Below are 71,178 nucleotides of genomic sequence, written 5' to 3' on the forward strand. Positions count from 1 at the left end.
AAATAATCTTCCAGGGTAGTTGTGAAGTAAAGTTATGCCACAAACAGTGTGCCTAATTTGGGCACTTTTATGACAACGAGTGCTTGTATTGGAACTGGTCCTGATTGGTTCTGGTTGGTCCATTTACCCAGGAATGGTGTCTTATTTGTGGGTAGATGTATAATTCACAATATTGTGTAAAATTAGTCTTCCAGGGAGGTTCTGGGGGGATGTTAGGCAAGAAATAGTGCCCAAATTGGGGTAAATTGCGTTAAAAATAGTGGTTGTCTTGGAACTGGTCTTGGGTGGTTCTGGTTGGTCCATTTAACCTGAATTTTTGTCTCATATGAGGGTAGATGTATATTGACAATTCTGTATAAAATAATCTTCCAGGGTAGTTGTGAAGTAAAGTTATGCCACAAACAGTGTGCCTAATTTGGGCACTTTTATGACAACGAGTGCTTGTGTTGGAACTGGTCCTGAGCGGTTCTGGTTGGTCCATTTACCCTGAATTTTTGTCTCATATGAGGGGAGATGTATATTGACCATTTTCTATAAAATAATCTTCCAGGGAGTTTCTGGGTGGATGTTAGGCAAGAATAAGTGTCCAAATTGGGGTAATTTTCGTTAAAAATAGTGGTTGCATTGGAACTGGTCTTGGGTGGTTCTGTTTGGTCCATTTAACCTGAATTTTTGTCTCATATGAGGGTAGATGTATATTGACCATTCTGTATAAAATAATCTTCCAGGGTAGTTGTGAAGTAAAGTTATGCCACAAACAGTGTGCCTAATTTGGGCACTTTTATGACAACGAGTGCTTGTATTGGAACTGGTCCTGATTGGTTCTGGTTGGTCCATTTACCCAGGAATGGTGTCTTATTTGTGGGTAGATGTATAATTCACAATATTGTGTAAAATTAGTCTTCCAGGGAGGTTCTGGGGGGATGTTAGGCAAGAAATAGTGCCCAAATTGGGGTAAATTGCGTTAAAAATAGTGGTTGTCTTGGAACTGGTCTTGGGTGGTTCTGGTTGGTCCATTTAACCTGAATTTTTGTCTCATATGAGGGTAGATGTATATTGACAATTCTGTATAAAATAATCTTCCAGGGTAGTTGTGAAGTAAAGTTATGCCACAAACAGTGTGCCTAATTTGGGCACTTTTATGACAACGAGTGCTTGTGTTGGAACTGGTCCTGAGTGGTTCTGGTTGGTCCATTTACCCAGGAATGGTGTCTTATTTGTGGGTAGATGTATACTTCACAATTTTGTGTAAAATTAGTCTTCCAGGGAGGTTCTGGGGGGATGTTAGGCAAGAATAAGTGCCCAAATTGGGGTAAATTGCGTCAAAAATTGTGGTTGTCTTGGAACTGGTCTTGGGTGGTTTTGGTTGGTCCATTTACCCTGAATTTTTGTCTCCTATGAGGGTAGATGTATATTGACCATTCTGTATAAAATAATCTTCCAGGGTAGTTGTGAAGTAAAGTTATGCCACAATCAATGTACCTAATATGGGCACTTTTATGACAACGAGTGCTTGCATTGGAACTGGTCTTGGGTGGTTCTGGTTGGTCCATTTACCCTGAATTTTTGTCTCATATGAGGGGAGATGTATATTGACCATTTTCTATAAAATAATCTTCCAGGGAGTTTCTGGGTGGATGTTAGGCAAGAATAAGTGTCCAAATTGGGGTAATTTTCGTTAAAAATAGTGGTTGCATTGGAACTGGTCTTGGGTGGTTCTGTTTGGTCCATTTAACCTGAATTTTTGTCTCATATGAGGGTAGATGTATATTGACCATTATGTATAAAATAATCTTCCAGGGTAGTTGTGAAGTAAAGTTATGCCACAAACAGTGTGCCTAATTTGGGCACTTTTATGACAACGAGTGCTTGTATTGGAACTGGTCCTGATTGGTTCTGGTTGGTCCATTTACCCAGGAATGGTGTCTTATTTGTGGGTAGATGTATAATTCACAATATTGTGTAAAATTAGTCTTCCAGGGAGGTTCTGGGGGGATGTTAGGCAAGAAATAGTGCCCAAATTGGGGTAAATTGCGTTAAAAATAGTGGTTGTCTTGGAACTGGTCTTGGGTGGTTCTGGTTGGTCCATTTAACCTGAATTTTTGTCTCATATGAGGGTAGATGTATATTGACAATTCTGTATAAAATAATCTTCCAGGGTAGTTGTGAAGTAAAGTTATGCCACAAACAGCGTGCCTAATTTGGGCACTTTTATGACAACGAGTGCTTGTGTTGGAACTGGTCCTGAGCGGTTCTGGTTGGTCCATTTACCCTGAATTTTTGTCTCATATGAGGGGAGATGTATATTGACCATTTTCTATAAAATAATCTTCCAGGGAGTTTCTGGGTGGATGTTAGGCAAGAATAAGTGTCCAAATTGGGGTAATTTTCGTTAAAAATAGTGGTTGCATTGGAACTGGTCTTGGGTGGTTCTGTTTGGTCCATTTAACCTGAATTTTTGTCTCATATGAGGGTAGATGTATATTGACCATTCTGTATAAAATAATCTTCCAGGGTAGTTGTGAAGTAAAGTTATGCCACAAACAGTGTGCCTAATTTGGGCACTTTTATGACAACGAGTGCTTGTATTGGAACTGGTCCTGATTGGTTCTGGTTGGTCCATTTACCCAGGAATGGTGTCTTATTTGTGGGTAGATGTATAATTCACAATATTGTGTAAAATTAGTCTTCCAGGGAGGTTCTGGGGGGATGTTAGGCAAGAAATAGTGCCCAAATTGGGGTAAATTGCGTTAAAAATAGTGGTTGTCTTGGAACTGGTCTTGGGTGGTTCTGGTTGGTCCATTTAACCTGAATTTTTGTCTCATATGAGGGTAGATGTATATTGACAATTCTGTATAAAATAATCTTCCAGGGTAGTTGTGAAGTAAAGTTATGCCACAAACAGTGTGCCTAATTTGGGCACTTTTATGACAACGAGTGCTTGTGTTGGAACTGGTCCTGAGTGGTTCTGGTTGGTCCATTTACCCAGGAATGGTGTCTTATTTGTGGGTAGATGTATACTTCACAATTTTGTGTAAAATTAGTCTTCCAGGGAGGTTCTGGGGGGATGTTAGGCAAGAATAAGTGCCCAAATTGGGGTAAATTGCGTCAAAAATAGTGGTTGTCTTGGAACTGGTCTTGGGTGGTTTTGGTTGGTCCATTTACCCTGAATTTTTGTCTCCTATGAGGGTAGATGTATATTGACCATTCTGTATAAAATAATCTTCCAGGGTAGTTGTGAAGTAAAGTTATGCCACAATCAATGTACCTAATATGGGCACTTTTATGACAACGAGTGCTTGCATTGGAACTGGTCTTGGGTGGTTCTGGTTGGTCCATTTACCCTGAATTTTTGTCTCCTATGAGGGTAGATGTATATTGAACATTCTGTATAAAATAATCTTCCAGGGTAGTTGTGAAGTAAAGTTATGCCACAATCAATGTACCTAATATGGGCACTTTTATGACAACGAGTGCTTGTCTTGGAACTGGTCCTGAGCGGTTCTGGTTGGTCCATTTACCCTGAATTTTTGTCTCATATGAGGGGAGATGTATATTGACCATTTTCTATAAAATAATCTTCCAGGGAGTTTCTGGGTGGATGTTAGGCAAGAATAAGTGTCCAAATTGGGGTAATTTTCGTTAAAAATAGTGGTTGCATTGGAACTGATCTTGGGTGGTTCTGTTTGGTCCATTTAACCTGAATTTTTGTCTCATATGAGGGTAGATGTATATTGACCATTCTGTATAAAATAATCTTCCAGGGTAGTTGTGAAGTAAAGTTATGCCACAAACAGTGTGCCTAATTTGGGCACTTTTATGACAACGAGTGCTTGTATTGGAACTGGTCCTGATTGGTTCTGGTTGGTCCATTTACCCAGGAATGGTGTCTTATTTGTGGGTAGATATATAATTCACAATATTGTGTAAAATTAGTCTTCCAGGGAGGTTCTGGGGGGATGTTAGGCAAGAAATAGTGCCCAAATTGGGGTAAATTGCGTTAAAAATAGTGGTTGTCTTGGAACTGGTCTTGGGTGGTTCTGGTTGGTCCATTTAACCTGAATTTTTGTCTCATATGAGGGTAGATGTATATTGACAATTCTGTATAAAATAATCTTCCAGGGTAGTTGTGAAGTAAAGTTATGCCACAAACAGTGTGCCTAATTTGGGCACTTTTATGACAACGAGTGCTTGTGTTGGAACTGGTCCTGAGTGGTTCTGGTTGGTCCATTTACCCAGGAATGGTGTCTTATTTGTGGGCAGATGTATACTTCACAATTTTGTGTAAAATTAGTCTTCCAGGGAGGTTCTGGGGGGATGTTAGGCAAGAATAAGTGCCCAAATTGGGGTAAATTGCGTCAAAAATAGTGGTTGTCTTGGAACTGGTCTTGGGTGGTTCTGGTTGGTCCATTTACCCTGAATTTTTGTCTCCTATGAGGGTAGATGTATATTGACCATTCTGTATAAAATAATCTTCCAGGGTAGTTGTGAAGTAAAGTTATGCCACAATCAATGTACCTAATATGGGCACTTTTATGACAACGAGTGCTTGTCTTGGAACTGGTCCTGAGCGGTTCTGGTTGGTCCATTTACCCTGAATTTTTGTCTCATATGAGGGGAGATGTATATTGACCATTTTCTATAAAATAATCTTCCAGGGAGTTTCTGGGTGGATGTTAGGCAAGAATAAGTGTCCAAATTGGGGTAATTTTCGTTAAAAATAGTGGTTGCATTGGAACTGGTCTTGGGTGGTTCTGTTTGGTCCATTTAACCTGAATTTTTGTCTCATATGAGGGTAGATGTATATTGACCATTCTGTATAAAATAATCTTCCAGGGTAGTTGTGAAGTAAAGTTATGCCACAAACAGTGTGCCTAATTTGGGCACTTTTATGACAACGAGTGCTTGTATTGGAACTGGTCCTGATTGGTTCTGGTTGGTCCATTTACCCAGGAATGGTGTCTTATTTGTGGGTAGATGTATAATTCACAATATTGTGTAAAATTAGTCTTCCAGGGAGGTTCTGGGGGGATGTTAGGCAAGAAATAGTGCCCAAATTGGGGTAAATTGCGTTAAAAATAGTGGTTGTCTTGGAACTGGTCTTGGGTGGTTCTGGTTGGTCCATTTAACCTGAATTTTTGTCTCATATGAGGGTAGATGTATATTGACCATTCTGTATAAAATAATCTTCCAGGGTAGTTGTGAAGTAAAGTTATGCCACAAACAGTGTGCCTAATTTGGGCACTTTTATGACAACGAGTGCTTGTATTGGAACTGGTCCTGATTGGTTCTGGTTGGTCCATTTACCCAGGAATGGTGTCTTATTTGTGGGTAGATGTATAATTCACAATATTGTGTAAAATTAGTCTTCCAGGGAGGTTCTGGGGGGATGTTAGGCAAGAAATAGTGCCCAAATTGGGGTAAATTGCGTTAAAAATAGTGGTTGTCTTGGAACTGGTCTTGGGTGGTTCTGGTTGGTCCATTTAACCTGAATTTTTGTCTCATATGAGGGTAGATGTATATTGACAATTCTGTATAAAATAATCTTCCAGGGTAGTTGTGAAGTAAAGTTATGCCACAAACAGTGTGCCTAATTTGGGCACTTTTATGACAACGAGTGCTTGTGTTGGAACTGGTCCTGAGTGGTTCTGGTTGGTCCATTTACCCAGGAATGGTGTCTTATTTGTGGGTAGATGTATACTTCACAATTTTGTGTAAAATTAGTCTTCCAGGGAGGTTCTGGGGGGATGTTAGGCAAGAATAAGTGCCCAAATTGGGGTAAATTGCGTCAAAAATAGTGGTTGTCTTGGAACTGGTCTTGGGTGGTTCTGGTTGGTCCATTTACTCTGAATTTTTGTCTCCTATGAGGGTAGATGTATATTGACCATTCTGTATAAAATAATCTTCCAGGGTAGTTGTGAAGTAAAGTTATGCCACAATCAATGTACCTAATATGGGCACTTTTATGACAACGAGTGCTTGTGTTGGAACTGGTCCTGAGCGGTTCTGGTTGGTCCATTTACCCTGAATTTTTGTCTCATATGAGGGGAGATGTATATTGACCATTTTCTATAAAATAATCTTCCAGGGAGTTTCTGGGTGGATGTTAGGCAAGAATAAGTGTCCAAATTGGGGTAATTTTCGTTAAAAATAGTGGTTGCATTGGAACTGGTCTTGGGTGGTTCTGTTTGGTCCTTTTAACCTGAATTTTTGTCTCATATGAGGGTAGATGTATATTGACCATTCTGTATAAAATAATCTTCCAGGGTAGTTGTGAAGTAAAGTTATGCCACAAACAGTGTGCCTAATTTGGGCACTTTTATGACAACGAGTGCTTGTATTGGAACTGGTCCTGATTGGTTCTGGTTGGTCCATTTACCCAGGAATGGTGTCTTATTTGTGGGTAGATGTATAATTCACAATATTGTGTAAAATTAGTCTTCCAGGGAGGTTCTGGGGGGATGTTAGGCAAGAAATAGTGCCCAAATTGGGGTAAATTGCGTTAAAAATAGTGGTTGTCTTGGAACTGGTCTTGGGTGGTTCTGGTTGGTCCATTTAACCTGAATTTTTGTCTCATATGAGGGTAGATGTATATTGACAATTCTGTATAAAATAATCTTCCAGGGTAGTTGTGAAGTAAAGTTATGCCACAAACAGTGTGCCTAATTTGGGCACTTTTATGACAACGAGTGCTTGTGTTGGAACTGGTCCTGAGTGGTTCTGGTTGGTCCATTTACCCAGGAATGGTGTCTTATTTGTGGGTAGATGTATACTTCACAATTTTGTGTAAAATTAGTCTTCCAGGGAGGTTCTGGGGGGATGTTAGGCAAGAATAAGTGCCCAAATTGGGGTAAATTGTGTCAAAAATAGTGGTTGTCTTGGAACTGGTCTTGGGTGGTTCTGGTTGGTCCATTTACCCTGAATTTTTGTCTCCTATGAGGGTAGATGTATATTGACCATTCTGTATAAAATAATCTTCCAGGGTAGTTGTGAAGTAAAGTTATGCCACAATCAATGTACCTAATATGGGCACTTTTATGACAACGAGTGCTTGTCTTGGAACTGGTCCTGAGCGGTTCTGGTTGGTCCATTTACCCTGAATTTTTGTCTCATATGAGGGGAGATGTATATTGACCATTTTCTATAAAATAATCTTCCAGGGAGTTTCTGGGTGGATGTTAGGCAAGAATAAGTGTCCAAATTGGGGTAATTTTCGTTAAAAATAGTGGTTGCATTGGAACTGGTCTTGGGTGGTTCTGTTTGGTCCATTTAACCTGAATTTTTGTCTCATATGAGGGTAGATGTATATTGACCATTCTGTATAAAATAATCTTCCAGGGTAGTTGTGAAGTAAAGTTATGCCACAAACAGTGTGCCTAATTTGGGCACTTTTATGACAACGAGTGCTTGTATTGGAACTGGTCCTGATTGGTTCTGGTTGGTCCATTTACCCAGGAATGGTGTCTTATTTGTGGGTAGATGTATAATTCACAATATTGTGTAAAATTAGTCTTCCAGGGAGGTTCTGGGGGGATGTTAGGCAAGAAATAGTGCCCAAATTGGGGTAAATTGCGTTAAAAATAGTGGTTGTCTTGGAACTGGTCTTGGGTGGTTCTGGTTGGTCCATTTAACCTGAATTTTTGTCTCATATGAGGGTAGATGTATATTGACAATTCTGTATAAAATAATCTTCCAGGGTAGTTGTGAAGTAAAGTTATGCCACAAACAGTGTGCCTAATTTGGGCACTTTTATGACAACGAGTGCTTGTATTGGAACTGGTCCTGATTGGTTCTGGTTGGTCCATTTACCCAGGAATGGTGTCTTATTTGTGGGTAGATGTATAATTCACAATATTGTGTAAAATTAGTCTTCCAGGGAGGTTCTGGGGGGATGTTAGGCAAGAAATAGTGCCCAAATTGGGGTAAATTGCGTTAAAAATAGTGGTTGTCTTGGAACTGGTCTTGGGTGGTTCTGGTTGGTCCATTTAACCTGAATTTTTGTCTCATATGAGGGTAGATGTATATTGACAATTCTGTATAAAATAATCTTCCAGGGTAGTTGTGAAGTAAAGTTATGCCACAAACAGTGTGCCTAATTTGGGCACTTTTATGACAACGAGTGCTTGTGTTGGAACTGGTCCTGAGTGGTTCTGGTTGGTCCATTTACCCAGGAATGGTGTCTTATTTGTGGGTAGATGTATACTTCACAATTTTGAGTAAAATTAGTCTTCCAGGGAGGTTCTGGGGGGATGTTAGGCAAGAATAAGTGCCCAAATTGGGGTAAATTGCGTCAAAAATAGTGGTTGTCTTGGAACTGGTCTTGGGTGGTTCTGGTTGGTCCATTTACCCTGAATTTTTGTCTCCTATGAGGGTAGATGTATATTGACCATTCTGTATAAAATAATCTTCCAGGGTAGTTGTGAAGTAAAGTTATGCCACAATCAATGTACCTAATATGGGCACTTTTATGACAACGAGTGCTTGTGTTGGAACTGGTCCTGAGCGGTTCTGGTTGGTCCATTTACCCTGAATTTTTGTCTCATATGAGGGGAGATGTATATTGACCATTTTCTATAAAATAATCTTCCAGGGAGTTTCTGGGTGGATGTTAGGCAAGAATAAGTGTCCAAATTGGGGTAATTTTCGTTAAAAATAGTGGTTGCATTGGAACTGGTCTTGGGTGGTTCTGTTTGGTCCTTTTAACCTGAATTTTTGTCTCATATGAGGGTAGATGTATATTGACCATTCTGTATAAAATAATCTTCCAGGGTAGTTGTGAAGTAAAGTTATGCCACAAACAGTGTGCCTAATTTGGGCACTTTTATGACAACGAGTGCTTGTATTGGAACTGGTCCTGATTGGTTCTGGTTGGTCCATTTACCCAGGAATGGTGTCTTATTTGTGGGTAGATGTATAATTCACAATATTGTGTAAAATTAGTCTTCCAGGGAGGTTCTGGGGGGATGTTAGGCAAGAAATAGTGCCCAAATTGGGGTAAATTGCGTTAAAAATAGTGGTTGTCTTGGAACTGGTCTTGGGTGGTTCTGGTTGGTCCATTTAACCTGAATTTTTGTCTCATATGAGGGTAGATGTATATTGACAATTCTGTATAAAATAATCTTCCAGGGTAGTTGTGAAGTAAAGTTATGCCACAAACAGTGTGCCTAATTTGGGCACTTTTATGACAACGAGTGCTTGTGTTGGAACTGGTCCTGAGTGGTTCTGGTTGGTCCATTTACCCAGGAATGGTGTCTTATTTGTGGGTAGATGTATACTTCACAATTTTGTGTAAAATTAGTCTTCCAGGGAGGTTCTGGGGGGATGTTAGGCAAGAATAAGTGCCCAAATTGGGGTAAATTGTGTCAAAAATAGTGGTTGTCTTGGAACTGGTCTTGGGTGGTTCTGGTTGGTCCATTTACCCTGAATTTTTGTCTCATATGAGGGTAGATGTATATTGACCATTCTGTATAAAATAATCTTCCAGGGTAGTTGTGAAGTAAAGTTATGCCACAAACAGTGTGCCTAATTTGGGCACTTTTATGACAACGAGTGCTTGTATTGGAACTGGTCCTGATTGGTTCTGGTTGGTCCATTTACCCAGGAATGGTGTCTTATTTGTGGGTAGATGTATAATTCACAATATTGTGTAAAATTAGTCTTCCAGGGAGGTTCTGGGGGGATGTTAGGCAAGAAATAGTTCCCAAATTGGGGTAAATTGCGTTAAAAATAGTGGTTGTCTTGGAACTGGTCTTGGGTGGTTCTGGTTGGTCCATTTAACCTGAATTTTTGTCTCATATGAGGGTAGATGTATATTGACAATTCTGTATAAAATAATCTTCCAGGGTAGTTGTGAAGTAAAGTTATGCCACAAACAGTGTGCCTAATTTGGGCACTTTTATGACAACGAGTGCTTGTGTTGGAACTGGTCCTGAGCGGTTCTGGTTGGTCCATTTACCCTGAATTTTTGTCTCATATGAGGGGAGATGTATATTGACCATTTTCTATAAAATAATCTTCCAGGGAGTTACTGGGTGGATGTTAGGCAAGAATAAGTGTCCAAATTGGGGTAATTTTCGTTAAAAATAGTGGTTGCATTGGAACTGGTCTTGGGTGGTTCTGTTTGGTCCATTTAACCTGAATTTTTGTCTCATATGAGGGTAGATGTATATTGACCATTCTGTATAAAATAATCTTCCAGGGTAGTTGTGAAGTAAAGTTATGCCACAAACAGTGTGCCTAATTTGGGCACTTTTATGACAACGAGTGCTTGTATTGGAACTGGTCCTGATTGGTTCTGGTTGGTCCATTTACCCAGGAATGGTGTCTTATTTGTGGGTAGATGTATAATTCACAATATTGTGTAAAATTAGTCTTCCAGGGAGGTTCTGGGGGGATGTTAGGCAAGAAATAGTGCCCAAATTGGGGTAAATTGCGTTAAAAATAGTGGTTGTCTTGGAACTGGTCTTGGGTGGTTCTGGTTGGTCCATTTAACCTGAATTTTTGTCTCATATGAGGGTAGATGTATATTGACAATTCTGTATAAAATAATCTTCCAGGGTAGTTGTGAAGTAAAGTTATGCCACAAACAGTGTGCCTAATTTGGGCACTTTTATGACAACGAGTGCTTGTGTTGGAACTGGTCCTGAGTGGTTCTGGTTGGTCCATTTACCCAGGAATGGTGTCTTATTTGTGGGCAGATGTATACTTCACAATTTTGTGTAAAATTAGTCTTCCAGGGAGGTTCTGGGGGGATGTTAGGCAAGAATAAGTGCCCAAATTGGGGTAAATTGCGTCAAAAATAGTGGTTGTCTTGGAACTGGTCTTGGGTGGTTCTGGTTGGTCCATTTACCCTGAATTTTTGTCTACTATGAGGGTAGATGTATATTGACCATTCTGTATAAAATAATCTTCCAGGGTAGTTGTGAAGTAAAGTTATGCCACAATCAATGTACCTAATATGGGCACTTTTATGACAACGAGTGCTTGTCTTGGAACTGGTCCTGAGCGGTTCTGGTTGGTCCATTTACCCTGAATTTTTGTCTCATATGAGGGGAGATGTATATTGACCATTTTCTATAAAATAATCTTCCAGGGAGTTTCTGGGTGGATGTTAGGCAAGAATAAGTGTCCAAATTGGGGTAATTTTCGTTAAAAATAGTGGTTGCATTGGAACTGGTCTTGGGTGGTTCTGTTTGGTCCATTTAACCTGAATTTTTGTCTCATATGAGGGTAGATGTATATTGACCATTCTGTATAAAATAATCTTCCAGGGTAGTTGTGAAGTAAAGTTATGCCACAAACAGTGTGCCTAATTTGGGCACTTTTATGACAACGAGTGCTTGTATTGGAACTGGTCCTGATTGGTTCTGGTTGGTCCATTTACCCAGGAATGGTGTCTTATTTGTGGGTAGATGTATAATTCACAATATTGTGTAAAATTAGTCTTCCAGGGAGGTTCTGGGGGGATGTTAGGCAAGAAATAGTGCCCAAATTGGGGTAAATTGCGTTAAAAATAGTGGTTGTCTTGGAACTGGTCTTGGGTGGTTCTGGTTGGTCCATTTAACCTGAATTTTTGTCTCATATGAGGGTAGATGTATATTGACAATTCTGTATAAAATAATCTTCCAGGGTAGTTGTGAAGTAAAGTTATGCCACAAACAGTGTGCCTAATTTGGGCACTTTTATGACAACGAGTGCTTGTGTTGGAACTGGTCCTGAGCGGTTCTGGTTGGTCCATTTACCCTGAATTTTTGTCTCATATGAGGGGAGATGTATATTGACCATTTTCTATAAAATAATCTTCCAGGGAGTTTCTGGGTGGATGTTAGGCAAGAATAAGTGTCCAAATTGGGGTAATTTTCGTTAAAAATAGTGGTTGCATTGGAACTGGTCTTGGGTGGTTCTGTTTGGTCCATTTAACCTGAATTTTTGTCTCATATGAGGGTAGATGTATATTGACCATTCTGTATAAAATAATCTTCCAGGGTAGTTGTGAAGTAAAGTTATGCCACAAACAGTGTGCCTAATTTGGGCACTTTTATGACAACGAGTGCTTGTATTGGAACTGGTCCTGATTGGTTCTGGTTGGTCCATTTACCCAGGAATGGTGTCTTATTTGTGGGTAGATGTATAATTCACAATATTGTGTAAAATTAGTCTTCCAGGGAGGTTCTGGGGGGATGTTAGGCAAGAAATAGTGCCCAAATTGGGGTAAATTGCGTTAAAAATAGTGGTTGTCTTGGAACTGGTCTTGGGTGGTTCTGGTTGGTCCATTTAACCTGAATTTTTGTCTCATATGAGGGTAGATGTATATTGACAATTCTGTATAAAATAATCTTCCAGGGTAGTTGTGAAGTAAAGTTATGCCACAAACAGTGTGCCTAATTTGGGCACTTTTATGACAACGAGTGCTTGTGTTGGAACTGGTCCTGAGTGGTTCTGGTTGGTCCATTTACCCAGGAATGGTGTCTTATTTGTGGGTAGATGTATACTTCACAATTTTGTGTAAAATTAGTCTTCCAGGGAGGTTCTGGGGGGATGTTAGGCAAGAATAAGTGCCCAAATTGGGGTAAATTGCGTCAAAAATTGTGGTTGTCTTGGAACTGGTCTTGGGTGGTTTTGGTTGGTCCATTTACCCTGAATTTTTGTCTCCTATGAGGGTAGATGTATATTGACCATTCTGTATAAAATAATCTTCCAGGGTAGTTGTGAAGTAAAGTTATGCCACAATCAATGTACCTAATATGGGCACTTTTATGACAACGAGTGCTTGCATTGGAACTGGTCTTGGGTGGTTCTGGTTGGTCCATTTACCCTGAATTTTTGTCTCATATGAGGGGAGATGTATATTGACCATTTTCTATAAAATAATCTTCCAGGGAGTTTCTGGGTGGATGTTAGGCAAGAATAAGTGTCCAAATTGGGGTAATTTTCGTTAAAAATAGTGGTTGCATTGGAACTGGTCTTGGGTGGTTCTGTTTGGTCCATTTAACCTGAATTTTTGTCTCATATGAGGGTAGATGTATATTGACCATTATGTATAAAATAATCTTCCAGGGTAGTTGTGAAGTAAAGTTATGCCACAAACAGTGTGCCTAATTTGGGCACTTTTATGACAACGAGTGCTTGTATTGGAACTGGTCCTGATTGGTTCTGGTTGGTCCATTTACCCAGGAATGGTGTCTTATTTGTGGGTAGATGTATAATTCACAATATTGTGTAAAATTAGTCTTCCAGGGAGGTTCTGGGGGGATGTTAGGCAAGAAATAGTGCCCAAATTGGGGTAAATTGCGTTAAAAATAGTGGTTGTCTTGGAACTGGTCTTGGGTGGTTCTGGTTGGTCCATTTAACCTGAATTTTTGTCTCATATGAGGGTAGATGTATATTGACAATTCTGTATAAAATAATCTTCCAGGGTAGTTGTGAAGTAAAGTTATGCCACAAACAGCGTGCCTAATTTGGGCACTTTTATGACAACGAGTGCTTGTGTTGGAACTGGTCCTGAGCGGTTCTGGTTGGTCCATTTACCCTGAATTTTTGTCTCATATGAGGGGAGATGTATATTGACCATTTTCTATAAAATAATCTTCCAGGGAGTTTCTGGGTGGATGTTAGGCAAGAATAAGTGTCCAAATTGGGGTAATTTTCGTTAAAAATAGTGGTTGCATTGGAACTGGTCTTGGGTGGTTCTGTTTGGTCCATTTAACCTGAATTTTTGTCTCATATGAGGGTAGATGTATATTGACCATTCTGTATAAAATAATCTTCCAGGGTAGTTGTGAAGTAAAGTTATGCCACAAACAGTGTGCCTAATTTGGGCACTTTTATGACAACGAGTGCTTGTATTGGAACTGGTCCTGATTGGTTCTGGTTGGTCCATTTACCCAGGAATGGTGTCTTATTTGTGGGTAGATGTATAATTCACAATATTGTGTAAAATTAGTCTTCCAGGGAGGTTCTGGGGGGATGTTAGGCAAGAAATAGTGCCCAAATTGGGGTAAATTGCGTTAAAAATAGTGGTTGTCTTGGAACTGGTCTTGGGTGGTTCTGGTTGGTCCATTTAACCTGAATTTTTGTCTCATATGAGGGTAGATGTATATTGACAATTCTGTATAAAATAATCTTCCAGGGTAGTTGTGAAGTAAAGTTATGCCACAAACAGTGTGCCTAATTTGGGCACTTTTATGACAACGAGTGCTTGTGTTGGAACTGGTCCTGAGTGGTTCTGGTTGGTCCATTTACCCAGGAATGGTGTCTTATTTGTGGGTAGATGTATACTTCACAATTTTGTGTAAAATTAGTCTTCCAGGGAGGTTCTGGGGGGATGTTAGGCAAGAATAAGTGCCCAAATTGGGGTAAATTGCGTCAAAAATAGTGGTTGTCTTGGAACTGGTCTTGGGTGGTTTTGGTTGGTCCATTTACCCTGAATTTTTGTCTCCTATGAGGGTAGATGTATATTGACCATTCTGTATAAAATAATCTTCCAGGGTAGTTGTGAAGTAAAGTTATGCCACAATCAATGTACCTAATATGGGCACTTTTATGACAACGAGTGCTTGCATTGGAACTGGTCTTGGGTGGTTCTGGTTGGTCCATTTACCCTGAATTTTTGTCTCCTATGAGGGTAGATGTATATTGAACATTCTGTATAAAATAATCTTCCAGGGTAGTTGTGAAGTAAAGTTATGCCACAATCAATGTACCTAATATGGGCACTTTTATGACAACGAGTGCTTGTCTTGGAACTGGTCCTGAGCGGTTCTGGTTGGTCCATTTACCCTGAATTTTTGTCTCATATGAGGGGAGATGTATATTGACCATTTTCTATAAAATAATCTTCCAGGGAGTTTCTGGGTGGATGTTAGGCAAGAATAAGTGTCCAAATTGGGGTAATTTTCGTTAAAAATAGTGGTTGCATTGGAACTGATCTTGGGTGGTTCTGTTTGGTCCATTTAACCTGAATTTTTGTCTCATATGAGGGTAGATGTATATTGACCATTCTGTATAAAATAATCTTCCAGGGTAGTTGTGAAGTAAAGTTATGCCACAAACAGTGTGCCTAATTTGGGCACTTTTATGACAACGAGTGCTTGTATTGGAACTGGTCCTGATTGGTTCTGGTTGGTCCATTTACCCAGGAATGGTGTCTTATTTGTGGGTAGATATATAATTCACAATATTGTGTAAAATTAGTCTTCCAGGGAGGTTCTGGGGGGATGTTAGGCAAGAAATAGTGCCCAAATTGGGGTAAATTGCGTTAAAAATAGTGGTTGTCTTGGAACTGGTCTTGGGTGGTTCTGGTTGGTCCATTTAACCTGAATTTTTGTCTCATATGAGGGTAGATGTATATTGACAATTCTGTATAAAATAATCTTCCAGGGTAGTTGTGAAGTAAAGTTATGCCACAAACAGTGTGCCTAATTTGGGCACTTTTATGACAACGAGTGCTTGTGTTGGAACTGGTCCTGAGTGGTTCTGGTTGGTCCATTTACCCAGGAATGGTGTCTTATTTGTGGGCAGATGTATACTTCACAATTTTGTGTAAAATTAGTCTTCCAGGGAGGTTCTGGGGGGATGTTAGGCAAGAATAAGTGCCCAAATTGGGGTAAATTGCGTCAAAAATAGTGGTTGTCTTGGAACTGGTCTTGGGTGGTTCTGGTTGGTCCATTTACCCTGAATTTTTGTCTCCTATGAGGGTAGATGTATATTGACCATTCTGTATAAAATAATCTTCCAGGGTAGTTGTGAAGTAAAGTTATGCCACAATCAATGTACCTAATATGGGCACTTTTATGACAACGAGTGCTTGTCTTGGAACTGGTCCTGAGCGGTTCTGGTTGGTCCATTTACCCTGAATTTTTGTCTCATATGAGGGGAGATGTATATTGACCATTTTCTATAAAATAATCTTCCAGGGAGTTTCTGGGTGGATGTTAGGCAAGAATAAGTGTCCAAATTGGGGTAATTTTCGTTAAAAATAGTGGTTGCATTGGAACTGGTCTTGGGTGGTTCTGTTTGGTCCATTTAACCTGAATTTTTGTCTCATATGAGGGTAGATGTATATTGACCATTCTGTATAAAATAATCTTCCAGGGTAGTTGTGAAGTAAAGTTATGCCACAAACAGTGTGCCTAATTTGGGCACTTTTATGACAACGAGTGCTTGTATTGGAACTGGTCCTGATTGGTTCTGGTTGGTCCATTTACCCAGGAATGGTGTCTTATTTGTGGGTAGATGTATAATTCACAATATTGTGTAAAATTAGTCTTCCAGGGAGGTTCTGGGGGGATGTTAGGCAAGAAATAGTGCCCAAATTGGGGTAAATTGCGTTAAAAATAGTGGTTGTCTTGGAACTGGTCTTGGGTGGTTCTGGTTGGTCCATTTAACCTGAATTTTTGTCTCATATGAGGGTAGATGTATATTGACAATTCTGTATAAAATAATCTTCCAGGGTAGTTGTGAAGTAAAGTTATGCCACAAACAGTGTGCCTAATTTGGGCACTTTTATGACAACGAGTGCTTGTGTTGGAACTGGTCCTGAGTGGTTCTGGTTGGTCCATTTACCCAGGAATGGTGTCTAATTTGTGGGTAGATGTATAATTCACAATTTTGTGTAAAATTAGTCTTCCAGGGAGGTTCTGGGGGGATGTTAGGCAAGAATAAGTGCCCAAATTGGGGTAAATTGCGTCAAAAATAGTGGTTGTCTTGGAACTGGTCTTGGGTGGTTTTGGTTGGTCCATTTACCCTGAATTTTTGTCTCCTATGAGGGTAGATGTATATTGACCATTCTGTATAAAATAATCTTCCAGGGTAGTTGTGAAGTAAAGTTATGCCACAATCAATGTACCTAATATGGGCACTTTTATGACAACGAGTGCTTGCATTGGAACTGGTCTTGGGTGGTTGTGGTTGGTCCATTTACCCTGAATTTTTGTCTCCTATGAGGGTAGATGTATATTGAACATTCTGTATAAAATAATCTTCCAGGGTAGTTGTGAAGTAAAGTTATGCCACAATCAATGTACCTAATATGGGCACTTTTATGACAACGAGTGCTTGTCTTGGAACTGGTCCTGAGCGGTTCTGGTTGGTCCATTTACCCTGAATTTTTGTCTCATATGAGGGGAGATGTATATTGACCATTTTCTATAAAATAATCTTCCAGGGAGTTTCTGGGTGGATGTTAGGCAAGAATAAGTGTCCAAATTGGGGTAATTTTCGTTAAAAATAGTGGTTGCATTGGAACTGATCTTGGGTGGTTCTGTTTGGTCCATTTAACCTGAATTTTTGTCTCATATGAGGGTAGATGTATATTGACCATTCTGTATAAAATAATCTTCCAGGGTAGTTGTGAAGTAAAGTTATGCCACAAACAGTGTGCCTAATTTGGGCACTTTTATGACAACGAGTGCTTGTATTGGAACTGGTCCTGATTGGTTCTGGTTGGTCCATTTACCCAGGAATGGTGTCTTATTTGTGGGTAGATATATAATTCACAATATTGTGTAAAATTAGTCTTCCAGGGAGGTTCTGGGGGGATGTTAGGCAAGAAAGAGTGCCCAAATTGGGGTAAATTGCGTTAAAAATAGTGGTTGTCTTGGAACTGGTCTTGGGTGGTTCTGGTTGGTCCATTTAACCTGAATTTTTGTCTCATATGAGGGTAGATGTATATTGACAATTCTGTATAAAATAATCTTCCAGGGTAGTTGTGAAGTAAAGTTATGCCACAAACAGTGTGCCTAATTTGGGCACTTTTATGACAACGAGTGCTTGTGTTGGAACTGGTCCTGAGTGGTTCTGGTTGGTCCATTTACCCAGGAATGGTGTCTTATTTGTGGGCAGATGTATACTTCACAATTTTGTGTAAAATTAGTCTTCCAGGGAGGTTCTGGGGGGATGTTAGGCAAGAATAAGTGCCCAAATTGGGGTAAATTGCGTCAAAAATAGTGGTTGTCTTGGAACTGGTCTTGGGTGGTTCTGGTTGGTCCATTTACCCTGAATTTTTGTCTCCTATGAGGGTAGATGTATATTGACCATTCTGTATAAAATAATCTTCCAGGGTAGTTGTGAAGTAAAGTTATGCCACAATCAATGTACCTAATATGGGCACTTTTATGACAACGAGTGCTTGTCTTGGAACTGGTCCTGAGCGGTTCTGGTTGGTCCATTTACCCTGAATTTTTGTCTCATATGAGGGGAGATGTATATTGACCATTTTCTATAAAATAATCTTCCAGGGAGTTTCTGGGTGGATGTTAGGCAAGAATAAGTGTCCAAATTGGGGTAATTTTCGTTAAAAATAGTGGTTGCATTGGAACTGGTCTTGGGTGGTTCTGTTTGGTCCATTTAACCTGAATTTTTGTCTCATATGAGGGTAGATGTATATTGACCATTCTGTATAAAATAATCTTCCAGGGTAGTTGTGAAGTAAAGTTATGCCACAAACAGTGTGCCTAATTTGGGCACTTTTATGACAACGAGTGCTTGTATTGGAACTGGTCCTGATTGGTTCTGGTTGGTCCATTTACCCAGGAATGGTGTCTTATTTGTGGGTAGATGTATAATTCACAATATTGCGTAAAATTAGTCTTCCAGGGAGGTTCTGGGGGGATGTTAGGCAAGAAATAGTGCCCAAATTGGGGTAAATTGCGTTAAAAATAGTGGTTGTCTTGGAACTGGTCTTGGGTGGTTCTGGTTGGTCCATTTAACCTGAATTTTTGTCTCATATGAGGGTAGATGTATATTGACAATTCTGTATAAAATAATCTTCCAGGGTAGTTGTGAAGTAAAGTTATGCCACAAACAGTGTGCCTAATTTGGGCACTTTTATGACAACGAGTGCTTGTGTTGGAACTGGTCCTGAGTGGTTCTGGTTGGTCCATTTACCCAGGAATGGTGTCTAATTTGTGGGTAGATGTATAATTCACAATTTTGTGTAAAATTAGTCTTCCAGGGAGGTTCTGGGGGGATGTTAGGCAAGAATAAGTGCCCAAATTGGGGTAAATTGCGTCAAAAATAGTGGTTGTCTTGGAACTGGTCTTGGGTGGTTTTGGTTGGTCCATTTACCCTGAATTTTTGTCTCCTATGAGGGTAGATGTATATTGACCATTCTGTATAAAATAATCTTCCAGGGTAGTTGTGAAGTAAAGTTATGCCACAATCAATGTACCTAATATGGGCACTTTTATGACAACGAGTGCTTGTCTTGGAACTGGTCCTGAGCGGTTCTGGTTGGTCCATTTACCCTGAATTTTTGTCTCATATGAGGGGAGATGTATATTGACCATTTTCTATAAAATAATCTTCCAGGGAGTTTCTGGGTGGATGTTAGGCAAGAATAAGTGTCCAAATTGGGGTAATTTTCGTTAAAAATAGTGGTTGCATTGGAACTGGTCTTGGGTGGTTCTGTTTGCTCCATTTAACCTGAATTTTTGTCTCATATGAGGGTAGATGTATATTGACCATTCTGTATAAAATAATCTTCCAGGGTAGTTGTGAAGTAAAGTTATGCCACAAACAGTGTGCCTAATTTGGGCACTTTTATGACAACGAGTGCTTGTATTGGAACTGGTCCTGATTGGTTCTGGTTGGTCCATTTACCCAGGAATGGTGTCTTATTTGTGGGTAGATGTATAATTCACAATATTGTGTAAAATTAGTCTTCCAGGGAGGTTCTGGGGGGATGTTAGGCAAGAAATAGTGCCCAAATTGGGGTAAATTGCGTTAAAAATAGTGGTTGTCTTGGAACTGGTCTTGGGTGGTTCTGGTTGGTCCATTTAACCTGAATTTTTGTCTCATATGAGGGTAGATGTATATTGACAATTCTGTATAAAATAATCTTCCAGGGTAGTTGTGAAGTAAAGTTATGCCACAAACAGTGTGCCTAATTTGGGCACTTTTATGACAACGAGTGCTTGTGTTGGAACTGGTCCTGAGCGGTTCTGGTTGGTCCATTTACCCTGAATTTTTGTCTCATATGAGGGGAGATGTATATTGACCATTTTCTATAAAATAATCTTCCAGGGAGTTTCTGGGTGGATGTTAGGCAAGAATAAGTGTCCAAATTGGGGTAATTTTCGTTAAAAATAGTGGTTGCATTGGAACTGGTCTTGGGTGGTTCTGTTTGGTCCATTTAACCTGAATTTTTGTCTCATATGAGGGTAGATGTATATTGACCATTCTGTATAAAATAATCTTCCAGGGTAGTTGTGAAGTAAAGTTATGCCACAAACAGTGTGCCTAATTTGGGCACTTTTATGACAACGAGTGCTTGTATTGGAACTGGTCCTGATTGGTTCTGGTTGGTCCATTTACCCAGGAATGGTGTCTTATTTGTGGGTAGATGTATAATTCACAATATTGTGTAAAATTAGTCTTCCAGGGAGGTTCTGGGGGGATGTTAGGCAAGAAATAGTGCCCAAATTGGGGTAAATTGCGTTAAAAATAGTGGTTGTCTTGGAACTGGTCTTGGGTGGTTCTGGTTGGTCCATTTAACCTGAATTTTTGTCTCATATGAGGGTAGATGTATATTGACAATTCTGTATAAAATAATCTTCCAGGGTAGTTGTGAAGTAAAGTTATGCCACAAACAGTGTGCCTAATTTGGGCACTTTTATGACAACGAGTGCTTGTGTTGGAACTGGTCCTGAGTGGTTCTGGTTGGTCCATTTACCCAGGAATGGTGTCTTATTTGTGGGCAGATGTATACTTCACAATTTTGTGTAAAATTAGTCTTCCAGGGAGGTTCTGGGGGGATGTTAGGCAAGAATAAGTGCCCAAATTGGGGTAAATTGCGTCAAAAATAGTGGTTGTCTTGGAACTGGTCTTGGGTGGTTCTGGTTGGTCCATTTACCCTGAATTTTTGTCTCCTATGAGGGTAGATGTATATTGACCATTCTGTATAAAATAATCTTCCAGGGTAGTTGTGAAGTAAAGTTATGCCACAATCAATGTACCTAATATGGGCACTTTTATGACAACGAGTGCTTGTCTTGGAACTGGTCCTGAGCGGTTCTGGTTGGTCCATTTACCCTGAATTTTTGTCTCATATGAGGGGAGATGTATATTGACCATTTTCTATAAAATAATCTTCCAGGGAGTTTCTGGGTGGATGTTAGGCAAGAATAAGTGTCCAAATTGGGGTAATTTTCGTTAAAAATAGTGGTTGCATTGGAACTGGTCTTGGGTGGTTCTGTTTGGTCCATTTAACCTGAATTTTTGTCTCATATGAGGGTAGATGTATATTGACCATTCTGTATAAAATAATCTTCCAGGGTAGTTGTGAAGTAAAGTTATGCCACAAACAGTGTGCCTAATTTGGGCACTTTTATGACAACGAGTGCTTGTATTGGAACTGGTCCTGATTGGTTCTGGTTGGTCCATTTACCCAGGAATGGTGTCTTATTTGTGGGTAGATGTATAATTCACAATATTGTGTAAAATTAGTCTTCCAGGGAGGTTCTGGGGGGATGTTAGGCAAGAAATAGTGCCCAAATTGGGGTAAATTGCGTTAAAAATAGTGGTTGTCTTGGAACTGGTCTTGGGTGGTTCTGGTTGGTCCATTTAACCTGAATTTTTGTCTCATATGAGGGTAGATGTATATTGACAATTCAGTATAAAATAATCTTCCAGGGTAGTTGTGAAGTAAAGTTATGCCACAAACAGTGTGCCTAATTTGGGCACTTTTATGACAACGAGTGCTTGTGTTGGAACTGGTCCTGAGTTGTTCTGGTTGGTCCATTTACCCAGGAATGGTGTCTTATTTGTGGGTAGATGTATACTTCACAATTTTGTGTAAAATTAGTCTTCCAGGGAGGTTCTGGGGGGATGTTAGGCAAGAATAAGTGCCCAAATTGGGGTAAATTGCGTCAAAAATAGTGGTTGTCTTGGAACTGGTCTTGGGTGGTTTTGGTTGGTCCATTTACCCTGAATTTTTGTCTCCTATGAGGGTAGATGTATATTGACCATTCTGTATAAAATAATCTTCCAGGGTAGTTGTGAAGTAAAGTTATGCCACAATCAATGTACCTAATATGGGCACTTTTATGACAACGAGTGCTTGCATTGGAACTGGTCTTGGGTGGTTCTGGTTGGTCCATTTACCCTGAATTTTTGTCTCCTATGAGGGTAGATGTATATTGACCATTCTGTATAAAATAATCTTCCAGGGTAGTTGTGAAGTAAAGTTATGCCACAATCAATGTACCTAATATGGGCACTTTTATGACAACGAGTGCTTGTCTTGGAACTGGTCCTGAGCGGTTCTGGTTGGTCCATTTACCCTGAATTTTTGTCTCATATGAGGGGAGATGTATATTGACCATTTTCTATAAAATAATCTTCCAGGGAGTTTCTGGGTGGATGTTAGGCAAGAATAAGTGTCCAAATTGGGGTAATTTTCGTTAAAAATAGTGGTTGCATTGGAACTGGTCTTGGGTGGTTCTGTTTGGTCCATTTAACCTGAATTTTTGTCTCATATGAGGGTAGATGTATATTGACCATTCTGTATAAAATAATCTTCCAGGGTAGTTGTGAAGTAAAGTTATGCCACAAACAGTGTGCCTAATTTGGGCACTTTTATGACAACGAGTGCTTGTATTGGAACTGGTCCTGATTGGTTCTGGTTGATCCATTTACCCAGGAATGGTGTCTTATTTGTGGGTAGATGTATAATTCACAATATTGTGTAAAATTAGTCTTCCAGGGAGGTTCTGGGGGGATGTTAGGCAAGAAATAGTGCCCAAATTGGGGTAAATTGCGTTAAAAATAGTGGTTGTCTTGGAACTGGTCTTGGGTGGTTCTGGTTGGTCCATTTAACCTGAATTTTTGTCTCATATGAGGGTAGATGTATATTGACAATTCTGTATAAAATAATCTTCCAGGGTAGTTGTGAAGTAAAGTTATGCCACAAACAGTGTGCCTAATTTGGGCACTTTTATGACAACGAGTGCTTGTGTTGGAACTGGTCCTGAGCGGTTCTGGTTGGTCCATTTACCCTGAATTTTTGTCTCATATGAGGGGAGATGTATATTGACCATTTTCTATAAAATAATCTTCCAGGGAGTTTCTGGGTGGATGTTAGGCAAGAATAAGTGTCCAAATTGGGGTAATTTTCGTTAAAAATAGTGGTTGCATTGGAACTGGTCTTGGGTGGTTCTGTTTGGTCCATTTAACCTGAATTTTTGTCTCATATGAGGGTAGATGTATATTGACCATTCTGTATAAAATAATCTTCCAGGGTAGTTGTGAAGTAAAGTTATGCCACAAACAGTGTGCCTAATTTGGGCACTTTTATGACAACGAGTGCTTGTGTTGGAACTGGTCCTGAGTGGTTCTGGTTGGTCCATTTACCCAGGAATGGTGTCTTATTTGTGGGTAGATGTATACTTCACAATTTTGTGTAAAATTAGTCTTCCAGGGAGGTTCTGGGGGGATGTTAGGCAAGAATAAGTGCCCAAATTGGGGTAAATTGCGTCAAAAATTGTGGTTGTCTTGGAACTGGTCTTGGGTGGTTTTGGTTGGTCCATTTACCCTGAATTTTTGTCTCCTATGAGGGTAGATGTATATTGACCATTCTGTATAAAATAATCTTCCAGGGTAGTTGTGAAGTAAAGTTATGCCACAATCAATGTACCTAATATGGGCACTTTTATGACAACGAGTGCTTGCATTGGAACTGGTCTTGGGTGGTTCTGGTTGGTCCATTTACCCTGAATTTTTGTCTCCTATGAGGGTAGATGTATATTGAACATTCTGTATAAAATAATCTTCCAGGGTAGTTGTGAAGTAAAGTTATGCCACAATCAATGTACCTAATATGGGCACTTTTATGACAACGAGTGCTTGTCTTGGAACTGGTCCTGAGCGGTTCTGGTTGGTCCATTTACCCTGAATTTTTGTCTCATATGAGGGGAGATGTATATTGACCATTTTCTATAAAATAATCTTCCAGGGAGTTTCTGGGTGGATGTTAGGCAAGAATAAGTGTCCAAATTGGGGTAATTTTCGTTAAAAATAGTGGTTGCATTGGAACTGATCTTGGGTGGTTCTGTTTGGTCCATGTAACCTGAATTTTTGTCTCATATGAGGGTAGATGTATATTGACCATTCTGTATAAAATAATCTTCCAGGGTAGTTGTGAAGTAAAGTTATGCCACAAACAGTGTGCCTAATTTGGGCACTTTTATGACAACGAGTGCTTGTATTGGAACTGGTCCTGATTGGTTCTGGTTGGTCCATTTACCCAGGAATGGTGTCTTATTTGTGGGTAGATATATAATTCACAATATTGTGTAAAATTAGTCTTCCAGGGAGGTTCTGGGGGGATGTTAGGCAAGAAATAGTGCCCAAATTGGGGTAAATTGCGTTAAAAATAGTGGTTGTCTTGGAACTGGTCTTGGGTGGTTCTGGTTGGTCCATTTAACCTGAATTTTTGTCTCATATGAGGGTAGATGTATATTGACAATTCTGTATAAAATAATCTTCCAGGGTAGTTGTGAAGTAAAGTTATGCCACAAACAGTGTGCCTAATTTGGGCACTTTTATGACAACGAGTGCTTGTGTTGGAACTGGTCCTGAGTGGTTCTGGTTGGTCCATTTACCCAGGAATGGTGTCTTATTTGTGGGCAGATGTATACTTCACAATTTTGTGTAAAATTAGTCTTCCAGGGAGGTTCTGGGGGGATGTTAGGCAAGAATAAGTGCCCAAATTGGGGTAAATTGCGTCAAAAATAGTGGTTGTCTTGGAACTGGTCTTGGGTGGTTCTGGTTGGTCCATTTACCCTGAATTTTTGTCTCCTATGAGGGTAGATGTATATTGACCATTCTGTATAAAATAATCTTCCAGGGTAGTTGTGAAGTAAAGTTATGCCACAATCAATGTACCTAATATGGGCACTTTTATGACAACGAGTGCTTGTCTTGGAACTGGTCCTGAGCGGTTCTGGTTGGTCCATTTACCCTGAATTTTTGTCTCATATGAGGGGAGATGTATATTGACCATTTTCTATAAAATAATCTTCCAGGGAGTTTCTGGGTGGATGTTAGGCAAGAATAAGTGTCCAAATTGGGGTAATTTTCGTTAAAAATAGTGGTTGCATTGGAACTGGTCTTGGGTGGTTCTGTTTGGTCCATTTAACCTGAATTTTTGTCTCATATGAGGGTAGATGTATATTGACCATTCTGTATAAAATAATCTTCCAGGGTAGTTGTGAAGTAAAGTTATGCCACAAACAGTGTGCCTAATTTGGGCACTTTTATGACAACGAGTGCTTGTATTGGAACTGGTCCTGATTGGTTCTGGTTGGTCCATTTACCCAGGAATGGTGTCTTATTTGTGGGTAGATGTATAATTCACAATATTGTGTAAAATTAGTCTTCCAGGGAGGTTCTGGGGGGATGTTAGGCAAGAAATAGTGCCCAAATTGGGGTAAATTGCGTTAAAAATAGTGGTTGTCTTGGAACTGGTCTTGGGTGGTTCTGGTTGGTCCATTTAACCTGAATTTTTGTCTTCTGTAAAGTTAGACGCATTTCAAAGGGGGAAGGGATAGAGAGACGGACAGAGAGGGGTGGGGGCGTTAATTCCTTCCAACCCTCTGAAAAACACAAAAAAAGGATATTGGATTGGAAAAAATGTTTTATTTCTTCTATTTCGCCATCTATTAACAAAGTAACATAACTAGTGTTTTAATAGTAATAATGTGTTTAATAGAAGTAAAGTTAGACGCATTTCGAAGGGGGAAGGGATAGAGAGACGGACAGAGAGGGGTGGGGGCCTTAATTCTTTCCAACCCTCTGAAAAACACAAAAAATAGGATATTGGATTGGAAAAAATGTTTTATTTCTTCTATTTCGCCATCTATTAACAAAGTAACATAACTAGTGTTTTAATAGTAATAATGTGTTTAATAGAAGTAAAGTTAGACGCATTTCGAAGGGGGAAGGGATAGAGAGACGGACAGAGAGGGGTGGGGGCCTTAATTCTTTCCAACCCTCTGAAAAACACAAAAAATAGGATATTGGATTGGAAAAAATGTTTTATTTCTTCTATTTCGCCATCTATTAACAAAGTAACATAACTAGTGTTTTAATAGTAATAAAATGTGTTTAATAGAAGTAAAATTAGACGCATTTCGAAGGGGGAAGGGATAGAGAGACGGACAGAGAGGGGTGGGGGCGTTAATTCCTTCCAACCCTCTGAAAAACACAAAAAATAGGATATTGGATTGGAAAAAATGTTTTATTTCTTCTATTTCGCCATCTATTAACAAAGTAACATAACTAGTGTTTTAATAGTAATAAAATGCGTTTAATAGAAGTAAAATTAGACGCATTTCGAAGGGGGAAGGGATAGAGAGACGGACAGAGAGGGGTGGGGGCGTTAATTCCTTCCAACCCTCTGAAAAACACAAAAAATAGGATATTGGATTGGAAAAAAATGTTTTATTTCTTCTATTTCGCCATCTATTAACAAAGTAACATAACTAGTGTTTTAATAGTAATAAAATGTGTTTAATAGAAGTAAAGTTAGACGCATTTCAAAGGGGGAAGGGATAGAGAGACGGACAGAGAGGGGTGGGGGCGTTAATTCCTTCCAACCCTCTGAAAAACACAAAAAATAGGATATTGGATTGGAAAAAAATGTTTTATTTCTTCTATTTCGCCATCTATTAACAAAGTAACATAACTAGTGTTTAATAGTAATAAAATGTGTTTAATAGAAGTAAAGTTAGACACATTTCGAAGGGGGAAGGGCTAGAGAGACGGACAGAGAGGGGTGGGGGCCTTAATTCTTTCCAACCCTCTGAAAAACACAAAAAATAGGATATTGGATTGGAAAAAATGTTTTATTTCTTCTATTTCGCCATATATTAACAAAGTAACATAACTAGTGTTTTAATAGTAATAATGTGTTTAATAGAAGTAAAGTTAGACGCATTTCGAAGGGGGAAGGGATAGAGAGACGGACAGAGAGGGGTGGGGGCCTTAATTCTTTCCAACCCTCTGAAAAACACAAAAAATAGGATATTGGATTGGAAAAAAAATGTTTTATTTCATCTATTTCGCCATCTATTAACAAAGTAACATAACTAGTGTTTTAATATTAATAAAATGCGTTTAATAGAAGTAAAATTAGACGCATTTCGACGGGGGAAGGGATAGAGAGACGGACAGAGAGGGGTGGGGGCCTTAATTCTTTCCAACCCTCTGAAAAACACAAAAAATAGGATATTGGATTGGAAAAAAAATGTTTTATTTCATCTATTTCGCCATCTATTAACAAAGTAACATAACTAGTGTTTTAATAGTAATAAAATGCGTTTAATAGAAGTAAAATTAGACGCATTTCGAAGGGGGAAGGGATAGAGAGACGGACAGAGAGGGGTGGGGGCGTTAATTCCTTCCAACCCTCTGAAAAACACAAAAAATAGGATATTGGATTGGAAAAAAATGTTTTATTTCTTCTATTTCGCCATCTATTAACAAAGTAACATAACTAGTGTTTTAATAGTAATAATGTGTTTAATAGAAGTAAAGTTAGACGCATTTCGAAGGGGGAAGGGATAGAGAGACGGACAGAGAGGGGTGGGGGCCTTAATTCTTTCCAACCCTCTCAAAAACACAAAAAATAGGATAATGGATTGGAAAAAAATGTTTTATTTCTTCTATTTCGCCATCTATTAACAAAGTAACATGACTAGTGTTTTAATAGTAATAAAATGTGTTTAATAGAAGTAAAGTTAGACGCATTTCAAAGGGGGAAGGGATAGAGAGACGGACAGAGAGGGGTGGGGGCGTTAATTCCTTCCAACCCTCTGAAAAACACAAAAAAAGGATATTGGATTGGAAAAAATGTTTTATTTCTTCTATTTCGCCATCTATTAACAAAGTAACATAACTAGTGTTTTAATAGTAATAATGTGTTTAATAGAAGTAAAGTTAGACGCATTTCGAAGGGGGAAGGGATAGAGAGACGGACAGAGAGGGGTGGGGGCCTTAATTCTTTCCAACCCTCTGAAAAACACAAAAAATAGGATATTGGATTGGAAAAAAATGCTTTATTTCTTCTATTTCGCCATCTATTAACAAAGTAACATAACTAGTGTTTTAATATTAATAAAATGCGTTTAATAGAAGTAAAATTAGACGCATTTCGAAGGGGGAAGGGATAGAGAGACGGACAGAGAGGGGTGGGGGCGTTAATTCCTTCCAACCCTCTGAAAAACACAAAAAATAGGATATTGGATTGGAAAAAAATGTTTTATTTCTTCTATTTCGCCATCTATTAACAAAGTAACATAACTAGTGTTTTAATAGTAATAATGTGTTTAATAGAAGTAAAGTTAGACGCATTTCGAAGGGGGAAGGGATAGAGAGACGGACAGAGAGGGGTGGGGGCCTTAATTCTTTCCAACCCTCTGAAAAACACAAAAGAATAGGATATTGGATTGGAAAAAAAGTTTTATTTCTTCTATTTTGCCATCTATTAACAAAGTAACATGACTAGTGTTTTAATAGTAATAAAATGTGTTTAATAGAAGTAAAATTGGGCGGTGTTGTGTGCACGAGTATACTTCATTGCCCAGAAAGCCCTATTTTTGCCCGCGCATACGCGTCGTGCGTTTCCTGGTCGAAACTTGTCTGAATAAATCGTTCAGTGCTCGTAGATGTGTGTTATACACGAAAGAGATGCGGCCAAAAAACAGTGCGCTACAATGATAAACAGCCTCTCATGTCATGGCCACCTGGCTTGGTCGCATCTCGAAATTTAGATGGTATCGCGGGCCAATTATTCGATCGAAATTTTCGTCGTACCACGAGCTGATCGTAGGTCGAGGTACCACTGTATGAGTGATTTCGCTGGCTTTGACGGTGATGGCAGCTAATGAGTTAATACTTAAAAACAGAAATAAATATATTTGTAAACACCACAAGTGAGTGTATATTGATGTATTGTATTTTCAGGGGCTGCACGGAATGCCCGGTCCAAAGGTAAGTATGCAAGTTTTGTATGCAGGGCTGGTCTTGGCCATGGGCAATGCGGGGGACCGCCTAGGACGCAATCTAATTGGGAGCGCATGAGAGCCCTTCACCATTTTTTTTAAAAATGACAAGTTGCCTAGGCGATTATCCCTCATTTCTCAGCCAGGCTGTTCGTATGTAATTGACGTTTTTTTACGCGTTTGGGGCTTAAATTCCTCTGCTACAATGCAGGGTGAGCCAGGAGTTGGATTAAAGGGGGAAAGGGGGGACGATGGCATTCCAGGACCCAAGGTGAGCAAAATCGACCCTGATCATACCCCTCTTTTTCAAAACTCAAGTTTGAAAAAAAGGCTTTTTGAGCACCAAATTGATTTTTTATACCGAAAATAATGACAGTACATCTGAAACAAATGATTATAACAATATTTTGGAGAGAAAAAACATGTTACTTTGCCTCATTCAAATCATGCAAAAAGTTTCTATCACCTCTTAATATGTGAACAATTAAATATGTAAACTAAAGTGCAATCACATTTGTAAAAAATGGCTTCTGGTTTTTGGAAATGTAAATGAACTCATCTACTGTGATGAGAGAACAAAATTGCAATAACTGCATTAACCATCAAAGTGTGAAGCATTCGCTTTAAAGATATCTGGCACCATTTAGCGTTGTGAATGGTTATAATGTCTAGACCCCGAATGTAAACCGACCCCCACTTTTACCACTCTTATTTCAATGCAACAAAAAACACTGTCTTATATTCAGCCCAATACTATTGAATCGTTGTGTGGAGGAAACAAATGGTGGAGCTGTGGTCATGCGTGTTTGCGCTCTAACTGCAGGGATCGGAGGGTCTTCAGGGTATACCGGGCTCTCCAGGGCTCGTGGGTCTTCCGGGAGCCAAAGGAGAAAAAGTAGGTGGCTCATCGCCATTGAATTTATTTTGAAATGACTTCCTACTGAGACACCAATCTGTTTACAGGGCAAGCCAGGCGAACCTGGACTTGACGTGAGTGTCTACAGAAAAATCGGAAGCGGCTCGTTCTGAATATCATCCATAAACGAAGCCCTCTGACTTTTTTCCAGGGCTTCCCGGGCCTGATGGGGGAGAAAGGCGACCGGGGGGAACGAGGCGATAAGGTTGGTACGCAAACACCAACGTTAAAGGTGTAAAAGTGGGTTTTATGTTTGGTTTGACTGTTTTACGTCAAAATAATGACTAGATTCTGAAATTTGTGCTTTATTGTCTTTGGGCTCTAATTACTGGAGAGTCTGTGGGTTTGGTTTAGTGGAATTTAGTTCAAAATTCCCATGAAATCGCATACAATTAAGAGCTATGACATGAAATTCAAAAGTCTTTCAAATATTTCTAAAATATGTTTTTAGGATGAATTATTTTCTTAAGCACTGTGCAAGTGAACATTGTGAAATTAATACATAATTGCGCATTTCCAGTTTGACCAGGTTTAGAATTTTATCGTAACTGAAGTTAGCAGTGGCGTGAGATGTTCTTTATTTGTTATTTCTTGCCTAACGAGCTGAGCATATGTCATGAAATACAAAACAGAAAATCACCTTTCAAGACTATCGCTTTTTTTTCTGGCTACTCTCATACGTATTATTATGAATGAGTGTAATTACTGTAAATATTGGATGTATTTTTATTGTCTCAATGTGTCCAGGGTGACAGAGGAAGTGTTGGAAAGAGAGGACTAAAGGGTCAGAAGGGTGAACAGGGTCCTCCGGGTCTCGATCAACCCTGTCCTGTGGTAGGTCGCTTTTATACCATATTACTTGACCGCCACTTGATGTATTAGCCACATTTTACTGTTTCCTGCAAAGCCTCAGACATGACATAAATGACAAAAATTGAGCCAGTGCGCATGCTCAAATACACTCGAACAAACTCGTAAAACAAAGTATAAAGTATTTCTGTAAAATAGTCATGTCTGGGGCTCTGTGTTTTCCTGCTTCTCCACTCAACATACCATTTTTGTTGTTGTTGTTGTTGCGATTTTCCTCTTCCAAAACGGGAAGCTATAACTGGCTCTTGCTAACAGGTTTGTGATGACAAAAAAGATGTGTCTGTGAAAGGAGTGCTTTCTTCTCCTTCAACACCTCTTCTTCCTCCTCTTGCTCCCTGTCCTGTGGTACAGTATTGTTTCTACTTCCTTCTCTCTACTTTGGCTCTTCATGTTGAGCTCATTTTTTTGCCTCTTTGTTTGTTCAATGCTGCTCTTTTCTTTTAATGATAACATTATTAAATTGGGACATTCCGGTTAATCTTAGTTACTGTATACCATTCCATCCTATTCTCTTTCTTTTTCTTACTATTATTTATTTTTTTCAAACACTTCAAGCACAGGTATCAAAGTGTGCAGCCTGGGAGCCAAATCTGGCCCGCCAGTTCATTTTGTGCGGCCCGAGAAAGTAAATCATGAGTGCCGACGTTCTGTTTGATGATCAAATTAAAATGAAGATTATCGATGTATATAGGGAATAATTCCTGTTTTCCCCCTTTTCAAATGAATAATTGCATTTTTTAAATCCCAAATTGTATTCTTTTCTTTTTGTGTTGTTTTAAGTTGTAAAAGCACTTTAAAAAAATCAGTTTTAGATCTATAACAAACTGAATATTTAGGGTTTTCGATCCAGTTCTTTTAATCCATTGAAAAAAAACAATCTAAATGTTATTTCTGAAATGTTTCCTTTTTGGCCTGGTTCTACCTAAGAGTGCAAAGATTGGAAAACTTCCTGACTTCTCGGTCTCTTTTTAGGACACCAGAAAATCCTTTTTTTTTTCTTCATGGTTTGATAGATTTTTTTTTTTTTTTAAATGCGCTGTATAAGAGGCACAAAAATAGTAATTCCATGTAAATATTGTCACTGCACAGGGACATGATGGGCTCCCCATACCAGGCTGCTGGCACAAGGTGAGAAATAACAGCTTACTATAGAAATATTACATTACTAACTGAGACAATCACTCAAAAGACTGATTTTGCTGAAATGCATATCTTTATGCGAGCGGGTACTTTTATCATTTGATTGTAATGCAAGCAGCAGATGAAAATGCTACTCACCAGATGATAATAACTAACCTCGTCTCTCTTCTTTTGCAGTGATGACTGACTAATCAGCCGCATGGGACTTGTACATATGGTTTTAGTATATATTGGAACTGACGACCAACAACTTTTCACTTGTACTTTTTCGAATAAGCATTCAATTGTAATATATTGAAACATGGACAACGCCACAGAATTGTGAGAAGCCCTGAGAACATAGTTGCCGAGTGCGTGGAATACGTAGCAAAGTGCAAGTGGGACGCTTTGTTTTGAAGGGCCAATCCAAGCCTAACTTCATTACTAACAAAGTCTGACTTAACGGCCCCGACGGATAGACGCTCGAACGCCGCCAAAGGAATCTGCATCACTATTGTCTCTGTTTTCCGGAAGGAGGAGATGGCCAAGCAGAAGCTTAAACGCAAGCGTCTTATTCAGCCGTGAAGGCAGGCCGAAAGGCCCGGCAGGGAAAGCCGCATTTGGAGGTGCAGGTGAAGAAGGCACCCACACGGAGTTTGACCTCTACGGAGAACAACGAGCCTTACCGAACACTCGAATGGTCCAAGATGGAACGCTCTCGTTAGTGCTGAATTAATCCACTCGGCTGATCATTTTGGCTCATTGCGTGCTGTGACGTCACTGGCACATAAGGAGGGATTTGCGGCATGTTATGGTTTGAGCCATCCCTTCTTAGGCTTTACTATATGGAAAAAGTTTCCTTAGCACACTGTGGTGGGTCAATTTAATGGGGGAGAATGATGGTTTTAAAGCACAGTTTCATAGGCTTTAGGCCGTTTATTTACGATCGCGGCTGTGGAAATGGATGTCCGGTCACGTTTTCCATTCCTAGTCATTTGACGCTTATGGAATGATTTGGATGAGCCGTTGTTACAATATTCAAAATAAAGCGAGCAAGCCGATGGTGAGCGGTATTTGATAGGTTTGCTTTGAAATATCTTATCATTTGCCATTTCCAGACAGAATCCTGATCTCTTCATCTTCGATGAAGCCATTTTTGTTCACTCTTGCTGCTGACTTTTGTTTCATTGCTTCAGTGTTTGTTTTGTTTTGTCCACTTCACACTGTTTTCTATCTTACTTTTTCCATCGCTGCTTTCTCAGCAAGTCTGGAGTGTTGCCTGAAACTCTTTGGTGTCCAGCAATAGTTGCTTACTACCCTTACTGAAAATGCATTTTCGTGGTCAAATAAGCGGACGTTCAAAAGATTCTGCCCGCTTAGTTCGAGCGTTACAGTAATTGCATTCAAAACAGAAGAGTGGCGAAGCAGTGGAGACTTCCATGTGTTTGTAGAGCTTTTAAACCCTCAAAAATACTCACAACAGTCATAAAAGCACCGTACAGCTCATAATTTCAAAATGAAAAAAGTAGCTCCATTAAAAAACACACTTCACTCCACAAGTACAATATTATGTGAATCCCCCTGAATGTTTTTTTAATGTGATACTGTAACTGTAAATCAAGTTTTTTTTCATAATTTCAAGACAAGGTGTGTCAATCCTAGCAGCACACGTATTCAAAATTATGCAATTTAACTGATGAAATGTGGATACATTTGAAATTAAAGTTGCTACATGGGTACTTTGTAATGGTTGCACTTCCCATATTTGTGGTACTGTAAATAAAGACATTTTCATAGTTCCCAGGCAAGGGGGGGTCAGGTTTAGGGTTTGAGTCAGTGTTTTGCCTTGAGTGATGGTCCGGTGTGCCGCGGGAGATGACACTTTCTTAGCCTACATAATCCCTAATTGAAGTACGGCAATGTTGACGTTGAGCTGGTGCTGTGTCAACCAGGGTATGGACGGACACAAAGGAGAAAAAGGCGACTGCCGACTGGATGACAACTTGGTCAGTGGAGCGCACTTGGAGTCCACATCATGACATCTTGATATTGGGCGTCTTTGTTTTCTTTCCCATCAGGTTCAAATGATTTCCCAGCCAGGGACCCCTGGCCCGCCTGGCCCACCAGGAGCTCCAGGGTTAGCTGGAGCCACTGTGAGTGACCCTCGCAATTCCGATGAAGTGGGGATTTGCGTCAAACCTAAATAAAAGCGGAAAGAAAGACGTTCATTTGCAAATCACGTGAACTCTCCAACCTTCATTGGCAATAATAGGCCCCAAATCCATTTCAATTACAGTGGTACCTCGACATACGATCTTAATCCGTTCCGGGACTGAGATCGTACGTCGAGCTTTTCGTAACTCGAGCGGACGTTTCCCATTGAAATGAACTAAAAACAAATTAATTTGTTCCAACCCTCTGAAAAAAACACAAAAACAGGATATTGGATTGGAAAAAATATGTTGTTTCTTCTAATTCGCCATCAATTAACAAATTAACACATAACTAGTGGTTTAATAGTAATCAAATGTGTTTCATAGAAGTAAAATTAGACGCATTTCGAAGGGGGAAGAGAGAGAGAGACGGACAGAGAGCGGTGGGGGCGTTAATTCGTTCCAACCCTCTGAACCCCCCCCCCCTAAAAACAGTATATTGGATTAGAAAACATGTTTTATTTATTTTAATTCGCCATCTATTAACAAAGTAACACATAACTAGTGGTTTAATAGTAATAACATGTTTAATAGAAGTAAAATTAGACGCATTTCGAAGGGGGAAGAGAGAGAGAGACGGACAGAGAGAGGGGTGGGGGCGTTAATTCGTTCCAACCCGCTGAAAAAAACACCAAAACCAGGATATTGGATTAGAAAACATGTTTTATTTCTTCTAATTCGCCATCTATTAACACATAACTAGTGGTTTAATAGTAATAAAATGTCTTTAATAGAAGTAAAGTTAGACGTATTTCGAAGGGGGAACGGAGAGAGAGACGGACAGAGAGAAGGGTGGGGGCGTTACTTCCTTCCGCCCTCTGAAAAAAACACAAAAAATAGGATATTGGATTGGAAAAAAATGTTTTATTTCTTCTGATTCGCCATATTTTAACAAAGTAACGTATAACTAGTGTTTTAATAGTAATACCATGTGTTTAATAGAAGTAACATTTGGGCGGTGTTGTGTGCACGAGTATACTTCATTACCCAGAAAGCCCTCTTTTTGCCCGCGCATGCGCGTTGTGCGTTTCCTTTTCGATCAAAGGCAAGCCGCCACGTGGGGGACGCCATTTTACAAGTCGAACGCCGTCTCAAGCAGTCGCTGAATGTAAGTGTCTTGTAATTGAGTAATGTTTTTCTCCGTTTTGGCGTATTCTTGCACGTTTATTTTGCGTTAGTATCTTTTGCTGAAACTAGTTTAATATAGCTATTCATTGTGACGCTTCGTCGAAATTGTTGAATTAAATGTCAACGTTCCAAAGCCTGAGGCTTAAGTTTTGTTCAAAGTGGCGACTATTGGCTCTTTTTATTCTCTTATATTAGACGTTTTAAAGAAATTCCGTTTTGTTTGCTTGCTCTTTTTCCTTGTGGTATTGGGTACAACTTTTTGCGACAATGGCCAGTGTCTCTTGTAATTTTTTCAAAGTATAAAGTACCGCAGCTCAAATAGTTATGAAAAAACGCTGTTAAGTCCACAGGTGCTTCGGCAGACCATTAATCAACACCACGCGTGTCCGCCATTTTACAAGTCGAAGGCAGTCTCAAGCAGAAGCAGTCCAATGTGAGTGTCTTGTAATTGATTGTTTTTCTCCGTTTTGGCGTATTCTGGCACGCTTATTTGGCGTTAGCACCTTTTGCTGAAACTAGTTGATTATAACTATTTATTGTGACGCGTCGTCGAAATTGTTGAATTAAATGTTAAATTCCAAAGCCTGTGAGGCTTAAGTTTTGTTCAAAGTGGCGACTATCGGCTCTTTTATTTACTCATATCAGACGTTTTAAAGAAATTCCGTTTTGTTTGCTTGCTCTTTATCCTTGTGGTATTGGGTACAACTTTTTGCGACAATGGCCAGTGTCTCTTGTAATTTTTTCAAAGTAAAAAGTACCGCAGCTCAAATAGTTTTGGAAAAATGCTGTTAAGTCCACAGGTGCTTCTGCAGACCATTAATCAACGCCATGCGTGGACGCCATTTTACTAGTCGAAGGCTATTGGGAGCTGTTATGAAATATTTATTATAAAAAGAAACCTAAAAGTTTGAGCCATATTCAAAATATTTTACTGAAGTTTAGTGCCTGTTACTATCTGATCATGGGGTTGGTAGGGTTAGGATAGGTGATAAGTCCTTATTCACAGCGGTCAGCAATAAATAATTGGTAGAAAATTATTGCAGTATATTTATTGCTGTTGGCCATTTAGGCTAAGGTCATATGGTCTCTTGCTGCCACCTTGTGACCATTTAGGAACAGGTCCCTTGTCGTGGTATTGGGTGCAACTTTTTGTGACAATGGTGAGTGTGAACATTTGAATTTGAAATATTTTTTGGAGGGTTTATTTGATTCTTGTTGATAAAGGTTTAATGAGAATGACATTGTTAATTTTAAATTGTAAGATTTTCAAATGTTGGTGTGCCTTGTAATTTTTTCAAAGTAAAAAGTACCGCAGCTCTAAATAGGTTGGTAAACACTGGCTTTGTTTACAGGTTCTTCTACCGACCCTTAATCACGTCACCTATGGGTCCAACTCGTCCAATTGACGACGTGTAACGACATGCGCGCATCCCAGAATGCATCACATATCCAAGAATGCATAATGTATCCCAGAATGCAACGTGTGGATGCCATCGTTGAAGTCGTCAAAAGTAAGTTACTTCTTGTAATTGATTAGTGTTAGGGTAAGGGTTAACCCTTGTGGCCATTTTGGCTCAGCTCATGTGGTTCCCTTGCGGTCATTTTTCGTGTGGTCCACTTGTGGCCCTCTTGTTGCCATTCTGGCTCAGCTCCTGGCAATTTTGGTTCAGCTCATGTGGTCCCTTTGCGGCCATTTTGGCTCAGTTCGTGTGGTCACCTTTCTTCCCCCTTGTGGCCATTTTGGCTCCTGTGTGATCCCCTTGCGGCCATTTTGGCTCAAATCGTGGTCACCTTATTCCCCCTGTGGCCATTTTGGCTCAGTTCGTGTGGTCACCTTGCTTCCCTCTTGTGGCCATTTTGGCTAAGCTCGTGTGGTCCCCTTGTGGCCATTCTGGCTCAGCTCATGTGGACCCCTTGCTGCCTCCTTGTGGCCATATTGGCTCAGCTCTTGTGGCCCACTTGCTGCCCCCTTGTTGCCATTTTGGCTCTGCTGCCATTTTGGCTCTGCCGCCATTTTGGCTCTGCCGCCATTTTGGCTCTGCCGCCATTTTGGCTCTGCCGCCATTTTGGCTCTGCCGCCATTTTGGCTCTGCCGCCATTTTGGCTCTGCCGCCATTTTGGCTCTGCCGCCATTTTGGCTCTGCCGCCATTTTGGCTCTGCCGCCATTTTGGCTCTGCCGCCATTTTGGCTCTGCCGCCATTTTGGCTCTGCCGCCATTTTGGCTCTGCCGCCATTTTGGCTCTGCCGCCATTTTGGCTCTGCCGCCATTTTGGCTCTGCCGCCATTTTGGCTCTGCCGCCATTTTGGCTCTGCCGCCATTTTGGCTCTGCCGCCATTTTGGCTCTGCCGCCATTTTGGCTCTGCCGCCATTTTGGCTCTGCCGCCATTTTGGCTCTGCCGCCATTTTGGCTCTGCCGCCATTTTGGCTCTGCCGCCATTTTGGCTCTGCCGCCATTTTGGCTCTGCCGCCATTTTGGCTCTGCCGCCATTTTGGCTCTGCCGCCATTTTGGCTCAGCTCGTGTGGTCCCCTTGTCAGTGTAAACATTTGAAATATTTTTTGGAGGGTATATTTGATTCTTGTTGATAAAGGTTTAATGAGAATGACTTTATATTGTTAATTTTAATTTATAAGATTTTCAGATGTTGTTGTGCCTTGTAATTTCTTCAAACTAAAAAGTACCGCAGCTCTAAATAGGTTACAGGTTCTTCTACCGACCTTTAATCACGTCACCTACAAGTCCAACTCATCCAATTGACGACATGCGCGCATCCCAGAATGCATCACATATCCCAGAATCCAACGTGTGGACGCCATCTTTGAAGTCGTCAAAAGTAAGTTTATCTTCTAATTGATTAATGTTTTATCCTTGCTGCCCCCTTGTGGCCATTCTGACTCAGCTCTTGTGGTCCCCTTGCTGCCCCCTTGTGGCCATTCTGGCTCAGCTCATGTGGTCCCATTGCTGCCTCCTTGTGGCCATTTTGGCTCAGCTTGTGTGGTCCACTTGCTGCCCCCTTGTTGCCATTTGGCTCAGCCATTTTGGCTCAGCCATTTTGGCTCAGCCATTTTGGCTCTGCTGCCGTTTTGGCTCTGCTGCCATTTTGGCTCTGCTGCCGTTTTGGCTCTGCTGCCATTTTGGCTCTGCTGCCATTTTGGCTCTGCTGCCATTTTGGCTCTGCTGCCATTTTGGCTCTGCTGCCATTTTGGCTCTGCTGCCATTTTGGCTCTGCTGCCATTTTGGCTCTGCTGCCATTTTGGCTCTGCTGCCATTTTGGCTCTGCTGCCATTTTGGCTCTGCTGCCATTTTGGCTCTGCTGCCATTTTGGCTCTGCTGCCATTTTGGCTCTGCTGCCATTTTGGCTCTGCTGCCATTTTGGCTCTGCTGCCATTTTGGCTCTGCTGCCATTTTGGCTCTGCTGCCATTTTGGCTCTGCTGCCATTTTGGCTCTGCTGCCATTTTGGCTCTGCTGCCATTTTGGCTCTGCTGCCATTTTGGCTCTGCTGCCATTTTGGCTCTGCTGCCATTTTGGCTCTGCTGCCATTTTGGCTCTGCTGCCATTTTGGCTCTGCTGCCATTTTGGCTCTGCTGCCATTTTGGCTCTGCTGCCATTTTGGCTCTGCTGCCATTTTGGCTCTGCTGCCATTTTGGCTCTGCTGCCATTTTGGCTCTGCTGCCATTTTGGCTCTGCTGCCATTTTGGCTCAGCTCGTGTGGTCCCCTTGTCAGTGTAAACATTTGAAATATTTTTTGGAGGGTATATTTGATTCTTGTTGATAAAGGTTTAATGAGAATGACTTTATATTGTTAATTTTAATTTATAAGATTTTCAGATGTTGTTGTGCCTTGTAATTTCTTCAAACTAAAAAGTACCGCAGCTCTAAATAGGTTACAGGTTCTTCTACCGACCTTTAATCACGTCACCTACAAGTCCAACTCATCCAATTGACGACATGCGCGCATCCCAGAATGCATCACATATCCCAGAATCCAACGTGTGGACGCCATCTTTGAAGTCGTCAAAAGTAAGTTTATCTTCTAATTGATTAATGTTTTATCCTTGCTGCCCCCTTGTGGCCATTTTGACTCAGCTCTTGTGGTCCCCTTGTGGCCATTTTGGCTCTGCCCATTTGGCTCTGCCCATTTGGCTCTGCCCATTTGGCTCTGCCCATTTGGCTCTGCCCATTTGTGCTCTGCCCATTTGTGCTCTGCCCATTTGTGCTCTGCCCATTTGTGCTCTGCCCATTTGTGCTCTGCCCATTTGGCTCTGCCCATTTGGCTCTGCCCATTTGTGCTCTGCCCATTTGGCTCTGCCCATTTGTGCTCTGCCCATTTGTGCTCTGCCCATTTGTGCTCTGCCCATTTGGCTCTGCCCATTTGGCTCTGCCCATTTGGCTCTGCCCATTTGTGCTCTGCCCATTTGTGCTCTGCCCATTTGTGCTCTGCCCATTTGTGCTCTGCCCATTTGTGCTCTGCCCATTTGGCTCTGCCCATTTGGCTCTGCCCATTTGTGCTCTGCCCATTTGTGCTCTGCCCATTTGTGCTCTGCCCATTTGTGCTCTGCCCATTTGTGCTCTGCCCATTTGTGCTCTGCCCATTTGTGCTCTGCCCATTTGTGCTCTGCCCATTTGTGCTCTGCCCATTTGTGCTCTGCCCATTTGTGCTCTGCCCATTTGTGCTCTGCCCATTTGTGCTCTGCCCATTTGTGCTCTGCCCATTTGTGCTCTGCCCATTTGGCTCTGCCCATTTGGCTCTGCCCATTTGGCTCTGCCCATTTGTGCTCTGCCCATTTGTGCTCTGCCCATTTGGCTCTGCCCATTTGGGCTCTGCCCATTTGGGCTCTGCCCATTTGGGCTCTGCCCATTTGGGCTCTGCCCATTTGGCTCTGCCCATTTGTGCTCTGCCCATTTGGGCTCTGCCCATTTGGGCTCTGCCCATTTGGGCTCTGCCCATTTGGCTCTGCCCATTTGTGCTCTGCCCATTTGTGCTCTGCCCATTTGTGCTCTGCCCATTTGTGCTCTGCCCATTTGGCTCTGCCCATTTGGCTCTGCCCATGTGTGCTCTGCCCATGTGTGCTCTGCCCATTTGTGCTCTGCCCATTTGTGCTCTGCCCATTTGTGCTCTGCCCATTTGTGCTCTGCCCATTTGTGCTCTGCCCATTTGTGCTCTGCTGCCCATTTGGCTCTGCTGCCCATTTGGCTCTGCTGCCATTTTGGCTCTGCTGCCATTTTGGCTCTGCTGCCATTTTGGCTCTGCTGCCATTTTGGCTCTGCTGCCATTTTGGCTCTGCTGCCATTTTGGCTCTGCTGCCATTTTGGCTCTGCTGCCATTTTGGCTCTGCTGCCATTTTGGCTCTGCTGCCATTTTGGCTCTGCTGCCATTTTGGCTCTGCTGCCATTTTGGCTCTGCTGCCATTTCGGCTCTGCTGCCATTTCGGCTCTGCTGCCATTTCGGCTCTGCTGCCATTTCGGCTCTGCTGCCATTTTGGCTCTGCTGCCATTTTGGCTCAGCTCGTGTGGTCCCCTTGTCAGTGTAAACATTTGAAATATTTTTTGGAGGGTATATTTGATTCTTGTTGATAAAGGTTTAATGAGAATGACTTTATATTGTTAATTTTAATTTATAAGATTTTCAGATGTTGTTGTGCCTTGTAATTTCTTCAAACTAAAAGGTACCGCAGCTCTAAATAGGTTACAGGTTCTTCTACCGACCTTTAATCACGTCACCTACAAGTCCAACTCATCCAATTGACGACATGCACGCATCCCAGAATGCATCACATATCCCAGAATCCAACGTGTGGACGCCATCTTTGAAGTCGTCAAAAGTAAGTTTATCTTCTAATTGATTAATGTTTTATCCTTGCTGCCCCCTTGTGGCCATTCTGACTCAGCTCTTGTGGTCCCCTTGCTGCCCCCTTGTGGCCATTCTGGCTCAGCTCATGTGGTACCATTGCTGCCTCCTTGTGGCCATTTTGGCTCAGCTTGTGTGGTCCACTTGCTGCCCCATTGTTGCCATTTTGGCTCTGCCATTTTGGCTCTGCTGCCATTTTGGCTCTGCTGCCATTTTGGCTCTGCTGCCATTTTGGCTCTGCTGCCATTTTGGCTCTGCCGCCATTTTGGCTCTGCCGCCATTTTGGCTCTGCCGCCATTTTGGCTCAGCTCGTGTGGTCCCCTTGTCAGTGTAAACATTTGAAATATTTTTTGGAGGGTATATTTGATTCTTGTTGATAAAGGTTTAATGAGAATGACTTTATATTGTTAATTTTAATTTATAAGATTTTCAGATGTTGTTGTGCCTTGTAATTTCTTCAAACTAAAAAGTACCGCAGCTCTAAATAGGTTACAGGTTCTTCTACCGACCTTTAATCACGTCACCTACAAGTCCAACTCATCCAATTGACGACATGCGCGCATCCCAGAATGCATCACATATCCCAGAATCCAACGTGTGGACGCCATCTTTGAAGTCGTCAAAAGTAAGTTTATCTTCTAATTGATTAATGTTTTATCCTTGCTGCCCCCTTGTGGTCATTCTGACTCAGCTCTTGTGGTCCCCTTGCTGCCCCCTTGTGGCCATTCTGGCTCAGCTCATGTGGTCCCATTGCTGCCTCCTTGTGGCCATTTTGGCTCAGCTTGTGTGGTCCACTTGCTGCCCCCTTGTTGCCATTTGGCTCAGCCATTTTGGCTCAGCCATTTTGGCTCAGCCATTTTGGCTCAGCCATTTTGGCTCTGCTGCCATTTTGGCTCTGCTGCCATTTTGGCTCTGCTGCCATTTTGGCTCTGCTGCCATTTTGGCTCTGCTGCCATTTTGGCTCTGCTGCCATTTTGGCTCTGCTGCCATTTTGGCTCTGCTGCCATTTTGGCTCTGCTGCCATTTTGGCTCTGCTGCCATTTTGGCTCTGCTGCCATTTTGGCTCTGCTGCCATTTTGGCTCTGCTGCCATTTTGGCTCTGCTGCCATTTTGGCTCAGCTCGTGTGGTCCCCTTGTCAGTGTAAACATTTGAAATATTTTTTGGAGGGTATATTTGATTCTTGTTGATAAAGGTTTAATGAGAATGACTTTATATTGTTAATTTTAATTTATAAGATTTTCAGATGTTGTTGTGCCTTGTAATTTCTTCAAACTAAAAAGTACCGCAGCTCTAAATAGGTTACAGGTTCTTCTACCGACCTTTAATCACGTCACCTACAAGTCCAACTCATCCAATTGACGACATGCGCGCATCCCAGAATGCATCACATATCCCAGAATCCAACGTGTGGACGCCATCTTTGAAGTCGTCAAAAGTAAGTTTATCTTCTAATTGATTAATGTTTTATCCTTGCTGCCCCCTTGTGGCCATTCTGACTCAGCTCTTGTGGTCCCCTTGCTGCCCCCTTGTGGCCATTCTGGCTCAGCTCATGTGGTCCCATTGCTGCCTCCTTGTGGCCATTTTGGCTCAGCTTGTGTGGTCCACTTGCTGCCCCCTTGTTGCCATTTGGCTCAGCCATTTTGGCTCAGCCATTTTGGCTCAGCCATTTTGGCTCTGCTGCCATTTTGGCTCTGCTGCCATTTTGGCTCTGCTGCCATTTTGGCTCTGCTGCCATTTTGGCTCTGCTGCCATTTTGGCTCTGCTGCCATTTTGGCTCTGCTGCCATTTTGGCTCTGCTGCCATTTTGGCTCTGCTGCCATTTTGGCTCTGCTGCCATTTTGGCTCTGCTGCCATTTTGGCTCTGCTGCCATTTTGGCTCTGCTGCCATTTTGGCTCTGCTGCCATTTTGGCTCTGCTGCCATTTTGGCTCTGCTGCCATTTTGGCTCTGCTGCCATTTTGGCTCTGCTGCCATTTTGGCTCTGCTGCCATTTTGGCTCTGCTGCCATTTTGGCTCAGCTCGTGTGGTCCCCTTGTCAGTGTAAACATTTGAAATATTTTTTGGAGGGTATATTTGATTCTTGTTGATAAAGGTTTAATGAGAATGACTTTATATTGTTAATTTTAATTTATAAGATTTTCAGATGTTGTTGTGCCTTGTAATTTCTTCAAACTAAAAAGTACCGCAGCTCTAAATAGGTTACAGGTTCTTCTACCGACCTTTAATCACGTCACCTACAAGTCCAACTCATCCAATTGACGACATGCGCGCATCCCAGAATGCATCACATATCCCAGAATCCAACGTGTGGACGCCATCTTTGAAGTCGTCAAAAGTAAGTTTATCTTCTAATTGATTAATGTTTTATCCTTGCTGCCCCCTTGTGGCCATTTTGACTCAGCTCTTGTGGTCCCCTTGTGGCCATTTTGGCTCTGCCCATTTGGCTCTGCCCATTTGGCTCTGCCCATTTGGCTCTGCCCATTTGGCTCTGCCCATTTGTGCTCTGCCCATTTGTGCTCTGCCCATTTGTGCTCTGCCCATTTGTGCTCTGCCCATTTGTGCTCTGCCCATTTGTGCTCTGCCCATTTGTGCTCTGCCCATTTGTGCTCTGCCCATTTGGCTCTGCCCATTTGGCTCTGCCCATTTGGCTCTGCCCATTTGTGCTCTGCCCATTTGGCTCTGCCCATTTGGCTCTGCCCATTTGTGCTCTGCCCATTTGTGCTCTGCCCATTTGTGCTCTGCCCATTTGGCTCTGCCCATTTGGCTCTGCCCATTTGGCTCTGCCCATTTGTGCTCTGCCCATTTGTGCTCTGCCCATTTGTGCTCTGCCCATTTGTGCTCTGCCCATTTGTGCTCTGCCCATTTGGCTCTGCCCATTTGGCTCTGCCCATTTGGCTCTGCCCATTTGGCTCTGCCCATTTGTGCTCTGCCCATTTGTGCTCTGCCCATTTGGCTCTGCCCATTTGTGCTCTGCCCATTTGTGCTCTGCCCATTTGTGCTCTGCCCATTTGTGCTCTGCCCATTTGTGCTCTGCCCATTTGGCTCTGCCCATTTGGCTCTGCCCATTTGGCTCTGCCCATTTGGCTCTGCCCATTTGGGCTCTGCCCATTTGGGCTCTGCCCATTTGGGCTCTGCCCATTTGGGCTCTGCCCATTTGTGCTCTGCCCATTTGTGCTCTGCCCATTTGTGCTCTGCCCATTTGTGCTCTGCCCATTTGTGCTCTGCCCATTTGGCTCTGCCCATTTGTGCTCTGCCCATTTGTGCTCTGCCCATTTGTGCTCTGCCCATTTGTGCTCTGCCCATTTGTGCTCTGCCCATTTGTGCTCTGCCCATTTGTGCTCTGCCCATTTGGCTCTGCCCATTTGGCTCTGCCCATGTGTGCTCTGCCCATTTGTGCTCTGCCCATTTGTGCTCTGCCCATTTGTGCTCTGCTGCCATTTTGGCTCTGCTGCCATTTTGGCTCTGCTGCCATTTTGGCTCTGCTGCCATTTTGGCTCTGCTGCCATTTTGGCTCTGCTGCCATTTTGGCTCTGCTGCCATTTTGGCTCTGCTGCCATTTTGGCTCTGCTGCCATTTCGGCTCTGCTGCCATTTCGGCTCTGCTGCCATTTCGGCTCTGCTGCCATTTTGGCTCTGCTGCCATTTTGGCTCAGCTCGTGTGGTCCCCTTGTCAGTGTAAACATTTGAAATATTTTTTGGAGGGTATATTTGATTCTTGTTGATAAAGGTTTAATGAGAATGACTTTATATTGTTAATTTTAATTTATAAGATTTTCAGATGTTGTTGTGCCTTGTAATTTCTTCAAACTAAAAGGTACCGCAGCTCTAAATAGGTTACAGGTTCTTCTACCGACCTTTAATCACGTCACCTACAAGTCCAACTCATCCAATTGACGACATGCACGCATCCCAGAATGCATCACATATCCCAGAATCCAACGTGTGGACGCCATCTTTGAAGTCGTCAAAAGTAAGTTTATCTTCTAATTGATTAATGTTTTATCCTTGCTGCCCCCTTGTGGCCATTCTGACTCAGCTCTTGTGGTCCCCTTGCTGCCCCCTTGTGGCCATTCTGGCTCAGCTCATGTGGTACCATTGCTGCCTCCTTGTGGCCATTTTGGCTCAGCTTGTGTGGTCCACTTGCTGCCCCATTGTTGCCATTTTGGCTCTGCCATTTTGGCTCTGCTGCCATTTTGGCTCTGCTGCCATTTTGGCTCTGCTGCCATTTTGGCTCTGCTGCCATTTTGGCTCTGCCGCCATTTTGGCTCTGCCGCCATTTTGGCTCTGCCGCCATTTTGGCTCTGCCGCCATTTTGGCACTGCCGCCATTTTGGCTCAGCTCGTGTGGTCCCCTTGTCAGTGTAAACATTTGAAATATTTTTTGGAGGGTATATTTGATTCTTGTTGATAAAGGTTTAATGAGAATGACTTTATATTGTTAATTTTAATTTATAAGATTTTCAGATGTTGTTGTGCCTTGTAATTTCTTCAAACTAAAAAGTACCGCAGCTCTAAATAGGTTACAGGTTCTTCTACCGACCTTTAATCACGTCACCTACAAGTCCAACTCATCCAATTGACGACATGCGCGCATCCCAGAATGCATCACATATCCCAGAATCCAACGTGTGGACGCCATCTTTGAAGTCGTCAAAAGTAAGTTTATCTTCTAATTGATTAATGTTTTATCCTTGCTGCCCCTTGTGGCCATTCTGACTCAGCTCTTGTGGTCCCCTTGCTGCCCCCTTGTGGCCATTCTGGCTCAGCTCATGTGGTCCCATTGCTGCCTCCTTGTGGCCATTTTGGCTCAGCTTGTGTGGTCCACTTGCTGCCCCCTTGTTGCCATTTGGCTCAGCCATTTTGGCTCAGCCATTTTGGCTCAGCCATTTTGGCTCAGCCATTTTGGCTCAGCCATTTTGGCTCAGCCATTTTGGCTCAGCCATTTTGGCTCTGCTGCCATTTTGGCTCTGCTGCCATTTTGGCTCTGCTGCCATTTTGGCTCTGCTGCCATTTTGGCTCTGCTGCCATTTTGGCTCTGCTGCCATTTTGGCTCTGCTGCCATTTTGGCTCTCCTGCCATTTTGGCTCTGCTGCCATTTTGGCTCTGCTGCCATTTTGGCTCTGCTGCCATTTTGGCTCTGCTGCCATTTTGGCTCTGCTGCCATTTTGGCTCTGCTGCCATTTTGGCTCTGCTGCCATTTTGGCTCAGCTCGTGTGGTCCCCTTGTCAGTGTAAACATTTGAAATATTTTTTGGAGGGTATATTTGATTCTTGTTGATAAAGGTTTAATGAGAATGACTTTATATTGTTAATTTTAATTTATAAGATTTTCAGTTGTTGTTGTGCCTTGTAATTTCTTCAAACTAAAAAGTACCGCAGCTCTAAATAGGTTACAGGTTCTTCTACCGACCTTTAATCACGTCACCTACAAGTCCAACTCATCCAATTGACGACATGCGCGCATCCCAGAATGCATCACATATCCCAGAATCCAACGTGTGGACGCCATCTTTGAAGTCGTCAAAAGTAAGTTTATCTTCTAATTGATTAATGTTTTATCCTTGCTGCCCCCTTGTGGCCATTCTGACTCAGCTCTTGTGGTCCCCTTGCTGCCCCCTTGTGGCCATTCTGGCTCAGCTCATGTGGTCCCATTGCTGCCTCCTTGTGGCCATTTTGGCTCAGCTTGTGTGGTCCACTTGCTGCCCCCTTGTTGCCATTTTGGCTCAGCCATTTTGGCTCAGCCATTTTGGCTCTGCTGCCATTTTGGCTCTGCTGCCATTTTGGCTCTGCTGCCATTTTGGCTCTGCTGCCATTTTGGCTCTGCTGCCATTTTGGCTCTGCTGCCATTTTGGCTCTGCTGCCATTTTGGCTCTGCTGCCATTTTGGCTCTGCTGCCATTTTGGCTCTGCTGCCATTTTGGCTCTGCTGCCATTTTGGCTCTGCTGCCATTTTGGCTCTGCTGCCATTTTGGCTCTGCTGCCATTTTGGCTCTGCTGCCATTTTGGCTCTGCTGCCATTTTGGCTCAGCTCGTGTGGTCCCCTTGTCAGTGTAAACATTTGAAATATTTTTTGGAGGGTATATTTGATTCTTGTTGATAAAGGTTTAATGAGAATGACTTTATATTGTTAATTTTAATTTATAAGATTTTCAGATGTTGTTGTGCCTTGTAATTTCTTCAAACTAAAAAGTACCGCAGCTCTAAATAGGTTACAGGTTCTTCTACCGACCTTTAATCACGTCACCTACAAGTCCAACTCATCCAATTGACGACATGCGCGCATCCCAGAATGCATCACATATCCCAGAATCCAACGTGTGGACGCCATCTTTGAAGTCGTCAAAAGTAAGTTTATCTTCTAATTGATTAATGTTTTATCCTTGCTGCCCCCTTGTGGCCATTCTGACTCAGCTCTTGTGGTCCCCTTGCTGCCCCCTTGTGGCCATTCTGGCTCAGCTCATGTGGTCCCATTGCTGCCTCCTTGTGGCCATTTTGGCTCAGCTTGTGTGGTCCACTTGCTGCCCCCTTGTTGCCATTTGGCTCAGCCATTTTGGCTCAGCCATTTTGGCTCTGCCATTTTGGCTCTGCTGCCATTTTGGCTCTGCTGCCATTTTGGCTCTGCTGCCATTTTGGCTCTGCTGCCATTTTGGCTCAGCTGCCATTTTGGCTCTGCTGCCATTTTGGCTCTCCTGCCATTTTGGCTCTCCTGCCATTTTGGCTCTCCTGCCATTTTGGCTCTCCTGCCATTTTGGCTCTGCTGCCATTTTGGCTCTGCTGCCATTTTGGCTCTGCTGCCATTTTGGCTCTGTTGCCATTTTGGCTCTGCTGCCATTTTGGCTCTGCTGCCATTTTGGCTCTGCTGCCATTTTGGCTCTGCTGCCATTTTGGCTCTGCTGCCATTTTGGCTCAGCTCGTGTGGTCCCCTTGTCAGTGTAAACATTTGAAATATTTTTTGGAGGGTATATTTGATTCTTGTTGATAAAGGTTTAATGAGAATGACTTTATATTGTTAATTTTAATTTATAAGATTTTCAGATGTTGTTGTGCCTTGTAATTTCTTCAAACTAAAAAGTACCGCAGCTCTAAATAGGTTACAGGTTCTTCTACCGACCTTTAATCACGTCACCTACAAGTCCAACTCATCCAATTGACGACATGCGCGCATCCCAGAATGCATCACATATCCCAGAATCCAACGTGTGGACGCCATCTTTGAAGTCGTCAAAAGTAAGTTTATCTTCTAATTGATTAATGTTTTATCCTTGCTGCCCCCTTGTGGCCATTCTGACTCAGCTCTTGTGGTCCCCTTGCTGTCCCCTTGTGGCCATTCTGGCTCAGCTCATGTGGTACCATTGCTGCCTCCTTGTGGCCATTTTGGCTCAGCTTGTGTGGTCCACTTGCTGCCCCATTGTTGCCATTTTGGCTCTGCTGCCATTTTGGCTCTGCTGCCATTTTGGCTCTGCTGCCATTTTGGCTCTGCTGCCATTTTGGCTCTGCTGCCATTTTGGCTCTGCTGCCATTTTGGCTCTGCTGCCATTTTGGCTCTGCTGCCATTTTGGCTCTGCTGCCATTTTGGCTCTGCTGCCATTTTGGCTCTGCTGCCATTTTGGCTCTGCTGCCATTTTGGCTCTGCTGCCATTTTGGCTCTGCTGCCATTTTGGCTCTGCTGCCATTTTGGCTCTGCTGCCATTTTGGCTCTGCTGCCATTTTGGCTCTGCTGCCATTTTGGCTCTGCTGCCATTTTGGCTCTGCTGCCATTTTGGCTCTGCTGCCATTTTGGCTCTGCTGCCATTTTGGCTCTGCTGCCATTTTGGCTCTGCTGCCATTTTGGCTCTGCTGCCATTTTGGCTCAGCTCGTGTGGTCCCCTTGTCAGTGTAAACATTTGAAATATTTTTTGGAGGGTATATTTGATTCTTGTTGATAAAGGTTTAATGAGAATGACTTTATATTGTTAATTTTAATTTATAAGATTTTCAGATGTTGTTGTGCCTTGTAATTTCTTCAAACTAAAAAGTACCGCAGCTCTAAATAGGTTACAGGTTCTTCTACCGACCTTTAATCACGTCACCTACAAGTCCAACTCATCCAATTGACGACATGCGCGCATCCCAGAATGCATCACATATCCCAGAATCCAACGTGTGGACGCCATCTTTGAAGTCGTCAAAAGTAAGTTTATCTTCTAATTGATTAATGTTTTATCCTTGCTGCCCCCTTGTGGCCATTTTGACTCAGCTCTTGTGGTCCCCTTGTGGCCATTTTGGCTCTGCCCATTTGGCTCTGCCCATTTGGCTCTGCCCATTTGGCTCTGCCCATTTGGCTCTGCCCATTTGTGCTCTGCCCATTTGTGCTCTGCCCATTTGTGCTCTGCCCATTTGTGCTCTGCCCATTTGTGCTCTGCCCATTTGGCTCTGCCCATTTGGCTCTGCCCATTTGTGCTCTGCCCATTTGGCTCTGCCCATTTGTGCTCTGCCCATTTGTGCTCTGCCCATTTGTGCTCTGCCCATTTGGCTCTGCCCATTTGGCTCTGCCCATTTGGCTCTGCCCATTTGGCTCTGCCCATTTGTGCTCTGCCCATTTGTGCTCTGCCCATTTGTGCTCTGCCCATTTGTGCTCTGCCCATTTGTGCTCTGCCCATTTGTGCTCTGCCCATTTGGCTCTGCCCATTTGGCTCTGCCCATTTGGCTCTGCCCATTTGGCTCTGCCCATTTGTGCTCTGCCCATTTGTGCTCTGCCCATTTGTGCTCTGCCCATTTGTGCTCTGCCCATTTGTGCTCTGCCCATTTGTGCTCTGCCCATTTGTGCTCTGCCCATTTGTGCTCTGCCCATTTGTGCTCTGCCCATTTGTGCTCTGCCCATTTGTGCTCTGCCCATTTGTGCTCTGCCCATTTGTGCTCTGCCCATTTGGCTCTGCCCATTTGGCTCTGCCCATTTGGCTCTGCCCATTTGGCTCTGCCCATTTGTGCTCTGCCCATTTGTGCTCTGCCCATTTGTGCTCTGCCCATTTGGCTCTGCCCATTTGGGCTCTGCCCATTTGGGCTCTGCCCATTTGGGCTCTGCCCATTTGTGCTCTGCCCATTTGGCTCTGCCCATTTGGCTCTGCCCATTTGTGCTCTGCCCATTTGTGCTCTGCCCATTTGTGCTCTGCCCATTTGGCTCTGCCCATTTGTGCTCTGCCCATGTGTGCTCTGCCCATTTGTGCTCTGCCCATTTGTGCTCTGCCCATTTGTGCTCTGCCCATTTGTGCTCTGCCCATTTGGCTCTGCTGCCATTTTGGCTCTGCTGCCATTTTGGCTCTGCTGCCATTTTGGCTCTGCTGCCATTTTGGCTCTGCTGCCATTTTGGCTCTGCTGCCATTTTGGCTCTGCTGCCATTTTGGCTCTGCTGCCATTTTGGCTCTGCTGCCATTTTGGCTCTGCTGCCATTTTGGCTCTGCTGCCATTTTGGCTCTGCTGCCATTTCGGCTCTGCTGCCATTTCGGCTCTGCTGCCATTTCGGCTCTGCTGCCATTTCGGCTCTGCTGCCATTTCGGCTCTGCTGCCATTTTGGCTCTGCTGCCATTTTGGCTCAGCTCGTGTGGTCCCCTTGTCAGTGTAAACATTTGAAATATTTTTTGGAGGGTATATTTGATTCTTGTTGATAAAGGTTTAATGAGAATGACTTTATATTGTTAATTTTAATTTATAAGATTTTCAGATGTTGTTGTGCCTTGTAATTTCTTCAAACTAAAAGGTACCGCAGCTCTAAATAGGTTACAGGTTCTTCTACCGACCTTTAATCACGTCACCTACAAGTCCAACTCATCCAATTGACGACATGCACGCATCCCAGAATGCATCACATATCCCAGAATCCAACGTGTGGACGCCATCTTTGAAGTCGTCAAAAGTAAGTTTATCTTCTAATTGATTAATGTTTTATCCTTGCTGCCCCCTTGTGGCCATTCTGACTCAGCTCTTGTGGTCCCCTTGCTGCCCCCTTGTGGCCATTCTGGCTCAGCTCATGTGGTACCATTGCTGCCTCCTTGTGGCCATTTTGGCTCAGCTTGTGTGGTCCACTTGCTGCCCCATTGTTGCCATTTTGGCTCTGCCATTTTGGCTCTGCTGCCATTTTGGCTCTGCTGCCATTTTGGCTCTGCTGCCATTTTGGCTCTGCTGCCATTTTGGCTCTGCCGCCATTTTGGCTCTGCCGCCATTTTGGCTCTGCCGCCATTTTGGCTCAGCTCGTGTGGTCCCCTTGTCAGTGTAAACATTTGAAATATTTTTTGGAGGGTATATTTGATTCTTGTTGATAAAGGTTTAATGAGAATGACTTTATATTGTTAATTTTAATTTATAAGATTTTCAGATGTTGTTGTGCCTTGTAATTTCTTCAAACTAAAAAGTACCGCAGCTCTAAATAGGTTACAGGTTCTTCTACCGACCTTTAATCACGTCACCTACAAGTCCAACTCATCCAATTGACGACATGCGCGCATCCCAGAATGCATCACATATCCCAGAATCCAACGTGTGGACGCCATCTTTGAAGTCGTCAAAAGTAAGTTTATCTTCTAATTGATTAATGTTTTATCCTTGCTGCCCCCTTGTGGTCATTCTGACTCAGCTCTTGTGGTCCCCTTGCTGCCCCCTTGTGGCCATTCTGGCTCAGCTCATGTGGTCCCATTGCTGCCTCCTTGTGGCCATTTTGGCTCAGCTTGTGTGGTCCACTTGCTGCCCCCTTGTTGCCATTTGGCTCAGCCATTTTGGCTCAGCCATTTTGGCTCAGCCATTTTGGCTCTGCTGCCATTTTGGCTCTGCTGCCATTTTGGCTCTGCTGCCATTTTGGCTCTGCTGCCATTTTGGCTCTCCTGCCATTTTGGCTCTGCTGCCATTTTGGCTCTGCTGCCATTTTGGCTCTGCTGCCATTTTGGCTCTGCTGCCATTTTGGCTCTGCTGACATTTTGGCTCTGCTGACATTTTGGCTCTGCTGCCATTTCGGCTCTGCTGCCATTTTGGCTCTGCTGCCATTTTGGCTCTGCTGCCATTTTGGCTCAGCTCGTGTGGTCCCCTTGTCAGTGTAAACATTTGAAATATTTTTTGGAGGGTATATTTGATTCTTGTTGATAAAGGTTTAATGAGAATGACTTTATATTGTTAATTTTAATTTATAAGATTTTCAGATGTTGTTGTGCCTTGTAATTTCTTCAAACTAAAAAGTACCGCAGCTCTAAATAGGTTACAGGTTCTTCTACCGACCTTTAATCACGTCACCTACAAGTCCAACTCATCCAATTGACGACATGCGCGCATCCCAGAATGCATCACATATCCCAGAATCCAACGTGTGGACGCCATCTTTGAAGTCGTCAAAAGTAAGTTTATCTTCTAATTGATTAATGTTTTATCCTTGCTGCCCCCTTGTGGCCATTCTGACTCAGCTCTTGTGGTCCCCTTGCTGCCCCCTTGTGGCCATTCTGGCTCAGCTCATGTGGTCCCATTGCTGCCTCCTTGTGGCCATTTTGGCTCAGCTTGTGTGGTCCACTTGCTGCCCCCTTGTTGCCATTTGGCTCAGCCATTTTGGCTCAGCCATTTTGGCTCAGCCATTTTGGCTCTGCCATTTTGGCTCTGCTGCCATTTTGGCTCTGCTGCCATTTTGGCTCTGCTGCCATTTTGGCTCTGCTGCCATTTTGGCTCTGCCGCCATTTTGGCTCTGCCGCCATTTTGGCTCTGCCGCCATTTTGGCTCTGCCGCCATTTTGGCTCTGCCGCCATTTTGGCTCAGCTCGTGTGGTCCCCTTGTCAGTGTAAACATTTGAAATATTTTTTGGAGGGTATATTTGATTCTTGTTGATAAAGGTTTAATGAGAATGACTTTATATTGTTAATTTTAATTTATAAGATTTTCAGATGTTGTTGTGCCTTGTAATTTCTTCAAACTAAAAAGTACCGCAGCTCTAAATAGGTTACAGGTTCTTCTACCGACCTTTAATCACGTCACCTACAAGTCCAACTCATCCAATTGACGACATGCGCGCATCCCAGAATGCATCACATATCCCAGAATCCAACGTGTGGACGCCATCTTTGAAGTCGTCAAAAGTAAGTTTATCTTCTAATTGATTAATGTTTTATCCTTGCTGCCCCTTGTGGCCATTCTGACTCAGCTCTTGTGGTCCCCTTGCTGCCCCCTTGTGGCCATTCTGGCTCAGCTCATGTGGTCCCATTGCTGCCTCCTTGTGGCCATTTTGGCTCAGCTTGTGTGGTCCACTTGCTGCCCCCTTGTTGCCATTTGGCTCAGCCATTTTGGCTCAGCCATTTTGGCTCAGCCATTTTGGCTCAGCCATTTTGGCTCAGCCATTTTGGCTCAGCCATTTTGGCTCTGCTGCCATTTTGGCTCTGCTGCCATTTTGGCTCTGCTGCCATTTTGGCTCTGCTGCCATTTTGGCTCTGCTGCCATTTTGGCTCTGCTGCCATTTTGGCTCTGCTGCCATTTTGGCTCTGCTGCCATTTTGGCTCTGCTGCCATTTTGGCTCTGCTGCCATTTTGGCTCTGCTGCCATTTTGGCTCTGCTGCCATTTTGGCTCTGCTGCCATTTTGGCTCTGCTGCCATTTTGGCTCAGCTCGTGTGGTCCCCTTGTCAGTGTAAACATTTGAAATATTTTTTGGAGGGTATATTTGATTCTTGTTGATAAAGGTTTAATGAGAATGACTTTATATTGTTAATTTTAATTTATAAGATTTTCAGTTGTTGTTGTGCCTTGTAATTTCTTCAAACTAAAAAGTACCGCAGCTCTAAATAGGTTACAGGTTCTTCTACCGACCTTTAATCACGTCACCTACAAGTCCAACTCATCCAATTGACGACATGCGCGCATCCCAGAATGCATCACATATCCCAGAATCCAACGTGTGGACGCCATCTTTGAAGTCGTCAAAAGTAAGTTTATCTTCTAATTGATTAATGTTTTATCCTTGCTGCCCCCTTGTGGCCATTCTGACTCAGCTCTTGTGGTCCCCTTGCTGCCCCCTTGTGGCCATTCTGGCTCAGCTCATGTGGTCCCATTGCTGCCTCCTTGTGGCCATTTTGGCTCAGCTTGTGTGGTCCACTTGCTGCCCCCTTGTTGCCATTTTGGCTCAGCCATTTTGGCTCTGCTGCCATTTTGGCTCTGCTGCCATTTTGGCTCTGCTGCCATTTTGGCTCTGCTGCCATTTTGGCTCTGCTGCCATTTTGGCTCTGCTGCCATTTTGGCTCTGCTGCCATTTTGGCTCTGCTGCCATTTTGGCTCTGCTGCCATTTTGGCTCTGCTGCCATTTTGGCTCTGCTGCCATTTTGGCTCTGCTGCCATTTTGGCTCTGCTGCCATTTTGGCTCTGCTGCCATTTTGGCTCTGCTGCCATTTTGGCTCTGCTGCCATTTTGGCTCAGCTCGTGTGGTCCCCTTGTCAGTGTAAACATTTGAAATATTTTTTGGAGGGTATATTTGATTCTTGTTGATAAAGGTTTAATGAGAATGACTTTATATTGTTAATTTTAATTTATAAGATTTTCAGATGTTGTTGTGCCTTGTAATTTCTTCAAACTAAAAAGTACCGCAGCTCTAAATAGGTTACAGGTTCTTCTACCGACCTTTAATCACGTCACCTACAAGTCCAACTCATCCAATTGACGACATGCGCGCATCCCAGAATGCATCACATATCCCAGAATCCAACGTGTGGACGCCATCTTTGAAGTCGTCAAAAGTAAGTTTATCTTCTAATTGATTAATGTTTTATCCTTGCTGCCCCCTTGTGGCCATTCTGACTCAGCTCTTGTGGTCCCCTTGCTGCCCCCTTGTGGCCATTCTGGCTCAGCTCATGTGGTCCCATTGCTGCCTCCTTGTGGCCATTTTGGCTCAGCTTGTGTGGTCCACTTGCTGCCCCCTTGTTGCCATTTGGCTCAGCCATTTTGGCTCAGCCATTTTGGCTCTGCCATTTTGGCTCTGCTGCCATTTTGGCTCTGCTGCCATTTTGGCTCTGCTGCCATTTTGGCTCTGCTGCCATTTTGGCTCAGCTGCCATTTTGGCTCTGCTGCCATTTTGGCTCTCCTGCCATTTTGGCTCTCCTGCCATTTTGGCTCTCCTGCCATTTTGGCTCTCCTGCCATTTTGGCTCTGCTGCCATTTTGGCTCTGCTGCCATTTTGGCTCTGCTGCCATTTTGGCTCTGTTGCCATTTTGGCTCTGCTGCCATTTTGGCTCTGCTGCCATTTTGGCTCTGCTGCCATTTTGGCTCTGCTGCCATTTTGGCTCTGCTGCCATTTTGGCTCAGCTCGTGTGGTCCCCTTGTCAGTGTAAACATTTGAAATATTTTTTGGAGGGTATATTTGATTCTTGTTGATAAAGGTTTAATGAGAATGACTTTATATTGTTAATTTTAATTTATAAGATTTTCAGATGTTGTTGTGCCTTGTAATTTCTTCAAACTAAAAAGTACCGCAGCTCTAAATAGGTTACAGGTTCTTCTACCGACCTTTAATCACGTCACCTACAAGTCCAACTCATCCAATTGACGACATGCGCGCATCCCAGAATGCATCACATATCCCAGAATCCAACGTGTGGACGCCATCTTTGAAGTCGTCAAAAGTAAGTTTATCTTCTAATTGATTAATGTTTTATCCTTGCTGCCCCCTTGTGGCCATTCTGACTCAGCTCTTGTGGTCCCCTTGCTGTCCCCTTGTGGCCATTCTGGCTCAGCTCATGTGGTACCATTGCTGCCTCCTTGTGGCCATTTTGGCTCAGCTTGTGTGGTCCACTTGCTGCCCCATTGTTGCCATTTTGGCTCTGCTGCCATTTTGGCTCTGCTGCCATTTTGGCTCTGCTGCCATTTTGGCTCTGCTGCCATTTTGGCTCTGCTGCCATTTTGGCTCTGCTGCCATTTTGGCTCTGCTGCCATTTTGGCTCTGCTGCCATTTTGGCTCTGCTGCCATTTTGGCTCTGCTGCCATTTTGGCTCTGCTGCCATTTTGGCTCTGCTGCCATTTTGGCTCTGCTGCCATTTTGGCTCTGCTGCCATTTTGGCTCTGCTGCCATTTTGGCTCTGCTGCCATTTTGGCTCTGCTGCCATTTTGGCTCTGCTGCCATTTTGGCTCTGCTGCCATTTTGGCTCTGCTGCCATTTTGGCTCTGCTGCCATTTTGGCTCAGCTCGTGTGGTCCCCTTGTCAGTGTAAACATTTGAAATATTTTTTGGAGGGTATATTTGATTCTTGTTGATAAAGGTTTAATGAGAATGACTTTATATTGTTAATTTTAATTTATAAGATTTTCAGTTGTTGTTGTGCCTTGTAATTTCTTCAAACTAAAAAGTACCGCAGCTCTAAATAGGTTACAGGTTCTTCTACCGACCTTTAATCACGTCACCTACAAGTCCAACTCATCCAATTGACGACATGCGCGCATCCCAGAATGCATCACATATCCCAGAATCCAACGTGTGGACGCCATCTTTGAAGTCGTCAAAAGTAAGTTTATCTTCTAATTGATTAATGTTTTATCCTTGCTGCCCCCTTGTGGCCATTCTGACTCAGCTCTTGTGGTCCCCTTGCTGCCCCCTTGTGGCCATTCTGGCTCAGCTCATGTGGTCCCATTGCTGCCTCCTTGTGGCCATTTTGGCTCAGCTTGTGTGGTCCACTTGCTGCCCCCTTGTTGCCATTTTGGCTCAGCCATTTTGGCTCTGCTGCCATTTTGGCTCTGCTGCCATTTTGGCTCTGCTGCCATTTTGGCTCTGCTGCCATTTTGGCTCTGCTGCCATTTTGGCTCTGCTGCCATTTTGGCTCTGCTGCCATTTTGGCTCTGCTGCCATTTTGGCTCTGCTGCCATTTTGGCTCTGCTGCCATTTTGGCTCTGCTGCCATTTTGGCTCAGCTCGTGTGGTCCCCTTGTCAGTGTAAACATTTGAAATATTTTTTGGAGGGTATATTTGATTCTTGTTGATAAAGGTTTAATGAGAATGACTTTATATTGTTAATTTTAATTTATAAGATTTTCAGATGTTGTTGTGCCTTGTAATTTCTTCAAACTAAAAAGTACCGCAGCTCTAAATAGGTTACAGGTTCTTCTACCGACCTTTAATCACGTCACCTACAAGTCCAACTCATCCAATTGACGACATGCGCGCATCCCAGAATGCATCACATATCCCAGAATCCAACGTGTGGACGCCATCTTTGAAGTCGTCAAAAGTAAGTTTATCTTCTAATTGATTAATGTTTTATCCTTGCTGCCCCCTTGTGGCCATTCTGACTCAGCTCTTGTGGTCCCCTTGCTGCCCCCTTGTGGCCATTCTGGCTCAGCTCATGTGGTACCATTGCTGCCTCCTTGTGGCCATTTTGGCTCAGCTTGTGTGGTCCACTTGCTGCCCCATTGTTGCCATTTTGGCTCTGCTGCCATTTTGGCTCTGCTGCCATTTTGGCTCTGCTGCCATTTTGGCTCTGCTGCCATTTTGGCTCTGCTGCCATTTTGGCTCTGCTGCCATTTTGGCTCTGCTGCCATTTTGGCTCTGCTGCCATTTTGGCTCTGCTGCCATTTTGGCTCTGCTGCCATTTTGGCTCTGCTGCCATTTTGGCTCTGCTGCCATTTTGGCTCTGCTGCCATTTTGGCTCTGCTGCCATTTTGGCTCTGCTGCCATTTTGGCTCTGCTGCCATTTTGGCTCTGCTGCCATTTTGGCTCTGCTGCCATTTTGGCTCTGCTGCCATTTTGGCTCTGCTGCCATTTTGGCTCTGCTGCCATTTTGGCTCAGCTCGTGTGGTCCCCTTGTCAGTGTAAACATTTGAAATATTTTTTGGAGGGTATATTTGATTCTTGTTGATAAAGGTTTAATGAGAATGACTTTATATTGTTAATTTTAATTTATAAGATTTTCAGATGTTGTTGTGCCTTGTAATTTCTTCAAACTAAAAAGTACCGCAGCTCTAAATAGGTTACAGGTTCTTCTACCGACCTTTAATCACGTCACCTACAAGTCCAACTCATCCAATTGACGACATGCGCGCATCCCAGAATGCATCACATATCCCAGAATCCAACGTGTGGACGCCATCTTTGAAGTCGTCAAAAGTAAGTTTATCTTCTAATTGATTAATGTTTTATCCTTGCTGCCCCCTTGTGGCCATTCTGACTCAGCTCTTGTGGTCCCCTTGCTGCCCCCTTGTGGCCATTCTGGCTCAGCTCATGTGGTACCATTGCTGCCTCCTTGTGGCCATTTTGGCTCAGCTTGTGTGGTCCACTTGCTGCCCCATTGTTGCCATTTTGGCTCTGCTGCCATTTTGGCTCTGCTGCCATTTTGGCTCTGCTGCCATTTTGGCTCTGCTGCCATTTTGGCTCTGCTGCCATTTTGGCTCTGCTGCCATTTTGGCTCTGCTGCCATTTTGGCTCTGCTGCCATTTTGGCTCTGCTGCCATTTTGGCTCTGCTGCCATTTTGGCTCTGCTGCCATTTTGGCTCTGCTGCCATTTTGGCTCAGCTCGTGTGGTCCCCTTGTCAGTGTAAACATTTGAAATATTTTTTGGAGGGTATATTTGATTCTTGTTGATAAAGGTTTAATGAGAATGACTTTATATTGTTAATTTTAATTTATAAGATTTTCAGATGTTGTTGTGCCTTGTAATTTCTTCAAACTAAAAAGTACCGCAGCTCTAAATAGGTTACAGGTTCTTCTACCGACCTTTAATCACGTCACCTACAAGTCCAACTCATCCAATTGACGACATGCGCGCATCCCAGAATGCATCACATATCCCAGAATCCAACGTGTGGACGCCATCTTTGAAGTCGTCAAAAGTAAGTTTATCTTCTAATTGATTAATGTTTTATCCTTGCTGCCCCCTTGTGGCCATTTTGACTCAGCTCTTGTGGTCCCCTTGTGGCCATTTTGGCTCTGCCCATTTGGCTCTGCCCATTTGGCTCTGCCCATTTGGCTCTGCCCATTTGGCTCTGCCCATTTGTGCTCTGCCCATTTGTGCTCTGCCCATTTGTGCTCTGCCCATTTGTGCTCTGCCCATTTGTGCTCTGCCCATTTGTGCTCTGCCCATTTGTGCTCTGCCCATTTGTGCTCTGCCCATTTGGCTCTGCCCATTTGGCTCTGCCCATTTGGCTCTGCCCATTTGTGCTCTGCCCATTTGGCTCTGCCCATTTGGCTCTGCCCATTTGTGCTCTGCCCATTTGTGCTCTGCCCATTTGTGCTCTGCCCATTTGGCTCTGCCCATTTGGCTCTGCCCATTTGGCTCTGCCCATTTGTGCTCTGCCCATTTGTGCTCTGCCCATTTGTGCTCTGCCCATTTGTGCTCTGCCCATTTGTGCTCTGCCCATTTGGCTCTGCCCATTTGGCTCTGCCCATTTGGCTCTGCCCATTTGGCTCTGCCCATTTGTGCTCTGCCCATTTGTGCTCTGCCCATTTGGCTCTGCCCATTTGTGCTCTGCCCATTTGTGCTCTGCCCATTTGTGCTCTGCCCATTTGTGCTCTGCCCATTTGTGCTCTGCCCATTTGTGCTCTGCCCATTTGGCTCTGCCCATTTGGCTCTGCCCATTTGGCTCTGCCCATTTGGCTCTGCCCATTTGGGCTCTGCCCATTTGGGCTCTGCCCATTTGGGCTCTGCCCATTTGGGCTCTGCCCATTTGGGCTCTGCCCATTTGGGCTCTGCCCATTTGGGCTCTGCCCATTTGTGCTCTGCCCATTTGGGCTCTGCCCATTTGTGCTCTGCCCATTTGTGCTCTGCCCATTTGTGCTCTGCCCATTTGGCTCTGCCCATTTGTGCTCTGCCCATTTGTGCTCTGCCCATTTGTGCTCTGCCCATTTGTGCTCTGCCCATTTGTGCTCTGCCCATTTGTGCTCTGCCCATTTGTGCTCTGCCCATTTGGCTCTGCCCATTTGGGCTCTGCCCATTTGGGCTCTGCCCATTTGTGCTCTGCCCATTTGTGCTCTGCTGCCATTTTGGCTCTGCTGCCATTTTGGCTCTGCTGCCATTTTGGCTCTGCTGCCATTTTGGCTCTGCTGCCATTTTGGCTCTGCTGCCATTTTGGCTCTGCTGCCATTTTGGCTCTGCTGCCATTTTGGCTCTGCTGCCATTTCGGCTCTGCTGCCATTTCGGCTCTGCTGCCATTTTGGCTCTGCTGCCATTTTGGCTCAGCTCGTGTGGTCCCCTTGTCAGTGTAAACATTTGAAATATTTTTTGGAGGGTATATTTGATTCTTGTTGATAAAGGTTTAATGAGAATGACTTTATATTGTTAATTTTAATTTATAAGATTTTCAGATGTTGTTGTGCCTTGTAATTTCTTCAAACTAAAAGGTACCGCAGCTCTAAATAGGTTACAGGTTCTTCTACCGACCTTTAATCACGTCACCTACAAGTCCAACTCATCCAATTGACGACATGCACGCATCCCAGAATGCATCACATATCCCAGAATCCAACGTGTGGACGCCATCTTTGAAGTCGTCAAAAGTAAGTTTATCTTCTAATTGATTAATGTTTTATCCTTGCTGCCCCCTTGTGGCCATTCTGACTCAGCTCTTGTGGTCCCCTTGCTGCCCCCTTGTGGCCATTCTGGCTCAGCTCATGTGGTACCATTGCTGCCTCCTTGTGGCCATTTTGGCTCAGCTTGTGTGGTCCACTTGCTGCCCCATTGTTGCCATTTTGGCTCTGCCATTTTGGCTCTGCTGCCATTTTGGCTCTGCTGCCATTTTGGCTCTGCTGCCATTTTGGCTCTGCTGCCATTTTGGCTCTGCCGCCATTTTGGCTCTGCCGCCATTTTGGCTCTGCCGCCATTTTGGCTCTGCCGCCATTTTGGCACTGCCGCCATTTTGGCTCAGCTCGTGTGGTCCCCTTGTCAGTGTAAACATTTGAAATATTTTTTGGAGGGTATATTTGATTCTTGTTGATAAAGGTTTAATGAGAATGACTTTATATTGTTAATTTTAATTTATAAGATTTTCAGATGTTGTTGTGCCTTGTAATTTCTTCAAACTAAAAAGTACCGCAGCTCTAAATAGGTTACAGGTTCTTCTACCGACCTTTAATCACGTCACCTACAAGTCCAACTCATCCAATTGACGACATGCGCGCATCCCAGAATGCATCACATATCCCAGAATCCAACGTGTGGACGCCATCTTTGAAGTCGTCAAAAGTAAGTTTATCTTCTAATTGATTAATGTTTTATCCTTGCTGCCCCTTGTGGCCATTCTGACTCAGCTCTTGTGGTCCCCTTGCTGCCCCCTTGTGGCCATTCTGGCTCAGCTCATGTGGTCCCATTGCTGCCTCCTTGTGGCCATTTTGGCTCAGCTTGTGTGGTCCACTTGCTGCCCCCTTGTTGCCATTTGGCTCAGCCATTTTGGCTCAGCCATTTTGGCTCAGCCATTTTGGCTCAGCCATTTTGGCTCAGCCATTTTGGCTCTGCTGCCATTTTGGCTCTGCTGCCATTTTGGCTCTGCTGCCATTTTGGCTCTGCTGCCATTTTGGCTCTGCTGCCATTTTGGCTCTGCTGCCATTTTGGCTCTGCTGCCATTTTGGCTCTCCTGCCATTTTGGCTCTGCTGCCATTTTGGCTCTGCTGCCATTTTGGCTCTGCTGCCATTTTGGCTCTGCTGCCATTTTGGCTCTGCTGCCATTTTGGCTCTGCTGCCATTTTGGCTCTGCTGCCATTTTGGCTCAGCTCGTGTGGTCCCCTTGTCAGTGTAAACATTTGAAATATTTTTTGGAGGGTATATTTGATTCTTGTTGATAAAGGTTTAATGAGAATGACTTTATATTGTTAATTTTAATTTATAAGATTTTCAGTTGTTGTTGTGCCTTGTAATTTCTTCAAACTAAAAAGTACCGCAGCTCTAAATAGGTTACAGGTTCTTCTACCGACCTTTAATCACGTCACCTACAAGTCCAACTCATCCAATTGACGACATGCGCGCATCCCAGAATGCATCACATATCCCAGAATCCAACGTGTGGACGCCATCTTTGAAGTCGTCAAAAGTAAGTTTATCTTCTAATTGATTAATGTTTTATCCTTGCTGCCCCCTTGTGGCCATTCTGACTCAGCTCTTGTGGTCCCCTTGCTGCCCCCTTGTGGCCATTCTGGCTCAGCTCATGTGGTCCCATTGCTGCCTCCTTGTGGCCATTTTGGCTCAGCTTGTGTGGTCCACTTGCTGCCCCCTTGTTGCCATTTTGGCTCAGCCATTTTGGCTCTGCTGCCATTTTGGCTCTGCTGCCATTTTGGCTCTGCTGCCATTTTGGCTCTGCTGCCATTTTGGCTCTGCTGCCATTTTGGCTCTGCTGCCATTTTGGCTCTGCTGCCATTTTGGCTCTGCTGCCATTTTGGCTCTGCTGCCATTTTGGCTCTGCTGCCATTTTGGCTCTGCTGCCATTTTGGCTCTGCTGCCATTTTGGCTCTGCTGCCATTTTGGCTCTGCTGCCATTTTGGCTCTGCTGCCATTTTGGCTCTGCTGCCATTTTGGCTCAGCTCGTGTGGTCCCCTTGTCAGTGTAAACATTTGAAATATTTTTTGGAGGGTATATTTGATTCTTGTTGATAAAGGTTTAATGAGAATGACTTTATATTGTTAATTTTAATTTATAAGATTTTCAGATGTTGTTGTGCCTTGTAATTTCTTCAAACTAAAAAGTACCGCAGCTCTAAATAGGTTACAGGTTCTTCTACCGACCTTTAATCACGTCACCTACAAGTCCAACTCATCCAATTGACGACATGCGCGCATCCCAGAATGCATCACATATCCCAGAATCCAACGTGTGGACGCCATCTTTGAAGTCGTCAAAAGTAAGTTTATCTTCTAATTGATTAATGTTTTATCCTTGCTGCCCCCTTGTGGCCATTCTGACTCAGCTCTTGTGGTCCCCTTGCTGCCCCCTTGTGGCCATTCTGGCTCAGCTCATGTGGTCCCATTGCTGCCTCCTTGTGGCCATTTTGGCTCAGCTTGTGTGGTCCACTTGCTGCCCCCTTGTTGCCATTTGGCTCAGCCATTTTGGCTCAGCCATTTTGGCTCTGCCATTTTGGCTCTGCTGCCATTTTGGCTCTGCTGCCATTTTGGCTCTGCTGCCATTTTGGCTCTGCTGCCATTTTGGCTCTCCTGCCATTTTGGCTCTGCTGCCATTTTGGCTCTCCTGCCATTTTGGCTCTCCTGCCATTTTGGCTCTCCTGCCATTTTGGCTCTCCTGCCATTTTGGCTCTGCTGCCATTTTGGCTCTGCTGCCATTTTGGCTCTGCTGCCATTTTGGCTCTGTTGCCATTTTGGCTCTGCTGCCATTTTGGCTCTGCTGCCATTTTGGCTCTGCTGCCATTTTGGCTCTGCTGCCATTTTGGCTCTGCTGCCATTTTGGCTCAGCTCGTGTGGTCCCCTTGTCAGTGTAAACATTTGAAATATTTTTTGGAGGGTATATTTGATTCTTGTTGATAAAGGTTTAATGAGAATGACTTTATATTGTTAATTTTAATTTATAAGATTTTCAGATGTTGTTGTGCCTTGTAATTTCTTCAAACTAAAAAGTACCGCAGCTCTAAATAGGTTACAGGTTCTTCTACCGACCTTTAATCACGTCACCTACAAGTCCAACTCATCCAATTGACGACATGCGCGCATCCCAGAATGCATCACATATCCCAGAATCCAACGTGTGGACGCCATCTTTGAAGTCGTCAAAAGTAAGTTTATCTTCTAATTGATTAATGTTTTATCCTTGCTGCCCCCTTGTGGCCATTCTGACTCAGCTCTTGTGGTCCCCTTGCTGTCCCCTTGTGGCCATTCTGGCTCAGCTCATGTGGTACCATTGCTGCCTCCTTGTGGCCATTTTGGCTCAGCTTGTGTGGTCCACTTGCTGCCCCATTGTTGCCATTTTGGCTCTGCTGCCATTTTGGCTCTGCTGCCATTTTGGCTCTGCTGCCATTTTGGCTCTGCTGCCATTTTGGCTCTGCTGCCATTTTGGCTCTGCTGCCATTTTGGCTCTGCTGCCATTTTGGCTCTGCTGCCATTTTGGCTCTGCTGCCATTTTGGCTCTGCTGCCATTTTGGCTCTGCTGCCATTTTGGCTCTGCTGCCATTTTGGCTCTGCTGCCATTTTGGCTCTGCTGCCATTTTGGCTCTGCTGCCATTTTGGCTCTGCTGCCATTTTGGCTCTGCTGCCATTTTGGCTCTGCTGCCATTTTGGCTCTGCTGCCATTTTGGCTCTGCTGCCATTTTGGCTCTGCTGCCATTTTGGCTCTGCTGCCATTTTGGCTCTGCTGCCATTTTGGCTCTGCTGCCATTTTGGCTCAGCTCGTGTGGTCCCCTTGTCAGTGTAAACATTTGAAATATTTTTTGGAGGGTATATTTGATTCTTGTTGATAAAGGTTTAATGAGAATGACTTTATATTGTTAATTTTAATTTATAAGATTTTCAGATGTTGTTGTGCCTTGTAATTTCTTCAAACTAAAAAGTACCGCAGCTCTAAATAGGTTACAGGTTCTTCTACCGACCTTTAATCACGTCACCTACAAGTCCAACTCATCCAATTGACGACATGCGCGCATCCCAGAATGCATCACATATCCCAGAATCCAACGTGTGGACGCCATCTTTGAAGTCGTCAAAAGTAAGTTTATCTTCTAATTGATTAATGTTTTATCCTTGCTGCCCCCTTGTGGCCATTTTGACTCAGCTCTTGTGGTCCCCTTGTGGCCATTTTGGCTCTGCCCATTTGGCTCTGCCCATTTGGCTCTGCCCATTTGGCTCTGCCCATTTGGCTCTGCCCATTTGTGCTCTGCCCATTTGTGCTCTGCCCATTTGTGCTCTGCCCATTTGTGCTCTGCCCATTTGTGCTCTGCCCATTTGGCTCTGCCCATTTGGCTCTGCCCATTTGTGCTCTGCCCATTTGGCTCTGCCCATTTGTGCTCTGCCCATTTGTGCTCTGCCCATTTGTGCTCTGCCCATTTGGCTCTGCCCATTTGGCTCTGCCCATTTGGCTCTGCCCATTTGGCTCTGCCCATTTGTGCTCTGCCCATTTGTGCTCTGCCCATTTGTGCTCTGCCCATTTGTGCTCTGCCCATTTGTGCTCTGCCCATTTGGCTCTGCCCATTTGGCTCTGCCCATTTGGCTCTGCCCATTTGGCTCTGCCCATTTGTGCTCTGCCCATTTGTGCTCTGCCCATTTGTGCTCTGCCCATTTGTGCTCTGCCCATTTGTGCTCTGCCCATTTGTGCTCTGCCCATTTGTGCTCTGCCCATTTGTGCTCTGCCCATTTGTGCTCTGCCCATTTGTGCTCTGCCCATTTGTGCTCTGCCCATTTGTGCTCTGCCCATTTGGCTCTGCCCATTTGGCTCTGCCCATTTGGCTCTGCCCATTTGTGCTCTGCCCATTTGTGCTCTGCCCATTTGGCTCTGCCCATTTGGGCTCTGCCCATTTGGGCTCTGCCCATTTGGGCTCTGCCCATTTGTGCTCTGCCCATTTGGCTCTGCCCATTTGGCTCTGCCCATTTGTGCTCTGCCCATTTGTGCTCTGCCCATTTGTGCTCTGCCCATTTGGCTCTGCCCATTTGTGCTCTGCCCATGTGTGCTCTGCCCATTTGTGCTCTGCCCATTTGTGCTCTGCCCATTTGTGCTCTGCCCATTTGTGCTCTGCCCATTTGGCTCTGCTGCCATTTTGGCTCTGCTGCCATTTTGGCTCTGCTGCCATTTTGGCTCTGCTGCCATTTTGGCTCTGCTGCCATTTTGGCTCTGCTGCCATTTTGGCTCTGCTGCCATTTTGGCTCTGCTGCCATTTTGGCTCTGCTGCCATTTTGGCTCTGCTGCCATTTTGGCTCTGCTGCCATTTTGGCTCTGCTGCCATTTCGGCTCTGCTGCCATTTCGGCTCTGCTGCCATTTCGGCTCTGCTGCCATTTCGGCTCTGCTGCCATTTCGGCTCTGCTGCCATTTTGGCTCTGCTGCCATTTTGGCTCAGCTCGTGTGGTCCCCTTGTCAGTGTAAACATTTGAAATATTTTTTGGAGGGTATATTTGATTCTTGTTGATAAAGGTTTAATGAGAATGACTTTATATTGTTAATTTTAATTTATAAGATTTTCAGATGTTGTTGTGCCTTGTAATTTCTTCAAACTAAAAGGTACCGCAGCTCTAAATAGGTTACAGGTTCTTCTACCGACCTTTAATCACGTCACCTACAAGTCCAACTCATCCAATTGACGACATGCACGCATCCCAGAATGCATCACATATCCCAGAATCCAACGTGTGGACGCCATCTTTGAAGTCGTCAAAAGTAAGTTTATCTTCTAATTGATTAATGTTTTATCCTTGCTGCCCCCTTGTGGCCATTCTGACTCAGCTCTTGTGGTCCCCTTGCTGCCCCCTTGTGGCCATTCTGGCTCAGCTCATGTGGTACCATTGCTGCCTCCTTGTGGCCATTTTGGCTCAGCTTGTGTGGTCCACTTGCTGCCCCATTGTTGCCATTTTGGCTCTGCCATTTTGGCTCTGCTGCCATTTTGGCTCTGCTGCCATTTTGGCTCTGCTGCCATTTTGGCTCTGCTGCCATTTTGGCTCTGCCGCCATTTTGGCTCTGCCGCCATTTTGGCTCTGCCGCCATTTTGGCTCAGCTCGTGTGGTCCCCTTGTCAGTGTAAACATTTGAAATATTTTTTGGAGGGTATATTTGATTCTTGTTGATAAAGGTTTAATGAGAATGACTTTATATTGTTAATTTTAATTTATAAGATTTTCAGATGTTGTTGTGCCTTGTAATTTCTTCAAACTAAAAAGTACCGCAGCTCTAAATAGGTTACAGGTTCTTCTACCGACCTTTAATCACGTCACCTACAAGTCCAACTCATCCAATTGACGACATGCGCGCATCCCAGAATGCATCACATATCCCAGAATCCAACGTGTGGACGCCATCTTTGAAGTCGTCAAAAGTAAGTTTATCTTCTAATTGATTAATGTTTTATCCTTGCTGCCCCCTTGTGGTCATTCTGACTCAGCTCTTGTGGTCCCCTTGCTGCCCCCTTGTGGCCATTCTGGCTCAGCTCATGTGGTCCCATTGCTGCCTCCTTGTGGCCATTTTGGCTCAGCTTGTGTGGTCCACTTGCTGCCCCCTTGTTGCCATTTGGCTCAGCCATTTTGGCTCAGCCATTTTGGCTCAGCCATTTTGGCTCTGCTGCCATTTTGGCTCTGCTGCCATTTTGGCTCTGCTGCCATTTTGGCTCTGCTGCCATTTTGGCTCTCCTGCCATTTTGGCTCTGCTGCCATTTTGGCTCTGCTGCCATTTTGGCTCTGCTGCCATTTTGGCTCTGCTGCCATTTTGGCTCTGCTGCCATTTTGGCTCTGCTGCCATTTTGGCTCTGCTGCCATTTTGGCTCTGCTGCCATTTTGGCTCTGCTGCCATTTTGGCTCAGCTCGTGTGGTCCCCTTGTCAGTGTAAACATTTGAAATATTTTTTGGAGGGTATATTTGATTCTTGTTGATAAAGGTTTAATGAGAATGACTTTATATTGTTAATTTTAATTTATAAGATTTTCAGATGTTGTTGTGCCTTGTAATTTCTTCAAACTAAAAAGTACCGCAGCTCTAAATAGGTTACAGGTTCTTCTACCGACCTTTAATCACGTCACCTACAAGTCCAACTCATCCAATTGACGACATGCGCGCATCCCAGAATGCATCACATATCCCAGAATCCAACGTGTGGACGCCATCTTTGAAGTCGTCAAAAGTAAGTTTATCTTCTAATTGATTAATGTTTTATCCTTGCTGCCCCCTTGTGGCCATTCTGACTCAGCTCTTGTGGTCCCCTTGCTGCCCCCTTGTGGCCATTCTGGCTCAGCTCATGTGGTCCCATTGCTGCCTCCTTGTGGCCATTTTGGCTCAGCTTGTGTGGTCCACTTGCTGCCCCCTTGTTGCCATTTGGCTCAGCCATTTTGGCTCAGCCATTTTGGCTCAGCCATTTTGGCTCTGCCATTTTGGCTCTGCTGCCATTTTGGCTCTGCTGCCATTTTGGCTCTGCTGCCATTTTGGCTCTGCTGCCATTTTGGCTCTGCTGCCATTTTGGCTCTGCTGCCATTTTGGCTCTGCTGCCATTTTGGCTCTGCTGCCATTTTGGCTCTGCTGCCATTTTGGCTCTGCTGCCATTTTGGCTCTGCTGCCATTTTGGCTCTGCTGCCATTTTGGCTCTGCTGCCATTTTGGCTCTGCTGCCATTTTGGCTCTGCTGCCATTTTGGCTCTGCTGCCATTTTGGCTCTGCTGCCATTTTGGCTCTGCTGCCATTTTGGCTCTGCTGCCATTTTGGCTCTGCTGCCATTTTGGCTCTGCTGCCATTTTGGCTCTGCTGCCATTTTGGCTCAGCTCGTGTGGTCCCCTTGTCAGTGTAAACATTTGAAATATTTTTTGGAGGGTATATTTGATTCTTGTTGATAAAGGTTTAATGAGAATGACTTTATATTGTTAATTTTAATTTATAAGATTTTCAGATGTTGTTGTGCCTTGTAATTTCTTCAAACTAAAAAGTACCGCAGCTCTAAATAGGTTACAGGTTCTTCTACCGACCTTTAATCACGTCACCTACAAGTCCAACTCATCCAATTGACGACATGCGCGCATCCCAGAATGCATCACATATCCCAGAATCCAACGTGTGGACGCCATCTTTGAAGTCGTCAAAAGTAAGTTTATCTTCTAATTGATTAATGTTTTATCCTTGCTGCCCCCTTGTGGCCATTTTGACTCAGCTCTTGTGGTCCCCTTGTGGCCATTTTGGCTCTGCCCATTTGGCTCTGCCCATTTGGCTCTGCCCATTTGGCTCTGCCCATTTGGCTCTGCCCATTTGTGCTCTGCCCATTTGTGCTCTGCCCATTTGTGCTCTGCCCATTTGTGCTCTGCCCATTTGTGCTCTGCCCATTTGTGCTCTGCCCATTTGTGCTCTGCCCATTTGTGCTCTGCCCATTTGGCTCTGCCCATTTGGCTCTGCCCATTTGGCTCTGCCCATTTGTGCTCTGCCCATTTGGCTCTGCCCATTTGGCTCTGCCCATTTGTGCTCTGCCCATTTGTGCTCTGCCCATTTGGCTCTGCCCATTTGGCTCTGCCCATTTGGCTCTGCCCATTTGTGCTCTGCCCATTTGTGCTCTGCCCATTTGTGCTCTGCCCATTTGTGCTCTGCCCATTTGTGCTCTGCCCATTTGTGCTCTGCCCATTTGGCTCTGCCCATTTGGGCTCTGCCCATTTGGGCTCTGCCCATTTGGGCTCTGCCCATTTGGGCTCTGCCCATTTGGGCTCTGCCCATTTGGGCTCTGCCCATTTGGCTCTGCCCATTTGTGCTCTGCCCATTTGTGCTCTGCCCATTTGTGCTCTGCCCATTTGTGCTCTGCCCATTTGGCTCTGCCCATTTGTGCTCTGCCCATTTGTGCTCTGCCCATTTGTGCTCTGCCCATTTGTGCTCTGCCCATTTGGCTCTGCCCATTTGGCTCTGCCCATTTGGCTCTGCCCATGTGTGCTCTGCCCATTTGTGCTCTGCCCATTTGTGCTCTGCCCATTTGTGCTCTGCCCATTTGGCTCTGCTGCCATTTTGGCTCTGCTGCCATTTTGGCTCTGCTGCCATTTTGGCTCTGCTGCCATTTTGGCTCTGCTGCCATTTTGGCTCTGCTGCCATTTCGGCTCTGCTGCCATTTCGGCTCTGCTGCCATTTCGGCTCTGCTGCCATTTTGGCTCTGCTGCCATTTTGGCTCAGCTCGTGTGGTCCCCTTGTCAGTGTAAACATTTGAAATATTTTTTGGAGGGTATATTTGATTCTTGTTGATAAAGGTTTAATGAGAATGACTTTATATTGTTAATTTTAATTTATAAGATTTTCAGATGTTGTTGTGCCTTGTAATTTCTTCAAACTAAAAGGTACCGCAGCTCTAAATAGGTTACAGGTTCTTCTACCGACCTTTAATCACGTCACCTACAAGTCCAACTCATCCAATTGACGACATGCACGCATCCCAGAATGCATCACATATCCCAGAATCCAACGTGTGGACGCCATCTTTGAAGTCGTCAAAAGTAAGTTTATCTTCTAATTGATTAATGTTTTATCCTTGCTGCCCCCTTGTGGCCATTCTGACTCAGCTCTTGTGGTCCCCTTGCTGCCCCCTTGTGGCCATTCTGGCTCAGCTCATGTGGTACCATTGCTGCCTCCTTGTGGCCATTTTGGCTCAGCTTGTGTGGTCCACTTGCTGCCCCATTGTTGCCATTTTGGCTCTGCCATTTTGGCTCTGCTGCCATTTTGGCTCTGCTGCCATTTTGGCTCTGCTGCCATTTTGGCTCTGCTGCCATTTTGGCTCTGCCGCCATTTTGGCTCTGCCGCCATTTTGGCTCTGCCGCCATTTTGGCTCTGCCGCCATTTTGGCTCTGCCGCCATTTTGGCTCAGCTCGTGTGGTCCCCTTGTCAGTGTAAACATTTGAAATATTTTTTGGAGGGTATATTTGATTCTTGTTGATAAAGGTTTAATGAGAATGACTTTATATTGTTAATTTTAATTTATAAGATTTTCAGATGTTGTTGTGCCTTGTAATTTCTTCAAACTAAAAAGTACCGCAGCTCTAAATAGGTTACAGGTTCTTCTACCGACCTTTAATCACGTCACCTACAAGTCCAACTCATCCAATTGACGACATGCGCGCATCCCAGAATGCATCACATATCCCAGAATCCAACGTGTGGACGCCATCTTTGAAGTCGTCAAAAGTAAGTTTATCTTCTAATTGATTAATGTTTTATCCTTGCTGCCCCTTGTGGCCATTCTGACTCAGCTCTTGTGGTCCCCTTGCTGCCCCCTTGTGGCCATTCTGGCTCAGCTCATGTGGTCCCATTGCTGCCTCCTTGTGGCCATTTTGGCTCAGCTTGTGTGGTCCACTTGCTGCCCCCTTGTTGCCATTTGGCTCAGCCATTTTGGCTCAGCCATTTTGGCTCAGCCATTTTGGCTCAGCCATTTTGGCTCAGCCATTTTGGCTCAGCCATTTTGGCTCTGCTGCCATTTTGGCTCTGCTGCCATTTTGGCTCTGCTGCCATTTTGGCTCTGCTGCCATTTTGGCTCTGCTGCCATTTTGGCTCTGCTGC

General features: G+C 43.6%; 1 protein-coding gene across 2 annotated transcripts; it reads left to right on the forward strand.

The window, feature by feature from the left end:
* Positions 1 to 28,961: 28,961 nt before the first annotated feature.
* Positions 28,962 to 32,978, forward strand: LOC144070347 (uncharacterized). 2 transcript variants are annotated; one of them, XM_077594907.1, is made up of 9 exons: positions 28,962 to 28,989; positions 29,212 to 29,271; positions 29,824 to 29,895; positions 29,964 to 29,990; positions 30,068 to 30,121; positions 30,664 to 30,750; positions 31,042 to 31,131; positions 31,876 to 31,914; positions 32,104 to 32,978. In XM_077594907.1, the coding sequence occupies exons 1-9, from the start codon at positions 28,975 to 28,977 to the stop codon at positions 32,104 to 32,106; spliced, it is 447 nt and encodes a 148-aa protein (XP_077451033.1). In that variant the 5' UTR covers positions 28,962 to 28,974; the 3' UTR covers positions 32,107 to 32,978. The 2 variants fall into 2 exon arrangements, with proteins under 2 accessions (XP_077451033.1, XP_077451034.1); XM_077594908.1 differs by lacking the exon at positions 31,042 to 31,131.
* The last annotated feature ends 38,200 nt before the right edge of the window (positions 32,979 to 71,178 follow it).

This window comes from Stigmatopora argus, unplaced genomic scaffold (genome assembly GCF_051989625.1).
Source record: "Stigmatopora argus isolate UIUO_Sarg unplaced genomic scaffold, RoL_Sarg_1.0 HiC_scaffold_38, whole genome shotgun sequence".
In the NCBI taxonomy this organism is placed as follows: domain Eukaryota; kingdom Metazoa; phylum Chordata; class Actinopteri; order Syngnathiformes; family Syngnathidae; genus Stigmatopora; species Stigmatopora argus.

Coding starts and splice junctions, on each gene's coding strand:
- LOC144070347 (XM_077594907.1), top strand. Junction 30,122..30,663: donor GGGGGGAACGAGGCGATAAG/GTTGGTACGCAA, acceptor CAATGTGTCCAG/GGTGACAGAGGAAGTGTTGG. Junction 30,751..31,041: donor TCGATCAACCCTGTCCTGTG/GTAGGTCGCTTT, acceptor TCTTGCTAACAG/GTTTGTGATGACAAAAAAGA.